This window comes from Pinus tabuliformis, chromosome 8 (genome assembly GCF_031772625.1).
Source record: "Pinus tabuliformis cultivar Carrire ecotype Pingquan chromosome 8, CPIR1, whole genome shotgun sequence".
Lineage (NCBI taxonomy): Eukaryota > Viridiplantae > Streptophyta > Pinopsida > Pinales > Pinaceae > Pinus > Pinus tabuliformis.
Genome location: NC_142294.1, coordinates 1,607,898,972 through 1,607,971,060, shown reverse-complemented (window position 1 = coordinate 1,607,971,060; position 72,089 = coordinate 1,607,898,972). Strand labels below are relative to the sequence as shown.

The window sequence follows — 72,089 nt, the reverse complement described above, 5'->3', positions numbered from 1 at the left end:
AACTCGTTGATAACAGGCTCGATATATACATTCATATCCTTAACCTGGTGGTGGGCCCCAGTATTGTAGCAATAATGCTACAACTCCAGGAACTCCCTTCTTTAATTTTATCAACCCGGTAGTTCGTAACAAACTTGGAAGCGATGGTGCTGTATGCACAAGTACTAACTCTTACCGCAGTTGTAACTTGGTCAGCTGGCACAAGTTAAGCCAACTTCTATGAGCTCTAGAAGAAGCTTTTTAATTGATGGATGAAAGCTAACTCGCAGGAAGCTAATCCGATTGCAAAAAGGAAACTGAAAGTAAAAAAGAAATGCAAACCCCAGCAAACCCTAATTCTACCAGCTAGTCCTACTGACACAAAGGAGAGCATGAAAACTACTGAAAGAGATGCCATTACTTCTATGAAGGTAAAATACATGTGCCTAGACTACCTCTATCTGAAGAAAATGTCTTTTTGTATTTTTGATTAAGTTGTTGGGATTATCATGCATGTGCTTTTAACTATTTTTGACTGTGCAGAGGTGGATCAAGGAGGAAAAAGGCTTGGAAAAGGTTGGAAAGGTTAAAAGGGGGCCTAAGGAGTCCTTAACACCCTTCCAAAGAGTTTCACAAAGTTTGGATATCAAGAAACCTCATTTGTGAGCTTCTACAGGAAGTCTGCAGGGGTTCTACAGGATGTTTCAGAATTTCTACAGGATGTTCAGCAATTCCTACAGGATGTTCTACGATTGGATTTTGGATGATGGGTGAGTGGAAGAGGATGCATGGATGGATAGGGAGGTAGGATAGGGGTTTGTAATGACTTAGTGACAGAGAGATGAAGTGATGAGAGGGTGTGGAAAGCTAGCTTGTCTTAAAGAGGGCAGAGGAAATGGAAGGCTAAGAAGGTAGGGTGACGTGGGCAAAAGAGTAGTTGTGAGACGAGGGATCTAATTTGGAGATGAGCAGTTGGCCTGGACGAAGCTTAGATGGACGAGAGAGTGATGGAGATGCACCGCACAGTGTAAACTTAACCAAATCGTCCACGTCCGGCACATAATCAAAATATTAACTAATCTATCCTAACTGTTAATGAAACCAATGAACAACAACGTTATTTCTAAAGAGAACCATGTATAGTACTGAAGCAAAGAAACATTCCAAGAGGTATGAACGCATGAATAACTCAGATTAGAAATGAAAACATTGCACCAAAGATTGCATGAGTAAGCAAACTAGTGTTTTTGTTGGGTAGCACTGTCTACAATTCCAGCCCCTAGAAAGAGGTGGAAATGAGAGTGCAGGCAACCCTTTTCTGGAACTCTTATCAATTCTTATCTCATTACTCTATTCTAGACATCTGAAGCAACTCTATCTTTCAACAATGACCTACTTAACCACACAACGAAATCTAACCCAACAAACTACATTTCAAATGCATGTAAAGAAAATCATAGTGCTGAAAGGAAAGATATCAATAGAAAGGAGACCCTAGGCTCTCAAGTTGGGCCCAAGAGGTATGCCAATGATGGCTACAAAAGAGCAAAAAGAGAGCTGGCAGCTCGTAGTGCAGAATGTGCAACAATTTTTCAAAAAGTCCTTTTCGAAGGTTGAAGCCTTATCATTTATACATCACGAGGCCCAAGCTGGCCTCCTAAATCTATGAGACTTGGCTGACCAAACTGGGAGTGAACAGTTGCTTCCACAAAATTTGTTTGTCTGCCTTCTAGATCCGGTTTTGGTGGCTTTTGGAGCTCGGAGTTGGGGGTGAAGATCCTGAGGAAGGATATTTGATGTCATGGACAAACCCCTACGAATCATCAACCCCATCTTGGTTGTCTCCTGGCCCTTGTCTGCTCAGTTTTGCTCCAACATGTGTCAAAAAACCTGAAATGAGCACGTGTTAGCCACCTAGGAATAGTGACTACCCTTATTCGTACAAATGACATAAACATACAAAAAAATGATGCATAAGTTATGAAAAATGAAGGATTGAGCAAGGGTAGTTAGGCCAAATGAGCCCAAAATGTTACCAAATTTGGGGCTCATCATCACCCCCCAGATAAAATGATTGCTCATCCCTGAGCAACTAATCCAACTCCTCGTCCTTCATTGCTTTCACCGCCACTCTCACATCCCAGGCTTCTGAAGTAGTATCCTCCTCACTAGCATGGAACCCAGCCTTCCTTTCCACCTCTTCCCACTGTTATGCTCTTCTTTTTCTGTGCTGCCTTCCATCAATCCTAAAAGCAAAGGTGGGCTTAGCTTGAGGCCAATCCAGCTGGCTTGGAGGTTCTGTATGGACTTCTTGTAGAGGGGCACCCATACTAGAGCTTCCCTCATTCGAGTTGGAGTGTGATATTCCCTAATTTTGAGGCTGTGGGACAATGTGTTCCATCGGCGAGTGCAAGCATGAACACAATTGTCCCCTAATAGTCGCTCCATATCCTCGAAATGTGCTATAGCCTGAGCCTGCTGATCCATGTATTTCAATAAAGCTTGAGAGTCGGTTGTTAAGTGTTGGTGGGCCGATATCAATGCAGTGGGGTCCCTTGGCTCTGCTCTAATCAACAGTGGCTCATGTAACTCTCGATTCATGACCCCTTTGACCTCTGTTGTTCTCTTTTCTTCATGGTTCAACCATGAGGCAAATGCCATCAACTGCATATCTCCTACGACTGTGTTGGGATCCCATGTAGTTACATTAGGAAGGGGAAAATTATGGAGATAGAACTCTGATAGCTTGGCCTTGTCCTCTGATGAACTGTTATTGCATAACTCTGTGAACTGCTGGGGGTCTTGGATTTGGGAGATACCCCTCTGTGCCAATGAATTAATTTGGAATTGCAGCCACTGGTCCTGTAGGTATAGGCCATAAGATTTGGCCGGTTGTCTACATTGTAGAGCATCCATGGCCCAACTGGCCATGCAGGCCAGTTGTGCGTCTTTTTGTTGCAACTACTGTTTGAGAGCTTGTATCTCGATTTGTGCTTGCAGTTCCCTTTCCTGTAGATGCAGGGTTAGCTCCCCAAGACCAAATTTCAGTCCTTCTTTGCCTTGAGGTTCTGCTGTAGTGTCCCCTGATGCTGTGCCCCTTTCTTTCCTCTATTCCTGTAGCTGCAGTTTGAGTTTCTCAATCTCTTCCTGTAGGAATACCCGCTGGCAGTTTCCCACGTGTTTGGCCATAGCGAATTCTCTTCGTGCATCCTTGAGTTGTTCCTCCAAGGGGCCTATATCTGCCACTCCTTTAGATTTAGCTATCTTCATCCACGTGTGGGTTCTCACCCTTTCTTCCTCCAACACAAAGAAAAGCGGCACTGTGAATTTCTGTGGAATAATTTTTCCAGCCTCCAAAAAGTTATAATACGAGCTCAAGCTTGGCTAGGGACTAGGTTCTGGAATGTGCTCTACCTCTTCTTCCCTCGGTGGCTGTACTCCGTCTTCCCTTGGTGGTGATGTGGCTGCCTCTCCCTCCATTCTTTCGGTCTCCTTGAGCCTGGCCAATGTTTCCTGTAGAAAGGCCTCAACATCCTGTAGAGGGGTTTTCGAATTCATCCTTTGCATCCTCTCCTTCTAGGCAGTCGTCTTCGGGCTCCCCCGCTCATAAGTGACTGATATTTTTGAGGGGGACCTCTCCCTTGGCGAGGTAGGGGTGTCTTCTATGGTAATTGGGTCGTTGGATGGAGGTTGGGGCCTGCCTGTTTTGATTCTGACACTTCTCCTTGCTTTGAAATACAGAGGGATCTCCCTCTTTCATTTTTCCTTCGGCTTGGGAGGGGTACTAAGGGTGGCCAACACAGCTGCTGCCTCCCTTGCAAGGATTTCGGCTGTCTTCCCCTTCTGTTTTCCTTTCTCAGGACTTCTTGTAGAAAGCCCTGTAGCGGCTGATTTCTGGCTTCCTGTAGAAGCCGTTTTTTATTTTCCTGTAGAAACAGGTGGCACCATTTTAGCCTGTTTGGCTGAGGGTGCTTTCTCTTTTGACTTTGTTGAGGCTGCCTTAGAGGTGCCTTCACTGACGTGGACTTGTTCAGTCCTTTCCACCCTGCTCTGTAACCTTTTCTCCCTGGGTGTTAATGTGGGTTTGTCATCCTCTGTTTTGGCTGGTGTTTCTCTTGTTTCCTATTTTTTTCTTTCTTTGGTGCTTTGGCCATGGTTTCTTGGCCTTTTCCTTTCTTCTCTGTTTAAATTGGTTCCTTCTCCTCGCTACTGGAGGAGGTGAGCTCCTCATCCAACATTTTGATGTCACCATCCTTAGTCAAATTTCGAAAGGCTTCCCACGAGAGAGGGACGGTGTATGTGTGGAGTGCATCGTCCACGAGGAGCTTAATGAGCCCATGATGGGCTACCTGGTCTGGCGTTCCCTCTCGTAATTTGGTGGCACATTCAGTCATGGACTGTAGGAGGAAGTAAGGAATACTTAACTTGTTTTCTGAGGGTAGGTCCATTTGGTGCCTAAGTTCTGTGAGCAGCCGGAAATGGTACCCATATACGATGCTGAATCGTCCTTCGCACGTGATATATTTCATAATTTGGAGGCTGACCTCACTCCAGAGCGGCTGTATGCTAGCTCTTCGAACTCCGTTCTTGTCCTCTGAGAGTTGCTCCTCCGGCAAAAAGAACTCCTTCTTAGCCTTCTGGCCTAGTTTTCTCTCCTCCTTATCCCACGGTACCCCCATCGGGAGATCAGTGACTCTGCTGATGAACTGTGGGGTGAGTCTGAGATTCAAACCTCTGAAATTGACAACGGCCAACGTTTCTTATTTTGGCTTCAAAGCTCGCAGGAATTCCTCTGCCACCTCGTCATCATAACCTCGAAGCTTGTCACAGAACGACATCCACCGTGCACGAGAAAAAAGGTCTACCACCTCAGGGTTTTCCCGTAGCTTCTTTGAGTCTGTCGGTTCTTTCCTAATGAACCCACCTGGCATGGTGAATGCTTGCTGTGTTAGCTGGAGTTGGTTGGCACGTACCAAAAGATGGACCTTTGGGATTTCCTTAGACAGAGCGCAGAATTATGCCTCTGTCAAGCACACAGTTTGTGAATTCACGGTTGTCTACAGGTGAGCCTTGACAGTGGCTCAATTATGAACCAAATCCTGTAGAAAACCCCACATATACACTACGACGACAATTCTCATGCAGAAGTAAGACGACGCTTGCAAACTCATGCGCAGACTGTAGTTCTACTTTTTTTTTTTTCAGGACGTCGACTTCGCCACCCTTCGAAACAATTGCATGGGAGGACTAGGTTCAGGCTTACCTCATTCCAACTTGCCACCTTTGACGTGAATAGATTAATTTCCTCCGTAGCGGTGAGCTTCCTGTAGCGCAGCTTCCTGTAGAAGTCACGCACGGGTTCTGGAGAGCGTGTCAGTGGTTTTGGGCCTTCTGTGTAGCCACCAAACATTTGAACAAGCCGAGGACTCGGAGTAACAGTCTTTAGGGAATTTCAGGCGCTTACTCGACTGCAAAGCGGTTGATGATAAATGAGTGGAGTGCCATACGTGATCTAGCCGGTGGATTTGAATCCCTGCGAAACTCGTGGCGCGGGGGTGAGCTGTCCCTGCCGGACCGTTGGACGACGTCACCTGTTATCATTCCACTGTAAGTCTGCCTGACCGCCAAATCATTCCCTGCATATCTACCGCCGCCATTTCTGTTAGATCGTCGCTTCTCCCCGACTGGACGCTTCCCACGTGTCCATTTCCCGTCTTGTTTGACACAACCAACACTTTCCGAATCGGACGAGACCATCGGACTGGTCATGGTGGCCAGTTGCATGGATACCCGACTGGCTCAACCCATTCATTTCCATACTCGCACACATTTTAGAGCATTGTTCATGTAATTTGACGAAAAAGGGTGAGGCACTTACCTGTGCCACCGCAACGTTATTTTCTGGTTTCAGGACGAGGGTGACGGATCCGCTTGCTGCTGCTTCATGCACAGGCACGGGAGTTCCTTCTTGCTGTTGCTGGTTACGAGACCGGTTACCTGGCTGCGGATGGTGCATGTGCCCGCTCTCTGAGTTGCAGGTGCCTTCATGGTGTATGCTCTAGTAGGATCAACTGCTACAGGATTCCTGTAGGATATCCTGTAGCTGTTTCTCCTCCTCGGGTGCATGCCGAAACGGTGGAAACGGTGGAATCACGGTCACAGTCGCAGGGTCCTCGGATGGCTTTGATAAGTAGCGCATGGGGCCTCTGCATACTTTATTCCATTTGAGAATTGTTTCTTCTGAGAATCCAACGTTCTGATTTGACTGTGCAGGTATTTCCATTGCATGGCAACAGGGATGGTAGAAGGAGTGACAGCAGTGGGTGATGGAGAAAAACATTGGTTTCCATGCCTCTGTATTGGACTTCGGGCTTCAAATTATTCCACACAGTCGGTCCTGGGCCGTCCAAAGATTCTACAGGAAGTTTCCTGTAGAAATACAGAACTTCCTGTAGAAAGTCCTGTAGCTTCCTGTAGAAGGCTAAACTGTGATCAAATCGTGCCCAGACCTTGGAAGAGATGAGTGTTTCTGGAGGGAGTGCTAGTGAGGTCACCTGGTAGCATAGTAGGGACCCTTGTCCTTGAGTTGAGGGACCTCTTTTTCTGCATGGAATACCTACCACCTGCATGAATTGTCAAATCCTGAGCCTGTTTTCCTGTTTCTTTGTTTGTTATTTTCTTTCTTCCTTTCCTTTTTTTTTTTTTTGAAAGACAGCAGGGGCGCCTCCGTGAGGTTTTCACCCTTACCATCTGCCTTGAGCGCCTCAGAGAGGTTTTCACCCAAGGGTCTTTTTTTATTCAAAAATTTTCAGAAAGAGAACAGGGGCGCCTCAATGAGGTTTTCACCCCTACCATCTGCCTTGGGAGCGTCAGAAAGGTTTTCACCCAAGGATCTTTATATATATATATATATATATATATATATATATATATATATATATATATATATATATATATATATATATATATTGATGTTCAGGGTATGCCCAAAACAGAGGCAGAACCCTTCTCTATGACCAACACTGATTTTTCCACAGTTTTGATGAATTCTTGCCTTGAAAGAGGTTTTCTGTAGATCTTTAGTCGATGCCCATTGACGAGCATGGGGATGGCTTCCTCATCAATGGTCCGAATAAGAACAGACCCATTGTCATTACACTTTTCCATTGCATATGGTCCCAGCCATCTTGTTCTCAGCTTCCCCTTGAAATCCTTATGTCTGGAATCGTACAACAGTGCCCAATCTCCCGGCTGCAATTGCTTGTCATTGAGGTGTTGTTCATGCCATACCTTCCTCTGAAGTTGAACCACTTCTGAGTGGAGAAGGGCCTGCATTTGGTGCTCGTCCAACCCATTCAACTGCAATAACCTTTCTTGTTGGGCATGGCTAAGATCTAGGTCCAGCTGAGCTGCCATCCTCAAGGTGTTGTACTCGAACTCAATTGACAGCAAAGCTCTCTTCCCATAGACCATCTCATAAGGTGTGAAGCCGGTTGTGGTATTCCAAGTGGTGTTGTAAGCCCAAGTGGCTTCAACCAGGCGATCTGCCCAATCTTTTCTACTGCTGCTCACCACCTTAGTCAAGATCCCTTCCAATGCTCTATTGGTGACTTCCACCTGCCCATTTGCTTCAGGATGATAGGGGGTGGAAGTCCTATGCTTGATTTTGTGATGAGCGAGTAGGTCTTCAATTAAGTTAGACGTGAACTGGCTTCCTTGATCGGTGACTAGCTCTCTTGGGTAGCCAAATTTGTAGAAGATGTTTTCTCTTAAGAACTCGGCCACCTTTTCTTCTATCGCTGCTTTGATTGCCTTGGTTTCTGCCCACTTTGTCAGGTAGTCTGTGCACACAATGATGTAAGACCTTTGCCTCGAAGGAGGATTGATTGGACCCACAAAATCCATACCCCACTTCTCAAATGGCTCAAGAGTCACTTGAGGTTGGAGAGGCATTTCGTCCCTTGGAGTCGGTTTCCCCATCCTTTGGCATTGGTCACATTAGCTGATATACCTTCTGACATCTTGATGAAGCGTGGGACAATAGTAGCCTGCCTGTAGGATTTTGAAGGCAGTTCTTTTGGCTGTAAAATGTCCTCCACAAGGCCCGTCATGATAGGTTAGGAGGATATCAAAGACTTCCTCCTCCCTTACACAACGCCTTAAGATCTGATTGGGGCCAAGCTTGAACAGGTTTCCCCCGATCCAAGTGAATGAGGCACTCTTCCTTACGATTCTGTTCTTCTCTCTGGAGGATAGGTGTGGAGGGAACTGTGCTGAGACAATGTAGTTTGCTATATCAGCAAACCATGGAGAGAGTACTGAGATAGCAAACAGATGTTTATCTGGCATCTGGTCATCCACTGTTCCATCCTCACCTGCAGGTAAATCCAATCTAGACAAGAAGTCAGCAACAACATTTTCTTTACCTAGTTTGTCAATGATAGTCAAATCAAACTGCTGCAACAAAAGTAACCATCTAATAATACGAGCATTCACATCTAGTTTATTCATTAAATATCTAATTGCAGCATGATCAGTATGTACAAATGTTTGATAGCGAGTGATATAATGTCGGAACTTGTTCAGTGCATGGACCACGGCCAAGAATTCTTTCTCAGTTACGGTATAATTCAGTTCTGCCTTGGATAAGTTTTTGTTGACAAAGTATATGGCATATGGAAGTTTTTGTTCAACTTGTCCTAAGGCTGCCCCTATGGCTTTGTTGAAGGCATCAGTGTGGATGTGGAAAGGTAGGGCCCAATTTGGATCTCTCAAGATTGGGGCAGACACCAACTTATCCTTTAATTCATTCAGAGCCTTTTGATAATCGTCAGTCCATTTAAACTCAACATCTTTTGCCAAGAGGCCAAACAATGGCGAGGCTAGCTTACTGAAGTCTTTAATGAATCTCCTATAATACCCTGCTAAACCTAAGAAACTTCGAACATCTCTTACCTTCTGAGGAGGTGGAACCTTTTTGATGCGAGCAATTTTGTTAGGATCCACCTGTAACCCTTGGCGAGAAATGGTATGTCCTAGCACGGTCCCTTCAGTCATCAAGAATTCACACTTTTCAGGACTAAGGGACAGGTTCATCTCAATGCACTTGGTTAGGCCTTTTCCCAGATTGGGCAATGCTTCTTGGAAGTTGGACCCATAAGGAGTGAAGTCATCCATATATATTTCCACCAAATCATGGACCAGCTCAGAAAAGATGCTAAAGACTGCTCTCTGGAACGTGGTAGGGCATTGCATAGTCCAAAGGGAAGAACTCGGTAAGCAAAGGTACCCCAAGGACAAGTGAAGGTGGTCTTATCTTGGTCTTCTGGGCTGATTTGGATCTGATTATACCCGTTAAACCCATATAGGAAAGAGAAAAACTTCTTTCCCGCCAGTCCATCCAACACTTGATCTATGAAGGGTAGAGGAAAGTGGTCTTTCTTGGTGGCTTTGTTCAGTTCTTGGTAGTCCACACAGATTCTCCACTTCCCGCTTTTCTTGGGAACCAACACCAGAGGGGAAACCCTCTCGCTATCCGAGATGGGGTAAATGAATCCCGCATCCAACAGTTTTTGCAATTCTTCCTTGACAATGTCCTTAAGGGCTGGATTCATTCTCCTTTGGGGTTGCCTAACCGGTTTACAATCTTCTTTGATGTAGATGTGATGGGTACAGACCGAAGGATGGACTCCTTTCATCTCCTTATAGCTCCAAGCAAAAGCATCTAGATGACTGGCCAACAGACTACACAGCTCCTTTTCCTGGGAAGGAGATAGGGAGGAGCTGATCTTTAACGTTCTCTCGGGGCCAAACTCCACATTTTTTACTCTGGGAGTGACTGGATTGGTTAAACAAATGTCCACTGAGGTGCTGGCTTGGGAATCCTCCACCAATTTCTCTAAGGACAATGCACTGGGAGGTGGATTCTGAATCAAGGTCTCAATCAAATCATCCTCGGTTGGGGGACCTCCCCTAGTGGTGTCTAGGGTGCACAAGGGTGCAGAGTACACCTCATCCTCTTCTCCTTCCTCCAACCAAAGTAAGTCATGCTCTAATAAGGGTTGGGCAGGAGGGTATAGGACTAGCTGCTTGGACATAGGACCATTTTTGATGGTCATTGTTCCTACACGGCAGCATATGTAAGTATCCACGGTGGCTAACCAAGGCCTTCCCAAAATAAGGGGGTATCCAGCAAGCTTTGCCTTTTGTTGAAGAAACAAGAAGTCTGTAGGGTATTCCCAAGAGTCAACAGAGACCAAGACATCCTCTACAATCCCTTAGGGAGTCACGGTGGAGCGATCTGCTAGTTGCAGGACTGTTGAGGTCTTTCTCAAGGAACCCTGAAGGTTGAGTTTGAGCATGGTATCTCTGGTCATCACATTAATGGTAGCCCCCAGATCAATCAATGTGTGTGGTATGATGGTGCCATTGATGTGGACATCAACTGCAGGACTCCCAGGATCCAAATACTTTGGGAAGATTACTTGTCCCAACATAAGATCAGACAGTTGTCCTATGACGTTTATGGTTGAGGCTTCTCTTTTTTGCCTGCCTCGGTGTCTGAAACACTTTTCCTTAACGATTTTTTTGTATATCGGTACATCTTTGATGGCTTGGAGAAGTGGTATTCTCACACACAACTATTTGAGTTCTCCCAGAAGCTCATCCTCCTCTGGGTTGGGTTGTGTGGTTGCTGTTAGTCTCTCAGGAAAGGGTGGAATGGCTTTTGGTTCACTTTCCCGTTTATCTTCCTCGTCCTCTTGTGGAGGAGGTTGGCGATCCAGAAGAGTCTTCCCAGATAGTAGGTTGATCTCCTGGATCTCCACAACATAAGTAGGGCATGATGTTTCCCCAGTATATACCTGCTGGGCCTATCGGTTGTTGGGATTCGAGTTCGGTTGAGCAGGCATTTGGGGTTGTCTTGGAGGAGCACGAGGTAATGGTTGTGGTTGAGCTGGTGGTGGAGGCAAAATGGCGGGAGGAGTGTTGTACTGGGGCCTCCACCCCGGTTCAGGTGCATTCCACTGAGGCTGTGCCACTGTGGCTGGGCATGTGAGTGAAACGAATGAGTAGTGGGCTGAGTATGGTACTGAGGTGGGTAAGACCATGGGGGAGGCATAGACCAGGAAGGATGAGCAGGGGGACCCCAGGAAGGCATAGGAGCAGATTGGTTGGGGCTATAATAAGCTTGGGATGTCCCTTGCATCCCCTGCTGGTAAGGTCTCGGTCCATGTGGCCTCCTTTGGTTGAGGAAATAGAGAGGTTCAGTGGGTGCTCCCATCTCTTGGTACATGGATTTAAGCCCAGGTAAGGTTGGACATTGGTTTGTGGGGTGGTCCTCCTCACAATCGAAACATACCTCAACTGAATGTAATGGGCACTCGTTCTTAGGGTGCTTCCTTGTACACCTAGGGCAGAAGATAGCCAAGGCCCTCTCAGCTTCCTCTTTCTTCTGTTGGATTCAGAATGTGTCAAGTTGCATGGAAATGGTCTGTCTCACCTCACTCTTGAGGTCCTCTAATTGATTTGCAAACTCATGTTTGGAGAAAGGAATACTAGCTGAGAGGGGGTTTCCTCTACCTCTTTTTTGGGCTGCCCTAGAGTGGTTTCTAAACACAGTCTTTATATCTTCATAAGGTAGTTGGTAAATATCTCCTCCAGCTAGCATGTGAAGGGTATCTAAAAGGTCTTCAGGGACTCCTCGGAGCAGGACCAACTTGAGAGATTCAGGGTCAAGTGTGCACTTGGCCCGTTTATAGCTAAGTTGGAACCTTTCCACATAATCTTCTAAAGACTCATCATTTCCCATGGTCATCCGAAAGATTTCTCCCTTGGCCTCCTTGGACCTACAGTAGTCCTGGTATTTGGTATTGAAAGCTTGCTGCATCTGAGCCCAAGTGGTGATACTGTTCCAAGGTAAACCCATGAACCAGCGTAATGCTACATCCTTGAGGGTAGAGGGAAAGAGTTTTAGTTTTTGCTCATCTTTCATGTAGTCATAGGTTCGACAAAGGACAACAAACTCAAATAGGAAGGTATCAGGGTCTTCAGTAGTCAGTCCATGGAAGTGAGGTAAAGCGGAGGGGCTTATGTTTTTCATTTTCATGTCTCCATTGGTCTCTCGGATGGGAAAGGCACCTTCTATTCTCTCATCTTCTCTCCTATTGTCAGCCATGGCTTCAGATGGAGTGTTTTCTAACTCTTCTTCTGTTATAGGATCTTCGTATATCTCAGGAGGCTCGCCTATAGGTTCTTCTGGATCACTATCACCAAAGAAGAGAGAAGGGTGACTCAGTGAAGTGGTGGGGGTGTTGGGTAAGAATTTGTCTATTTTATCTCGATTTCTACGAGGCATGAAATGGAAAGACTTTTGATTGCTTTTGTTCTTTTTTCTGGTACCTGCAAAACTAAAATAGATTGAACTAAAACTAACTATCTTGCTGAAATGGAAATGCAGAATTGAAATGAAAGCATGAAAGAACTAATCTATTTTGCTCAAATGAAATTGCAGGAATGAAATGCTAGGCTACGCTTGTGGAATTGAAATGCTAATCTACGCTTGCAGAAATGAAATTGCGGAATTGAAATGCTAATCTATGAAAGCAAGAAATGTCTATGCTACTTTTGCAGAAAGGAAATTGCAGAATGGAAATGAAATAAACTACTTAGCAGAAGGTTGTAGTGGAAAATAGAAGAAAAGAAACAATCACCAATACTCTGACGCTTCCCTGGCAACGGCGCCAAAAAGATGGTGGGCCCCAATATTGTAGCAATAATGCTACAACTCCTAGAACTCCCTTCCTTAATTTTATCAACCCGGTAGTTCGTAACAAACTTGGAAGCGACAGTGTTGTATGCACAAGTACGAGCTCTTGTCGCAGTTGTCACTTGGTCAGCTGGCATAAGTCCGCTAGGAGCTTAAGCCAACTTCTATGAGCTCTAGAAGAATTTTTTTAATTATGCAAGCTAACTCGAAGGAAGCTAATCTGATTGCAAAAAGGAAACTAAAAGTCAAAAAGAAACGCAAACCCTAGAAAACCCTAATTCTACCAGCTAGTCCTACTGACGCAAAGGAGAGCATGCAAACTACTGAAAGAGATGCCATTACTTCTATGAAGGTAAAATACATGTGTCTAGACTACCTCTATTTGAAGAAAATGTCTTTTTGTATTTTTCATTAAGTTGTTGGGATTATCATGCATGTGCTTTTAACTATTTTTGACTGTGCAGAGGTGGATCAAGGAGGAAAAAGGCTTGGAAAAGGTTGGGAAGGTTCAGAGGGGGTCTAAGGAGTCCCTAACACCCTTCCAAAGAGTTTCACAAAGTTTGGATATCAAGAAACCTCATTTGTGAGCTTCTACAATAAGTCTGCAGGGGTTCTACAGGATGTTTCAGAATTTCTACAGGATGTTCAGTAATTCCTACAGGATGTTCTACGATTGGATTTTGGATGATGGGTGAGTGGAAGAGGATGCATGGATGGATAGGGAGGTAGGATAGGGGTTTGGAATGACTTAGTGACAGAGAGATGAAGTGATGAGAGGGTGTGGAAAGCTAGCTTGTCTTAAAGAGGGCAGAGGAAATGGAAGGCTAAGAAGGTAGGGTGACGTGGGCAAAAGAGTAGTTGTGAGATGAGGGATCTAATTTGGAGATGAGCAGTTGTCCTGGATGAAGCTTAGATGGACGAGAGAGTGATGGAGATGCACCGCACAGTGTAAACTTAACCAAATCATCCATGTCCTGCACATAATCAAAATATTAACTAATCTATCCTAATTGTTAATGAAACCAATGAACATCAACGTTATTTCTAAAGATAACCATGTACAGTACTGAAGCAAAGAAACATTCCAAGAGGTCTGAACGCATGAATAACTCTTACAAATGAAAACATTGCACCAAAGATTGCATGAGTAAGCAAACTAGTGTTTTTGTTGGGTAGCACTGTCTACAATTCCAACCGCTAGAAAGGGGTGAAAATGAGAGTGCAGGCAACCCTTTTCTGGAACTCTTATCAATTCTTATCCCATTACTCTATTCTAGACATCTGAAGCAACTCTATCTTTCAACAATGACCTACTTAACCACACAACGAAATCTAACGCAACAAACTGCGTTTCAAATGCATGTAAAGAAAATCATAATGCTGAAAGGAAAGATATCAATACAAAGAAGGAAGCCCTAGGCTCTCAGGTTGGGCCCAACCCCGAGAGCTATGGCTCCTCTAGAAACTCAGAGTTGAGATCAAATCTGACTGCTTCTCATTAAAAAATAATAATCATAAGTCAAGAGGTATGCCAATGATGGCTACAAAAGAGCAAAAAGAGAGCTGGCAGCTCGTAGTGCAGAATGTGCAACAATTTTTCAAAAAGTCATTTTCGAAGGCTGAAGCCTTATCATTTATACATCACGAGGCCCAAGCTGGCCTCCTAAATCTATGGGACTTGGCTGACCAAACTGGGAGTGAACAACTGCTTCCACAAAATCTGTTTGTCTGCCTTCTAGATCCGGTTTTGGTGGCTTTTGAAGCTCGCAGTTGGCGGTGAAGATCCCGAGGAAGGCTATTTAATGCAGTGGACAACCCCCCTACGAATCCCCAACCCCATATTGGCTGTCTCCTAGCCCTTGTCTGCTCGGTTTTGCTCCAACATGTGTCAAAAAACCTGAAATGAGCATGTGTTAGCCACATAGGAATAGTGACTACCCTTATTCGTACAAATGACATAAACATACAAAAAAATGATGCATAAGTTATGAAAAATGAAGGATTGAGCAAGGGTAGTTAGGCCAAATGAGCCCAAAATGTTACCAAATTTGGGGCTCATCACTTGGTACATCCCTAATTGTTTAAATTACACATTTTATTGATAAAAAAAATTGACCACACTGAGTAAATAGGCGTGACCTCCACAAATGGATCAACATTGTTAGTTGCCAATGAAAGCCCAATATTACAAGTTTCATATTTAAAACACCACCAGTTTTCCTCAATTTTCCTTAATGCATAACCATCTATGGCCATTCGAAGAAAACTATCTTCACTTCTCTTCCATGTATGGTAATCCATAAAATTTACTATATTTTCACACTTGAACAATCGTTGCAAATGTGGAATTATGCGATATGATGTAGAAACTTTTGAGGAACCTTTTTTGTTATTTTATTAGTTCTATATGTACTGGTGTTACATTTCGGAAAATTTGTTTTTGACGCATGTTATCCATAATATATAATATGATCATTAGCACATGCATCTATAGATTTATAATCCATTCCAATTTGTTTCATAACAACAAATAAATCTTGGTATGTGCAAGGTCAATTTTTGGTAACGGTAACAAAAATTCACCCAACAATCTATTACGACATAAAAATTTTCTTGTTATTATAAATGTGCTAATCATAAATATTGCATTCTTATTTTACACATTAACTAACACTTAAAAAACTGAAAAAAAATGAGTCTTTCATGTGGTGAAACATATTACATTATACCTTAGGATACGTGTCATATAAGTGTTTAATAAACCATTCAAAAATTTTAAGTTCATCAACAATAATGTAATAGAGAGAATATTTTCTCTTAAACCTTGATTAATTCATGTCGCCAACTTATCTAGCACATGTTCATCATCACAAAAAACATTTTTGTTCTCATTTCTAAGCACTTATTTGATCAATTAATTTGTCCCATCATCTGGAATTTTGTTATTAACGTCATCTCCTTGCATAGGATCATTATTTGAGCTTCAATATTTTCTCCATATTCCTCAACCCATAAAACATCATTTCTATCACTAATACTTGTGCAATATTCAAATCACAATGCCTAGGAGGCCACCTTGAATTTCAAGTAATTTCAAAGAATCATGTGAAATAATTAGCTTGCAGAACAAACATTATAATAATAATAAAAATTAAAATTTTGATTAATATAGGAAAATATATACAATGATTCATAAATAACTACTTACTACCAGATGATATTCATTCCCCCATTCAATATGCCCATTCTTCTTAGACTATCTATTAACTCTTTCATACTAAATTCTCCACAGACTTCTATACCTGCAAGAATTGCAAAGGAAATATGATTCCCCATCATTGACCCCTTATGGATTGGTTCTCCATATAATGCTTTTTGACATTCTCCCCCAACCAAAAAACAATTACATAAAAGAAAATATATTTTTCACTTGCAAAAAAGAACTCATAAACTTTTAGAATTATTGTAGTTATTTCAAATATGTCACAACATCTCTTACATGTGGGGTATTTATATATTTGCTTATCGTTGCAATTACGACGTTATAAGACTAGTCAAATCCAAAGATGACCAGTCAAGTAAATGGTCAAATTAACCTCAGGGTGCAAAAAACCACTAGTTGTCGCAATTGTGACAACAAATGCGGTCTATCATAAGTATGACACAAAAATCAATTTGTTTCTCTTCTGTTGAACAACATATTTCATCACAATTATGATGCTATACAAATAATGTCACAATTATGATGCCATACAAATAATGTCACAATTACGACTCACAACAAATATTCCATTGTAATTGCAATGAACACAGGCACCAAAACTAAAGAAAGAGACATTTTTTTTTGTTTTCAATAGTATGGGCCATACTGTGAGACTGTGTTGTTGCAATTTAATCCTATATGTGATAGCGACTTCACCCAAGGGAAAAGTTGGAGCTCCCTAGAGTTCCAATAGAAGTCATAGCTTGCTTAAACAATGGGGCTATTGATGGTAAACACCTATAGAAGGAATACCCATGTTGCATACCTTCGATGGATCCTGCTACATGACAAATGAGAAATACATGAAAAATGTGATTGCAATGACATTTTTTCATGTATTTCTCATTTTTTTTTTGTAGCAGGTTTCATTAAAAGTATGCAACATGGGTACTCCTTGGACAATGAATTAAATTTTGCATCCAACGAGTAATCCCACTCAAAAATCGAGAAAAATATTAGGGAGATAAGTTGAAAATACAAGATAAAAAAGTAGTTTGATTATTTTATTATTTTTATCATTTTTACTTTTTTACCCAAAAGATGGTGAATCATCCCCCATGGTTGAGATCATTATCTTGAATCCTATTGGATCTCTTAAAGTTTATTTTGGTTGTACATTTTTCTTATGAGGCCCATTTTAGACCTTAAAAGTTCTCTAAAATGCCTATGGGACATATCTACAAGATAGGATCTTACAAGCAAGTCAATAGGATGCCATATATTTGAAGATTGTACACAGGTTGTAACACGGTATTGGTATAGGTAAAGGTGATATTACAGGTACATGTATAGGTGCAGGTGCATGAAGATGTAGTGGTACAAGCACATGTGGAAATACAGGTATATGTACATGTACAAGTGCAGGTGCAAGTGCACAGGGTATTGATTATTGTCTTACAACGGATGGATTGGTCAGATTCAGAGACATGATATATGTGTTGGATAGCAGTGAGCTCAAGAAGGTGATCTTAAGGGAGTTTCATGCAAAACCTTATTCAGGTCACCCAGGTTATCAGAAGACATTGAATGCAGTGAAGAGATATTATTATTGGCTGAATATAAAGAAGGATGAAGCAAAGTTTGTGGCTAGGTGTTTTGATTTTAAGAGAGTAAAGGCAAAGTGTAAACATCCAAGTGGAATGCAACAAACGATTGTGATTCCACAGTGGAAATGGGAGGTCATTTCCATTGACATCATCACATGGTTGTCGAAGACAGTGAGACAACATTATTCCATCATGTTTGTTATGGACATATTAACAAAGGTTGCACATTCCATTCCTGTGAAGTCTACAATCTTAGCTAACGATGTAGCATAAGTATTAATTAGAGATGTGATTAGATTGCATGGTGTTCCAAAGAATATTGTGTTAGACATGGATGTGAAGTTCACTTCCAAGTTTTGGAAGGAGTTATTTGCATGTTCGGGCACACACTTGGCCTTCAGCACGACTTATCATCCACAGGAAGATGGACAGACAGAAAGGATCAATAGGATATTGGAGGACATGTTGAGAATGTATGTGATGCATCAATAGTAGAAGTGGGAAGGTTATCTCCCCTTGGTTGAGGTTGCATACAACAACAGCCATCAAGAGTCATTGAGGATGAGTGCTTTTGAGGCATTGTATGGGTAGAGTTGTAATACTCCCTTCAGTTAGAGTGATCTGGTTAATAGGGTATTGATTGGACTAGAAATGTTGGAAGACATGGAACAAGAAATGTAGGTGATCAAAAAGAATCTAAAGGAAGCACATGATAGGAAAAAGGGCTATGTAGATAGAAAAATGTTTTTCAAGGAGTTCCAGGTTGGGGAACAGATGTACTTGCACATCAAGCTGAAGAAGAGCTCCTTGCTTATTGGATCATGTGCCAAGATGGCACCATGATTTTGTGGACCCTTCGGCATTGTTGAGAGGATAGGGCCAGTAGCATATCGACTTGCATTGCCTAAGATAGTGAAATTCTATGATGTTTTCCATGTATCATTGCTTAATAAGTATGTTAAATATGTTGATCATGTGATTGACTTGTATGTATTGCAGGTGGAACTAGATGGAGAATTCCAATCAAAGCCTCAGTTTATATTGCAGAAAAAGGTGCCCATGCTCTGGAACCGAGCAATCGAGCAAGTTAAAGTGCAGTGGAAGCACTTTAGGCCCGATGAAGCTACATGGGATATGGAGGATCAAATTCGGGCTATGTATCCTTCCTTGTTTGCTGATTGAGGCAAAGCAATTTTGGCTTGGTGTTTTGGTGTGATTTTGGTATATGCCTTGGTATATGTTCTAGTATATGTTCTGATGAATTTTCTATATGTACATATGTATATGGAGGTAAATAATACCATGAGCTATGTTATAAAGCTTCAATAAGCGGTATGGGTGTGATGTCATTATGATGTCATGTTATTATGTTGTTATGTTGGTTTTCTGCAGGATGATCATTATAAATACTACATCGAACTATGTTATAAAAATCCGTGGGCAGTATGTTTGCTTTCCAGTGGTTTTACTAAGGTCTTGGTATGGTCTAACACCAAGGATGATGTTCTCCAGTGGGGAAGGTTTTTTAATAACCCTGGTAAAAATTTAATGTAATAAAAGTAAATAAAGAAAAAAATAATAATCATGGTTGATGGGACGCTTATTCCAAGTTGAATGTTGGGCAAGACATCCTAGGGGGTGTTCATTTGGTTGTTTATGGCTAAGGAAATGCGCAAAGGAAATGACTAAGGCTTTGGAAAGGAAAAAAGGCATTTTTGGCACATTTATTTATGAAAATAATGGAAATTAGGGGAAAAGGGAGGTGAAAGGTCACAGGTTGCATGTGAGGAGGAAATTGAAGGAAAATAATGGAAAATGAAGAAAATAGAGGCCTCATTAATAAAAAGGGTTTTGAGGATCAATTGGTAACCTTTCTTCAGTTGAGTTTTGGATCTCTCTCATTATTCTCTCTCTATCTCACTCTTGGACACTTAGATTTTTGTTGGAGCTATTTTGGCATTGGAGCAAGAAAGGAAAAGAAGGTAACATGAATCAAAGATCAAGCAAGGAAAGGTAGGATCAAGCAGCTACAAAAGGCTTCATTGTAGGTATTGAATTGCATGTGTATTTTCCTTGCTAGATTTTGCATGCCTGGTTGTATGTGGTTCTTTTTCTGTTGTGGCATGGATTTTGCGAGGTGTAATAGTGTTTTCAGCCTATCCTTTCCATTTCCGGGTAGCCATGGTGTGATGAGGTTATCATGTTTTGGTTGAGCTGGATTTCCATTTGGATTCAAAGTTGAGTGAGATAGATCTTCAAATGATAGAGCACAAGGCCCAGTGGTCCCTGAACCAGACTCGGGATCACTGTAAAGCCACTGGCCTAGTGACCCTTTGTTATGAAACCAGCTCACAAAAAGATAGAAAAGAGAGATCCACGCCTTAGAATTCAGCCTCTTCGAGGGGGCAACCTCCTTTACATTACATAAATGAACAATTCTTGGATGATACAAATGAAAATACCTCCTTTCTATATATAGGAGTCTAAGTGCTCCCAATACAATCAAAGCCTACATAACAATAATATTGTAGGGCACAACAATAACAATAGTGGGCTTCTATGTGGCACAATAGTAACAATATGGGCATTACATGGGTACATCAATATAATAAGTGGGTTGTACTAATAACAATAAGGGGTTACACTAGTAGTATAGGGGCCTAACATGCCCCTCTCCTTCAAAAAGCGTTGTCCTCAACGCTTGAGTAGTTCTTGATGCTTCTGTATAAAAATTTTGTCCTCCCATGTGGAATCTTCAGCGGGTAGGTTCTTCCACTTGATGAGATACTCTGAAATTGATCGATTTTGTAGCTGTCGAGGTCTTGTTTCTGTGACTGCTCCAGGTTCCAATATGATTTTTCCTTCCTCTTCAATTTTTGGCAATATTGTTTGAATTGGGATCTTTTGCAGCTTTTAAATAAGTGGCCATACTTCCTCATCCTTCTTCCATTCATCCCTTTCTTCGTTTATCCAATCTAGTTGGATAATAGAAATAGCATAAAATAATGCTTCCACATCCTCATCTTTGAAGAGTCTTCCCATTCGGTAAGGTCGCCATTTTTTAAGTGCATGTAGTATTGCCAACGTTTCCTTCTCATAAGTAGCTTGCTTGATATGTAGCAGTAAAAATACCCAATCACCTCCATCAAAACATTTTTCACTACAATGTTGATCTACCTGTTGTTTCCTTTGATTTTGCACCGAAGTGGCGTTATCCTTTAAAAGTTGGAGAACTTGTTGTTGATGCTCGATGTGATCTTTCACTGCTTGAACATTTTTCTTTTTGATATGTCCTTCTATCTCTAGAGTTTGAGGAGTGGTAATTTCTTCCAATCCTTTAGAAGATATGGTCGGATTCATTTTTTGATGCTTGATGTGATCTTTCACTTCTTGAACATTTTTCTTCTTGATATGTCCTTCTATCTTGATAGTTTGAGGAGTGGTAATTTCGACCAATGAATTACAAGATATGGTTGGATTCATTTCTTCTTTCTTGATGTGATCTTTCACTTCTTGCACCTTTTTCTTCTTGATATTTCCTTCTATCTTGAGAGTTTGAGAAGTGGTAATTCTTGCCAATGCTTTACAAGATATTGTCTGATTCATTTCTTCTTTCTCTGGGATGGGTTCCTGGCGCATACCTTCTTCTTTTGATATTTCTTGATCCTTTTCTTCCTCCTCTTCATATTCTATGTAAAATAATTTCTTCTCAGCACACTTATGACCTTTAATGCATTTGCTATCAAAATTGTAACAAAGCCCTTTTTCTCTTTTTTCTTCCAATTGTTGTGGTGTAACCCTTGTAGGTTGTGGAAGGCTAGAAGAAACAACACTTCCATCTTTATAGTTGTGAGGGGTATGCTTCCTGGTTTCCATAATTTTTCTTTCCACTATGTCACAAAGCCCTTTTACTCTTTCCAATTTTTGTGGTGTTTCTCTAAAGAAGGTGTTGCTCTTTGTATCCTCATAATGTGCTATCATTTCCTCCGTGAAAATTGACCACGTAACAAGTTTTTTACGAGAACAAAGCCCATCATAACATAAAAATTGATCTGGTTCTAAATATGAAGATGCAATACATACCTTTTGTAACAGTTGCACCTCATGTAGATCGAAATATTTCTCCATCTGTAGTATCCAATTTACCAGATCCTTGCCATCAAACTTCCTCATCTCGCTTTTTATTGATTTTAGGAGCTCGATCTTGAAACTCCTGTAACTCTGTACTTTCAGATCTTTAAGCTCTGAAATTGTGGCCTTTAGTAGCCCTCTGTGTCCTCTTTCTAATGCCACAAGTCTTACCCAATTTGGATTCTCCAAGGAAGCATTATGCAAAATCTCCCACAATGACTTGATTATAGACTAGTTCAGTAGAGCGAACTTGTACGACGTGCCACGAGTCACTGTTTCGATATTTGGATCTAAAAAATGTATACAAGAAACTAAAATCCGTCCTATTTCTGTACCTTTTTACTAAATTTCAATCCGATCCCCAAAGAGAAAGTTATGACTATTTTCCCCAGGTCACCTATTTTGAATGTAATTGAGGAGTCTGCAAAAAAACCAACTTCCTCAGATCATATCTCCGCAAATATCGCGTAAAGAAATTTGAAATTTGGACCCAAGGTTCAGCGCGATTTCTTCTCAAATGGGGTTTTTTTGCGACTTCTGAAACATCATAGAAAAAAAGTTATAGTGAAAATGCCACAATGACCTGTTTGGAGCAGCGAAACCCTAGAATCCAAAGCTCTGATACCAAATGTTATGAAACCAGATCACAAAAAGATAGAAAAGAGAGATCCACGCCTTAGAATTCAGCCTCTTTGAGGGTGCAACCTCCTTTACATTACATAAATGAACAATTCTTGGATGATACAAATGAAAATACCTCCTTTCTATATATAGGAGTCTAAGTGGTCCCAATACAATCAAAGCCTACATAACAATAATATTGTAGGGCACAACAATAAAAATAGTGGGCTTCTATGTGGCACAATAATAACAATATGGGAATTACATGGGTACATCAATATAATAAGTGGGTTGTACTAATAACAATAAGGGGTTACACTAGTAGTATAGGGGCCTAACACCCTTGAGATAAATTGTGGGTTGTGGTAAAGTCAGGATTATGTTCCCTCGACGGGCTTCAAAATCCTTGCTTGTGAGTGGCAAGATATATGGTAAAGAGAAGAGATGGTTTTCGCTCCTTTGGGCCTAGTAATCCAGGTTTGGGATATGCGGTAAATCTTGGAGAGTGGGTCTCCCTTTAGGTCATAGTGATTCAAGTTGGGATTGCGGTAAAGCCTAAGAGACTAGGAGGAAGGAAAATTCCTCACAGTGTAGGTGGAGAAATCTGGTGGCATCCATGCTTGTTTGGCCTAGTGATCTGGTGGAGATCACATTAAAGCATGTTATGATGTGTTCATTGTGTTGGCCTAATGATCCAAGATGGATTATAGTAAGGTCTGGTTTATATTGATGAGGGTGAGGTGGTTTAGCCTCGATATGCTCTCATTCATTCTTCTCGTTGGAGTCCCACATTCATGCTTGGAATATGGCATGGGGTTCAATGGCTAAAGAGATATTTGGCTCAACCATTCTATGGTTAGGTGGAACGTAGAAGTCCAATCTTAGGATTGGTTTTTACATCATTAATGAAAGGTTATTTCTCCTTGTATTTCTATCAGAAATTTGATGGATTACATATGGTTTATATGGTTGTACTTTCACGAGTACTACTATCGTTATTATGTTGGTTATATGCGTGTTTTATGATAGCAGCTATGTATGTCTCTCAGCATGTTTTTCCTTGCAAATGAATGGATAATGTATCTATGGCCTAATAGATGGTAATGAAACAAATGGCATGAGGGAACAATGGTTCTTAATGATTCTCAGATAAGTGCAAGATCCCTATGATTAATTTTGTTGGTTACACTTGTAGATTACATGCTTGCGACATGTTTGACGAAATCCCTGTCATAGCTAGTAGCGAGCTAATTAAGGTCTTGTTTAACTTATTTATTTTGCATCATTATTTCCCTGTTATTTTACTACTCCTAATTTATCATTCCATTCTGGGGAGTGGCCTAGCCTCTGGGCCTGAAAAGGTGTCTCAAATCCTGGGGTCGATGGCATAACGTTGGAAAATTAGGTCTCTGGACACTGGCAGACAAGCATGTGAGAGCTATTTTTGGTTTGTAGATGCTCTCATACCTATAGAATGGGAGTGATTAAGGCTTGAGATGTGCAAAACATTAGTGGGACCCAGGGACAGGATGGTTGAGTGGGTGTCATGTCTCTTGAGGGTTCTATTGTTGATGTGGATAGGTTGGTTGATGTTTTCCATTGATTCCACTTCCTTAAGGTCACATAGGAGGTTGAATCCAATCATAGTAGTCTCTCTTTCATGTTTACTTGGTTGGATGGTTTCTTGGGTAAGTGTGGGAGGAGGGTGTTACAAATAGCCACACGAAGAAGTGGTTAAAACGTAATTTCTCATGGTAGTAATTCAAATAGCCATGGAAGGCACATGAATAACTGCCAAAAGTCCTTTCATTCTGAAGGACAAATATCTCAAATAAAAGGTATCTTCAATACTAAAAAGCCTTTTCATTGTTATTGTTTTTCTTGCAATAATTTTTCACATAGAGAAATATATTTTAGATGGCATGCAAGAAAACAAAATATGTTGTGTAGCAACAACCCAAAAATACACAAATTGTCCAAGAGAAGGTATATTGGCCACGAGGGAAGTTCTGATAGGAATATTGCTAGGTATAGAAATATTTTTGCTCCATTCTTAATCCATATTAAATGCTACAATTGTGGCAACATTGGGCATAAGGAAGCATGTTTCATATAACGAAAACAAATCTGGATTCTTAGCAGATGCATGCAAATGTAAAAACTCAAGATTTGGAGACAAAAATGAAAGATAGAACAGAGGAATAGGATTTTGTCTTCAGCACTATGTGTCAAAGGGACATGCTAAGAAATGGAAGAAGAAATCATCGAGTTGATTTTTCTTGAAATAAAAATCAGAGAGAGACTAAGAAGGATGACCCTTATATTCCAATGGTTTAACCCTTTATGAGTACAGGCTATAATGAGTGTAGGATTCTAGAATGAAAGAGCAACAATAGCCCATTTAATCCATCCTTGCAAATAAAGTTGACAGGTTGCAAGAGGATTTGGGTGAAGAAAGTGGAACAAAAGGAGGAGTGCCCTCTAGCCATGTGAAACAAAGAAAATTTCCAAAAAAGGGTGAAGGAGATGTTGGAAGTAAATGCTCATGCCAGGACTTGACCATTGAAGGTCTTAAAGAAAAAGGAGGAAAATATACTCTATTGGAGTAGATCCTCTATTTCTCTTTGTTTAAAGAAGAGAATGGCCTCAAAGTGAGGCCAAATATATCATATGTAGAGATCACAAAGAATTAAGATAGAGATATGCATATAAATATTGAAGATATCACTAAGTCCCTATGCTAGTTATAGTGATAATTTTTGTATTTCAAGTATATCAACATTGTGAGGAGTAGGAAAGATTAGCAACATGGTTCCAGGGTTTGTTCAGAACACTTTATGTTGTGAGAAGAATATGAGCTACAACAAAAGTGTCGAATGAAGAGGCTCATAATTTAGGTCAATTCCCCAGTATTAGTCTCCATGAAGATGCAAAGAGACCAGGGATTAAAAAATAGCACTGGCTCAGGGGGAGCTTCTTTTGCAAGCAGTAGTAGGAAACAATATTTAGCCTTAGGAAAAAAGATTTCCTATGAAATGAAAGGTTTTCATCTTGGGTAAACTACCCTTGTTTCGTTTAAGTTGTGAATTCGATTAATCCTAAGAATCATATGTTCATGAAACAATTGGTGCAAACTTTGAATGTCCCTTAGCTTTGAATTAGTATTGCTATATCAATTGGTGGTATTTTTTTCATATGGAGTAATCTTTTTGTGACAATGGGAGTTTCCTCTTTGAGAAGAAGTTATGATATTTTTCCTATTACATTGTCCAATTTGTATCAACCATTTGGTGTAATTGGTGTCATTCAAGCAATAGTCCCTTTCTTAAGAGGTATGATCTCAAGGGGAGAAGCATTGCTATTAGGATGCTCAATTCAAGTGAGCACAGTCTTAGTAGCAATAAAAATGACAAGGAGAAAGCTGAAATGTATCACTATTGGATGATATTTGCATGCAACAACAATACCATGAGAAATTTCAATTGGTATCAGTTTCCATTTAATTGATATAAAATATACATTTACAAAATGAATATTTAGTTAACAACCATAACGTTTTCAAAACTGGATTATTTTTCAAAGTAGAGGCAGTATACATTAAGGGGGAGCATACCTCATATGGTTAGTTCCTAGAGCAGTAGTAGCTATAATAAGACATAAGGAAATTTTTTGCTAATACTTGATTCTTGCAAATGTCCTTGCTTATGGTGTTTGTAGTCGAATTTTTATGATATACTTTAAGTTTCCCATCATGAATATATCATCACTTGAAGAGAATTCTATAGAAGTAGAATGCTCATCAATAGACAAAGCCATAGTTAGTCATTGAAAGGGGAAGAAGAAGCAGCTTGTAGCCCTTTTCCATTAATGTTAAAGGGAGAGAGTAAGTTGTGTTGACCTAAGCAGAGGAGAGAAATCCATTGGTGGCTCATGCAAGTATAAGTGCAGAAGAAACATGAGGATTGGACATCAATGTGAAGAAGTGATGAGGTGTTTCCACCAATTCCAAAGGGGGAGATTGTAGGATAGTTGGCATTATCTAGATGGCTAGTGGTAAAAAATGTGTTGGCATTGATATCAACCAAATAGCATTGATGTGCATAGTGTGTCAATATTAGGGGGAGTCCCATGGTTGATGCAGTATCTAGTATAGAACCATCATAGTAGTAGGGTGAAGTAAGCGGCTAAAATATTGTACCTATGATGGTTAGGGAGACCTAGGATTTGGATAAATCCATGCATCAAGAGATTAGCTTAGAAGCTCTTGGAAATGGCATAGTTGGATTGTACTCGAAAAAATATTTCCAATGGTATGTGGAATTTTGCAAATGATCTCTTGGATTGAATGTTATTGATAGTCAAATTAAGGATCTCCAAAGCCATAGTTGCATTGCCTAAATTAAATAAGATACTCTTTAGTGGCATGTTAGTTTGGCAGATTTGACAACTATGTCGGAGATCCTTAACGGAGTTGTCGAGAAAGCACAATTTCAGAAGCCTGAAAGCCCAAAACTTTATCAATAAGTGACCCGGGAAAGTATGGATTAGGGCTAGCATGAACAAAAATTCACGGAACCGTGAATTGATGAAACTAGTAATGGATATTTCCTAGAAGTTCAGAAGCTTGGAAGCTTAGAAATTTACAAATAAGTGACTGAGGAAAGTTTGAATCCGAGCTAGCAGGAACAATAGTTGATGGAACCATCAATCAACTAAACCCATAACGAAGATTGCTTGAAAGGTTGAAATACTGGAAGTGATTTTAATTGAGAGTCGGGCATTGGCAGTGGGCCCAAAATGTAGAGGTATTCATTACAAGAGGCTGATAGGTGGAAAGTGGGCCATCCTGGAGGAAGAATAATTGATGGAACCATTAATTGATAAAACTTGTAACGGAGGTTTCCCAGACCATTGAAAGCCCAGAAGGAATTTTAATTGAAATCTAGGGATTTTTAGTGGGGCCGACAGGGAGAGGTATTCATTACAAGAGGTTGACATGTGGAAAGTTGTCTAACCTAGAGGCTAACGAGCCTAGAAGTTTTCAAAGATCAAAATTCTTGAAGTCATTTGGTTCTATACCCGTAACGGTATTATTGGAGCAAGTACCAAAAATGTGTATGAAACACATTTTAAAGAAATGTCACGCTATGAAGTAGCAACATATCTATATGAGTGTGGCTTAGTCTGTGAGGAATTTTACAAGGGGAGTTAACTCCCCACTCGCTAGCAAAGAATTTTAGTGCCTAAAGACCTAGATGAAGGTCATGACACTTTGTAAAATGGTAGAAAATAGGTAAACACACCAGGGGAAAGGTGTTAAGGCATTTCAACAGATTTGGAAGTGAGTCTTTTAATTAAATAAAATGTATCCACAATGCTTATGTTTGTAGCAACTATATTAAAAAGGCTTTGTGCCTTTGATAAGGTGCTTGGACACTTGGATGGATGGGATGACAACTTTGGGAGAAGTCCTCCATCTTAGGCAGGGATTCCATATGTGGAAGCGCACCATATTCCAGTTTCTGTGGAGTTTGAATGAGTCAACATCCCTTGGAACTATGTGCCATAATTGGGCATGACCATGGCTGGATTAGAAAAAGCCTGGGGTAGCCAAGTAAATGTGGAAAATATGGTTGGTGTCGCTGGAATAATGGAAATTGCAGAAATTTTCGGTTTTAGATGAATACGACTAGGTTACAAAAAATGAATTAATGGGGCCTGTTTTGAGTAGAAGCAAGCCAACTCTCTCTTCCTTGCACGCCATGAAAAATTAAATGAAAGGGATTGCTCAATGAATAAATATCTCACCGTAGACTAAGAGAGTCATGACTAAAGTACAATCTGAGCCCCGTGGGAAATTAAGAAACATGGAGAGCTTTGTTGGAGCACACATGTGAACTAAGAAATAACCAGATGTCATTTCTATGATTTCATGTTATTTGTATGAGGGAAATTTAATAGAGTAACCTCTTGTGTGCACAGTTCAACTAAGAATTAGTTCTTTGTATAAACATTAAAATCCCATCCTTTTATTGAATGTAGATATAGTTGTCATGTATCAGATGATATAATAGGAAGGAGATACATGTGTATAGTACACTCTCAAGTTGTGTGATTTACTACAGAGGCAAGATCGACCATTGTGTGGTAGTTGAAAGAAACCAAGGTCGGTAATTGAACAAATGGGGATTGCAACATAATTGAGTTAGCTAAGTGGAGAGCTCTGAAGGTGTGAGGTTTCTATAGGGATAGGTCAAGAGTGTTCTAGTGCAAGTTTGGAGGCCAAGAGTGTGCTTATGCTATTTGTGAGATTCCAAGAGAGCCCATGGAATAGAAGGAGCTGAGAGATGAGTGTATGCTGCTAATATTATAGGGCCCAAAGCTATGTATATGTGTGATGTTGCAGAGTTAGCGAAAAAAAAAATGGTGCATGGGATGAGTAAAGTGGAGGCTGCAAAGAATATCAAAGAGTTGAAGCAAGGAAAAATGAGTGCAAAGGAAAATGGACATTAGTTCCTTAGAGAGTGTGGGTTGGAGCTTGCAAACCAAAAAGTTGGTGCTTCCATCTAGCGGGTATCTAAGGAGAGCTTGGAGTTTGGTTGATCATTCAAGTGGGTGCTTGCATAAATCCATGAAGTTGGTGCTTTAGGTAGGCTAGTCAGGTTTTTGTAGAAGAAGGGAGTTGGTGCTTCCTGCTAGTGGGTGATAGAAAATAATCAAAGGGAGTTGGTTCTTCTTGCTGGTGGGTGCGAGAAAAAAATAAAAGGGACTTGGTTCTTCCTCTTAGTGGTTGCTCATAAAATTTTTTTGATGTAATAGAGTAGAAGCTCATATTTACATCAATAACAAATGTGCTTTGCTATTTTTTTCTCCCATAAGGGTTTCCATATTGGTTGTTGTTATGATTTGTTGATTGTTGCATACATAATGGATGTCAAGTTTGAATGTGAAGAGATAAATTGGAATAAATGTTCAATTAGGCTTAATATTGTTTCACCGCCCCGACCCCCCCACCCACCCCCCCCCCCCCTACCCCCCACCCAATCTTTTAGTATTAACATTGTTTCCAACACTCCTTTCTTGAGGTTTCAACCAGTCTTTCTCTCCCACTCTCTTTTATTTAGGATTTATTATATTTATCTCTTTCTCTACCACAATATTTCTAAGTAGAGCCAGTTCCATGGCATCTATATCCAACTTGGACATATTACCTGGTCTCTAAAATTTTCTTATTTTCTGAATAATCAGAATGGAGACCCTTTTCCTCTTTTTCTTCTGCCCTTCTCTTGGGCATAACCGACTTCCAACTATTTCTCTAGCAATTAGGAGTTAAGTTCATGTGATAGCTCTTAGCACATTCACTAGAGTGTTAACTATCACATAATTTTCATATATATATATATATATATATATATATATATATATATATATATATATATATATATATATATATATATATATTCATACAAAATGTGAGTTATTATACATATATATATATAAAAAAAAAAATTAAGAAAAAAAAAAAAAAAAAATTATATTTACATTAACAATCTTTTCCAAACTTTTATCTTCTTATAAAAAATGAGAAAGATGGAAAAATAATTATGTCTTAAATACTTAATTCATAGTCAAGTAACTAGAAGTATCACAGTAAAGCTACTGGCTACCTGTGCCTTGCATAGGTTTTGACGACTGGTCATGGGTATGTGGAAGAATGGGTTGAGGCTTTTTTCTACCTTACATGTGCATCCAACATTGCTGATGCGAGCTTTGAGAGTGAGGTGAGAAATGAGGAAGTTCTTGTGGACTATGTTGGTGTGAATGTTGAGACGAATTCTTGTAGCGCGATTGTGAATGGGTTCACTAGGAAATGTAGCATTCCCTTACAACTTTAATCCACCCAAATTGAAGTAGAACAATATGTTAAGCCACTTTATGCATGTCTTACTAGGCCTTTGTGGGGCATTGAAGATCCTCTAAAGAAGGCACATTTCTTTATTTTTGTAAGATCCCTTAAAGGACACATGGTCCAAATTTGGGTCTCCAGGCCAGTCTTTAGGGTAGACCTAAAGTAGCTTATTGTGAACCGATTAGTGGTTCATGTAGCCATGTAACACCTTCTCTGCGATGGGAGGAAACTATAAAATTATTCTCAACTAAATGATTATGGTGTTCTTTGTAACTCTACAATCACCTTGTTGTTGCAGTTGCATGAGGGTTCCTTAGTTTCCAAGAATCTTAATTGGTCACCCTCACACAAGGATGCAACATGAGTTAAAGGTCATAACCCACTATATATGCCTCATTTCAACCCTGGACCTTAGATTGTTGAACAAAAACAACAGCAAGTGCCTTTCATGGAGGAAAACCTAAAAGAGGTTAATAAGCCCTTTCTCGTTCTTCAATATCAGAAATATATGTAGATTTGATGGTTTCTAGCCTAGATCAAATTCTCCACATGAAGGGGTATTTAAAAATTGGACCACCAACTATTACATATAGTTGTTTTCAAAAAGCTTCTTCATTGTCTAAATTGATACTCAGGAGGAACAAGATAGAGCATTAAAAGGACTCTCATTTATGATGAAATGCAAGGCTCTTAATTACCCCATGCTTTCCATACTTATATACCACAACAATGGAGGCCTCCAAAATACTAGTATGGGTGAGGCTACCAAACCTTTCTCTCCCTTTCTAGCGCCACAAGTTCCTCAAGGAAATAAAAAACACTCTAGCATTTTTCAAAAAGATGGACACCGAGAGGATAGATAAAGGGATATTTACCTTCGCTAGAATCTTTATGGAGATAGATCTTATTAAAGGGCTACTTGATTGGATTCAAATGAAACATCAAAGTTTCCAGTGGATCCAACTAAGGATTATGAAAATACAACATTTAGATGTTGAATTTTCTATCCAATTAGACATTTGTAGGACATGTGCCCTTGGGCATAAAAGCACCCAAAACTGAAAACAAAAAGGGATGAAATATAAAAGAAAAGGGTGGAAACCTCCATGCCCTTACTAAACCTACGAAGAAGAAGGAGAATACATAAAAAACCATATAATCAAAGAAGAAGTAGGCACTCAAGTTCAGAATGACAATGCTACCCAAAAGTAGAATGGGTCAAACCAAGTTATGGTCTAGGAATCAAAACAATAGACAAAAGTGGCAGACAAGAAGGATGGGATAGTGGGCACAAAGCAAGTACATGCCTAAGAAAGCTCATATTCAAATAAAGAACAAGCACCATAGATAATTGTAAGCGAAATTTCTTTTGTACTAGTTGCTCAAGTTAGGTGAATGGTAGCATGTCTATAAAAGGAAAGGAAAGAAAGCGAAGATAAGTGATTTTTACATTACTTAATCTTCCCCTTGTATTTTTATTTTCATTTTAGTTATTTTTTCTGGTTAGTCATAGAGGATACTCATCCTCAATGTTCATAAGCATATGCAAAAGGTATTTTTTTTGCCTTCTCAATGAAAGCTATCTATCTATCTATATATATATATATAATTTCAGTTTCCTTTTCCCAAGAAAAAAATCCTTTGCTTTTATTGAGAAGGGAAAAAAACACCTTTTGCATATGCTTACAAGCATTGAGGATGAGTATCCTCAATGACTAACCATATATATATATATATACATATATATATATACATATATACATATATATATATACATATATATATATATATATATATATATATATATATATATATATACATATATATATATATACATATATATATATATATATACATATATATATATATATATATACATATATATATATATATATATATATATATATATATATATATATATACATATATATATATATATATACATATATATATATATATATATATATATATATATATATATATATATATATATATATATATATATATATATATATATATATATATATATATATATATATAACAAAGTAGAAAAACCTATCATAACTTAGTTTTCAAACCAACATTTAGGACAAAAATCAATGGCTACCATCCACATGGAAGTTGACTCACCACCCTTGAAAAACCATGCCACCTAGTATTCCCCATTGGCAGTTGGTAAGAGGGTAGGATTTTAGTCCTCCAAGTGAGATGCATAAGAGGGCAAGACTTTAGTCTTGCCGGTGAGATGCATAAGAGGGCAGGATTTTAGTCCTGATAATGAGATGGTAAGAGGGTAGGTTTTTAGTCTTGCCAGTGAGATTCCTCTGGGTCTTGATTGCTCTCCAAGCTTGGTAGATCCTATGTTAAGATGGGATAATCTCTTGACACTACTACATGTAGGGGGGTTTTAAGACAACATTTGAGTCAATTGTCTTAACTTAAGACAAAAAGAAACTTGTGTATTGTCTTAAATATTGTCTCTAAGCAGGTGTTTCAAAATATAATGTCTCAAAAATTTGTCTCTATAAAGACAATATAGAACACATATTATTATTGTCTCTATAAAAACAAGAATTATTGTCTATTAAGAGACAATTTCATTTGTCTCTCTAGAGACAACTTCATGTGTGTCTCTTTAGAGACAATTACATTTTTGTCTTTTTAGAGACAATAGTTGAGATTAAAAACATATTGTCTCTATAGAGACTATATGTCCGTAATTCAAACTATTGTCTCTCTAGAGACAATATAAAAAATTATTTAAAAAATAAAAAATAAAATCATTTTGAATGTTCTTTCAAAGTAGTTTCACATTCAATGTTCACAAATAGTACTTGTGTATGAGAGAAACCACCATAGAAATTCCTGTCTGATAGAAACCAGCGCATGTGGGTTATTAATATTACCTTTGTTTAGCAAGAGGGGATCCAATTCATAACTAAATTTACGCCCAAGTTTTACTACTTCAAATGGGAGTCATAAGTTTGGATTTAAGATGCTACCTTAACTTTTATAAGCATTCCATCTCCCAGTTTTACCATAGTTAAAGAAGAATCTGTAGACTGTTGAATGGAAATGACTTTAGATTTAGACAATGTGAATCTTTATGCAGAAGTCAATTGAGAGCCCAATTAATGAAATGGCAATACCTTTATGTGTTCGACAGACAACATACCCACAAGAATACCCAAGTAGGCTTGATAGCCACAGTTATCAACTGTACAAGATTGTAGGAATTTTGTTGGTGGCAAGTATGGGTTAGTGTTATGCATCAATCATGTTATGAAAAATATAGCTTCATCGCTCAACTGGATTACGAAGTATTATAGAGTGAGTATGATATCTAGAACTGGATTACACATTATTATAGAGTGAGTATTCTTTTGCTTGAACGGTCTGTAATGGAACGTTTTTATGCCCACCTAGTTATTTTAACTTCTTTTTCAAAATATTTTTGATCATTGTTGAAAATTAATACTCTGAATAGACTCATCACAAATATTCTTTAACTGATCACTTATCAAAATCTTGTGAGGTTTCTTATATAGCCCGTGAATTATTTTGATTTTAACCGAGGAAGGATCGCTTATTACGTTTGATAACAAAGGCATTAGCAATGGGTTATACAACAACTCACTTCCCTTTTCTAAGTATTTGCAAACCGCCGACATCACCTTACATTAGAACATTGATGCCACCTGCATCTAAATGGCTTCTTAAAGCAAGGGTAACATCTGGGTTTGGGCATGGTGGATAGTAATTTACAAGTAACAACTGTCTGTGTTCCCAAAAATATTATTCAAGTAATCAGAATGGAGTCCTAGAGCTTCAAAAATTGTAGCCAGTAGCCTTAAACACAGTGCCCTCACCTCCATAGTGTACTTTCCTATAATTTACCTATAACAAAAGCTTCAATATTATATTAAGCCAAACGAGTTATGATTGTTGCTTTAATGGTTGACATAAGGTTTAATGGCTATCTATAGGCTACAATTTTCTTAGGCCAAGAGTTGATGACTTCGTGTAATGGAAAACAAGGGTGTCTTAGATAGTCCCTCCAATTAAGGACTTCATCTTTGTGAATATTGAAGCTTGTAGCAAGCTGAGCTAGTTGCTTTGGATCCTTTGAATAGAGGCATGCATGATCTTCCATCAGTATTTCGAAGAATTCTTTGGCGATTCCCATCATTTTTTTCGTCACCCTCTCTGGTACCCCATGGTTCACTATCTGATCATATCATGTAGGTTCAACCATATTAATACTGAATTTGAACAATTTTTTTTTTAAGAATTAATGTTCATAATTGAGATTTTGGAAGTTTATTGAGAGATATTATGAGATTCAAAATTCAAATCTTAAAATTCAAAATTCAAATCTTCAAAATAGTTTATATCGCAATATCATGAGATTCAAAATTCAAAGCCTCATGAATCCAATCCCTTCTGCAAAAAAAAATCATAGCTTCAGACATTGGAGATTGAAGGTTGTACCTGGAAAAAGCCATCCTCCTGACATGCAAGTTGGATTTGTTGTATGATAGTGGTCCTGCTAGGGCCATCCAGGTGTTTCAGATCCACCACTGGAATGCTCTCACAGAAAGATACCCGAGAAATGTTGGGTTGCTCCTAGGGAGGCAAAATATATTTATTCTGCACCTCAACATTATTTATTCCATTGCATAGTAGTTTCTCAACACCATTATCACTGGTCTCAGTGTGAAGATCCATTCTAGAGGACATGGATCTTTCTTTCCTCTTGATGTTATTGCAAATACAATCTTTTTTCCATACGGATGTTGTGCGACTGCTAATCGAAGTTATAAATTGCAATTTCGCATTGCAGAAATTGCAATCTGTAGAGCCCCGAATGGAAATAGAGGCTATACGTAGGGTCAACCAATAGTTTTTACCACTGAAACATTGACAGTTGCAACAGAAAGTGTCCAGGATGAAAACAATATTACAAAGGGAGGATTTGGCCCGTATACAAGGTATTAGCGCTTACTTTATAATATCATTTATTCTGATAGGCTAGCAGGTAAATTGTTCATTGTACAAGCTTTATGTAAACCAATTTTAGAGTTAAAATAAATCCTCAGACATAGCTAGAATTTTCAGAGAAATTTTTAACAAGCCATAATATATTACAAGCAACAATCATTGCAACTAGCATTTCCCCCAACAATACACAACGAAAGGCACTTGAGCATTCTTGAAATATTTGAAGAGTACAAAAATTTATTGTGAAAAATGTGCAAGAGTATATAACGGAAAAAAATATCTTAGCATATAAAAATAACTCTGTATTGGATTTGAACTAAGATATCTTAGCCAACTCCACCGATTAAAACATCTGCACAGTACCGAAATCACATATAGAGAGATGCGATAATGCTATTCTAAGCCCCAAATACAAATCTAAATTAAATGTCAGAACTCAAGAGCAAACTCCAATGATACAAAACTAATTGAATCCACCAATCCCTAAATATGAAAAAGCATCTTAACAAAGCTATTCAAAAGCATCATCATCGTCATCTGGAAGGGGTTGGGCCGCAACTACTACAAGTTCTACCTCATACTTGACAACATAAAAGATTGTAAGCCAAAGTTTCAATCTTTTAGAAATGGAACAAATTATTTCAATAAAAGTTAACACAAAATAATAAGAAAATAGCATTCTACTTACTACTGTTGGGTTGCAAGGTCTATCTGAAGCTCAGGAGGAGCAAGAGCAGGTGACTCCACAAAATGAAGGTTTGGATCCCTATAAAAATAACCCATTATAGAATCAATGCAAATTTTCTAATATAACATTCATACTAGGGAGCATCAAAAACTAGATTAAAGGCTCACCCTGACAGCTTCCATGCCAAGTATGGGAATGGCTTCTCAAAGTTGTAGTTACTTTTTGCAGATATCTCATAGTACTGAAGATTCTTCTTTCTATGAAAAGTAACCTGCTTAGCTTTCACTTTCCTATTCTTCACATCAACCTTGTTTCCACAAAGAACAATAGGAATGTTCTCACACACCCTGAAATTCACAAAGATATTTAGCTAATCGGTTCAGGCAGTTGTGCCACCACGCAATTAAGGAACCTTCATTTCTACTTAGAGATCCAATCCCTCTACAAAAGAGATACCTCCAAAGATATTTGTGCCTCGTTGGGACATTCTTGTAAGTCAATCGTGCAGTAACATCAAACATGATAACTTCACATTGCCCATGAATACTGCAACAAACAAAATCCCAATCAATAAATAAGAAGGAAACAAATAAATAGAAGTGGAAAAACACGGAACCCTCGCCAATTCAATCAGGAAAATGCCAATAGAAACAGGAAAAGAAAACTAGTATTGATCAAAACAACCAATAACAGAGTCTGTCTATAAATTCAAAATTGAACTAAATTAAAATTCAAATAAATATAAGTGGAAAAATACAGAACCCTCACCAAGTGAACAAGGAAAATGCCAATAGAAGGAGGAAAAGAAAACCAGTATTGATCAAAACAACCAATAACATAGTCTATCTATACATTCAAAATTAAATTAAATTAAAATTCAAAATAAAGAGACATAAATGAGTAAAACAGAGTGCTGATAAAAAGGAACCAAAAAAGGGCTCATAGTTGCTCCATTTTCATTGATATTGAGAGTAAAAGGTGTTGCTACTAAGCCCACACTACATACATATCAACACGGGAAGATAGAATTGATAAGTCAAAAGTTCTCTTGGGATCGATCCAAGTTTAAATCCATGTAGGACCTTTTTAAACAAAAAGTTTAAAAGGCTCCCAAAAATCTCAAATGTACAGTGCTCCAATCAACAGGTGTCTACTACACCTATAGAGGATGAAAAAAACACTACTTTCGTAAAGTTCCAAGAGACTTGATTTCAAGTGAAAATCAAAATCAGTCTGGAAAAATACAGAAATGGGAAAATAATCAAACTAATTATTGATGTACTTTAACCACATTTTGTCATTAAACCTTACCTGCCTTAGCTATAAAGTTGGGTCAGCATTTCATCCTTTGCTTTCTCAACTTGACAAAGCACCACAGCCTGCAAATCATCAAATCATCAATTCAAGTATCATGGACTGAATAAACACTGAGATTCTATATGGTTGTATTGTGTGCTCATCCACATGGATGTCTTACTTTTGGAACATCTGCAGCAAGACTATTCAGAACAGCTTCCACATAACCATGGACTTCTTGAGCCATCATTCTGAGCTCCTCCTCCAGATCTATAGACCTTCTTACCATGGTTTCTTGGATTATAAACAGGAAAATCAAATTGAGGTTGAATATTAAGTTGGGAAATAATTTTTCTATTCTCATCGTTGTATATGGTCATGGTCTCCTAGGCTAAAATGTGTATTGATTCTTAAATTATTTAATAGCAAACATTTTGATTATGTACATGTGCAACTTACGATGGGACTTTATGTTCTCCATTGCCTATATGCAAGTGTTTCAATACAAGCTATAGTTGTTCACAATTATACTTTGGGTTACATAATGTAGTCTTGGCCTCTGGCCAGCTAAATATCGCCTACCCTCTACCTTATATCTATTTAAGTTTTAACAGTGGAAATAGTTTGTCTTGAAGATCGAAAAAAACTCAAAGACTAGCAATATATTTTCATTTTCTGCTAAATAGTTCTCTACCAGAGAAACCAAATTTTTTGGTTACCTGTAATTATTCATAAGCTAGACAATTGTCCAGTAGCACAATGCCTACTTATCTACAATATAATTGTCCAGCAGAAAAAATGTGACTAGCATGCATTTAAATGCAGTTTACTAATTTTTTAACCTTAAATAGACATGTGAGTACTCGATAGTAAATCAAGAAAATTCATATAACATAATGTAATTTAGTTAATGAAGGCTTCTCACAAGATCATGCCATCATTATGTCAGTGGTTATAATATATACAATGTATAGTTGAGGAGGAACTTCTATTTATGGATATATAATAGTGAACTCAACTCAGCTTGCATTTTATTTGTCTCAAACAACCTATGAAAGGTTTGTTGTGGTATAAAGGTGCATCTTTATACAATTATTTATTTGTCTTTGTAGGTTGACATTGTAATGGGCCAAAGGTTAATGACTCTATCTTCCAACAAGAATTGGCAAGCAAATGAATTTCACAATGGCTCCAACATAGAACCAAATTTCAGGAATGGAAGACTAGTGCCTTTCTTGCTAGGAATATCCTAATAATGGTCCCTTCATGTAGGGGATGTCCCAGTGACATACAATGAGCCGTTACCAAAAAACTAGAGATGCATCAAATGATATTTGTGGCATTCCTATTCTCATCCCCATTCCATAGAAAACAGGTAAAAAACATAGGAGAACAGGGATGCCTCAAATATCATTTGAGAATTAAAGTCTATAGAAGGATGTCTCTAGAGGGGCTCAGCACTCTGTTACATTGTTACATTCCAAGGATATGTAATTATTCTACTTCAGCTTCAGAAAGCTTATTATAGCGTAACTGCCGGTAATTTGTCAGAATTATGCCCAAGTTTTACTACTTCAAATGGGAGTCAGAAGTTTGGATTTAAGATGCTACCTTAGCTTTGATAAGCGTTCCATCTCCCAGTTTTACTATAGTTAAAGAAGAATCTATAGACTGTTGAATGGAAACAACTTTAGCATTGAATATGAGTTTTCCTGGAGCCAATTCTTTTGCAAGGGTATCCAGAAGCATACTCCTTTGCACACATCAAACTTCATGATTTCCGCTGATAGATAGGAAAAGTACTTAGTATTACAAAGCATGCGAAAAAAAAGATGACCAAAATAGTTAATGGGATAGAAAGTACATCATGTCACAAATCACAGCATATCTATTTCATGCCCTGCAAAAACTTGTAAACTCAACCACTGAAATAAAATAATGAAATTAAACAGCATTTTGAATTGTTAAAAATAGAAGGAACGAAGGCCAAGTATTATGTAATCCACACAGTCCACGAAGTGAAAAGGCTAGCTGGCCTTGAGCTGCATCTGTGGCTCCAAGAATATCAGTCACTATCTTGAGTGAGATCACCAATATAAAAACAAAAATTATTATTTATTCAACTTATTGACCATTATCTTAAAACAACTATAAATAACCTAGTAGAATCCAACATAGTTCCATTTAATCTAACATAAGAATGTACAAATCTATCTAATCCGTAAGAATATCAGTTCCATTTAATATAACCTAAATATAGTATAAATCTATCTAAACCTCGAAAATATCACACCTTAATGCTTAAAAGTCAGTATTTAAAAAAACTGACAAAAAAATCTCAGTTCAAGAGTTTATCGCCTTAGGTAAAAACAACTAAAAAAGTAAAACAATTAAAAAAAACTAAAAAAGTAAAACAAAACAAAATAACCTCACAAGTTAGAAGAGACTAATCCTAACTAAACCTAAAACCAAAAAAGTTTAGACCTAAAATGATTCATATTAACTTCATGTTATCTTTAAGATGATGAGAACAAAAAAATTACTAAAACAAAAAATATTAACCTAGTAAACTAGAATACATTAATCCTCATCAAACCTATTAAAAAAGCATCCTAATCTCAAATAATATATCAACTTAAGAAAAATATGGGAGAAAATAAATAAATAAACCATCTTAACCTAATACACTATGACAAAATTTTCTTAACCACTAAAGTCCACAAAAATCCATGATGTATTAAAGCCATCCATGATGTATTAAAGCTAGATGAAAATTAGAGTAGATCAAACTGAACTATGATCTATCCATCAACCAGCTGCAAACCTCAAAGAGAAACCAAATTATAAGAAAAACTATGAACAAACTCCCATTACCAATACCAACCAGCATTATATCCATCTTTATCAATCTATTTTTAAGCTGGGTGCAAAGTTCACTAAGATACCAAATTTAAAGAACTACAATAAATAATAGATCCATTTTCACCAGATCTATTTTGGTTAACCAGAATAAAATAATAACTGTGTGCAAACCTCATATTCAAAAATTTGAATCTATTATTCTCTAGTACCAATTATATGGTATTTTGACAAGACAAACACTGTTATTTTAATGTTTTAAAAGTGAATATATGATTGCTAGGTTTTTGAAAATACTCAAAATATTTATTAAATAATACTTGATTGTCCAAAGACTATGATTTCGAACTGAATATTTATTAGATAGTGTTTCCCGGGCCAAAAAAAAAAAAGATGTCTTAACCTTGAAGATGGATCTATTAAGTTAGTAACTCTAGTTGCAGACTTGAATGTTTTAACCTTGAATCTATTAGCTCTTTCTGAAAAGAAACTCTTTATTAGATAATATTGATTTTAACTTTGAATCAACAGACTCAATGAGCAAACAAAATGTTTCGTAGATAGTGTTACAATCCAGAAGCAAACAACCTTGAATCTATTAGGGCTGGCCACAGATCTCAATGTTTTACCCTTGAACCTATGAACTCCATGTGCCAACCTGAATATTTATTATATAGTGTTTGACATGCAAAGACATTAAGGTCTTAGCATCCTACTTTACTTTTAATCCTTTCTAGTAGCATAGCTTCTGGTGCCTATGCTAGTGTTACAATGGTACAACTGTGCATTATACAGCTGGGATGGCTAGGACAGTGTATTGGCCCATATAAAAATACTAAATAGTATGGTGTGGCAAATATGAAGTGAAGTGGTGATAGTACAAATGCAAAAGGAGGAAGAGGAAGTGCTGGCAACTCTATGTGAGGATGGGAATGACTCAGCTTCTATGTATGTTCCATTTTGTGGCAGCGCTGAGTACATTGAATATGGACAAAGGTAGTGAGTTCATTGAATATGGAAAATGGCACAACACGATATAAATCGATGCCACTGTTTAGACACCATCAAGTTATAATTGAATGTGAGCACTACCAAATAAAATCAGACCTATCTACTTTAATATGCACTAGAAACTTTGATAAGATTGCAGAGGTTGTGAAGCTTAAGCATGCATATTAGAATACTAAAACTGGAGATATGAACTCTTCAACCTCGATGTGTATATCAGACCTGGTAATAGTAACCAAATATTATTACCATTAGAGTGTCTCTCTTTCAATTTTTTGCAGTGTATTTCTTTTTTAGTGCATTGTCTGTATAAATTGAAGAGAGTAGAAGGGTAGGAATTTATTATACCATTGAATCCATTCCTGCATGTTTGTATAAATTGAAGAAAGGAGAAGCGAAGGAATTTATTATACCAGTGAACCCATTCACACATGTTGGGTTCGCTTGGACTAGGAGCATCTGGGTCTGTCATTACCTGATCAAATGTAAATGCATGCATTCATCGAAGACCTATAACAAATTTATATGTAAATATTCATTCTATGAAACCAGAGGTGCCAGTTTCTTATTGCACCACGGGATAGAGTTTTTAAACTAACTATTAGGACCAGGTAATCTACATACAACACAAATATAAGCATATCAAATTTATCATAATCAAACAAATAATAAAATTTAGGACCTGCAATGGTATTAGTGATCCCCATAATTTGTAAGTACTCACAAATCCATGAGTACCAAGCACAAGAGGCTACTTTAGCCCAAAAATGGACTTCTTCAACTTGCACACATGGGTATCCCATCCTAACAAAGATATTATATTTGAACCCAAGTTGAAACAAAACCATGAATCACTCTTCCTGCCACCTACATCTCTGGCCCTGTCAAAATCCACTAAAGCATGTAGCAGCTCAAAGCATTGTGCCCGTGTGCCCTTTAAGTACCTCGCATACCTCAGACCATGGAGCATATTTGCAGCAACCTTAGCTCAACCATATATTAGCAGCCAATCTGGACACTAAATTGGTGTCTGAGCCCCCCTTGTTTGTGAGACAAGGGATCTCATGCACACAACAATTTGACTGCTAAATTCTACCAGATATGTTAGGGAACCTATATACTTTTTGTACACTGACGAATCAACCAAATTTGAATCTTAATCTACTGATAACTTCAAAATATGTATCATAAAAGCAGCCTATGGTTTATTTTCCATTATCTAAAACTTCTTCAGAATCTCAATTGCTTACTCACCCCTATTCGAGGACCACCTCACCTCAACTCAGGCAAACCTCCAAGACCAAGAAATAACACATGAGGTGTATGTCCTTCATGTCAACTCCACTTGCCAGCTTCTTCTTGCACCATGGGATAGAGTTTTTTTAACTAACTTTTAGGACCAGGTCATCTACATACAACACAAATATAAGCATATCAAATTGATCATAATCAAACAAATAATACAAGTTAGGACCTGCAACAGTCTTAGTGATGCCCATAATATGTAAGTACTCATAAAAAAAGCAAAGTATCTTCAAAATTTGTTTTGTTGCACACATAATTAGTTTATGTTTGGACCCTCACAACCTAGTGCACTCCTTAGAAGCTATAGCGATGCATGTTCAAGTTATTAAAATTTAACACATATCAATCCTTTTTGTCCTCTTTTTGGGAGGCACTACATTAATTGTGGGTATGGAATGCTCATTGCATTGAACACCCTCCTCATTATTTTTGTCTCGCATTTGCTGAAATTCAACAATGGTTTCTTGCCAAGGTTCAAGAATGACTGTTGAATGATTTTTTGCAACAAGAAAATCATCATGTGCTAGTATCTCCTCCCCATGCTCACTCCCATATGTTTCACCTGATTCCTATACACAACACACTTTAACTTGTTATAATAACATTAAAACCTCTTGCATTATTCATATAATATTATAAACAACTAACCTCGGATCCATAACTAGTAATTAATTTTTCCCCTCGATTTATCATGTGTTGGCGAAGACCTTGGGAACCATGTAACAAAGCATATTTTAGGTCTTCCTCTGAAGCTTCCTTTTGAAACTGGTGAACCTAAATTAACAAACATAATCATATCTATAAGGTAGAATAACTAATAAGATACAATTAACTCAACGTGACCATAGTTACTTTGCCTAAAATAGAAAATATAATAGATGGAAATATCACTTACCATACCACCATGAATACTATTATATCCACCAGAGCCTAATTTGTGAGATCCAATTTTTGACACCCTAACTTGGGTTGCTTTTCTTGTATCTCGTAGGTGTCTCTTAGCTCCTCCTTGTGCAAATGGCGTATATTTTGGATTTTTGAGGACTTTCCTCTTAAACTTGGCATCTTTCATAAGTTCATCCCATGTCACTTGGCCTGTGATCCAAGCTGGACGTGGATACATCAAGTTTTTTGTCAACTTTGTCCTTAAATTGTCTTTGAGTGCATGTATTTACTTGCAATCTTTAAAATAAGTTCCTTATGAAATCGAGGATTACCAAATGCTATTACTACATCTTTAAATAGTTCCTCTTTTTGGCATTGGCTTGTTTCCTCCAATCCATTTGGATGGTATTTCCAAATAATTGTTTTGCACGACAAAAAATAAAGTGATAAAATTTCAGCCCCGTTTCATCCTTCAAGACATTTCCTTCTAAAGTGAGCAAGATTGTAACTTCTTGCATTCATTTTATGGTCACCGATGATATTTTTGTAGTATTGGCGATTGAGGAAGGTTCCCTTATAGGTACATTAGGCACTGTGTCACTTACTTCCTACATTTACAATGAAATTGTGGAATTATTAAGAACCCAACAAAATATGAAACTATTTTTCATTTCTAAAATAATGATCCTACACATAACAATTGAAATTATAAAAAAATAAAATAATTTTACCTGTTGATCTCTTGCAAGAGCTACAGTCTCCAACAATGACATTTCCCATAATTGAATTTGTTTAATTATTTCTTGTCTGATTTGAACATTTGTAGGAATATCTGGTAGGAGCCTTAACATTCTTGTTTGTGAGTCTATAAGACTCCTCAAAGAAACTTGTTCTGGTCCTGGTGGGAGAATGCTAACAAGACCCACATTTGATGTAGAGGGTATGTTATGGGGTCCTGGTCTAGGTGTAGATGGTATAACATGACCCTCTATACCAACAGATCGTATACTTGTTGGAGTCACCCTAGGGCACAAATATAAATAATAAGATGGAATAATAGATGAATAATGTTGAAATATGTAACTAGGTTCAGTCTTCATAATGACATATCTAATCACAATTCTATGTAATTTATGTAGAAAAAGGAAAAAGAAGATTGTTTTTGTTATGACTGAGGCATGGGTTTCATGAACACATGAAGAAGCAAGTCCCATTATAGAATGACAATATCTCGGAAGACTCATTAAAAGAAGGTCATGAAGGTGGCAAATGATCAATGAAATGTATAGTAAAGTTGCAAATAATCATGGCAACCAAAATACTAATCAATACAGACAGGTGTCCATGAGGTATGTATAATAATTTTCTTTTAAAGGGTCCATCATAAGATGTAGTAGGGTTGAATTTATGGGTTTATATTTTAAGAAATACCCTAGTATTTACGAACCTTAATCTTAAGGTATTTGTTCCCTATGATTTGATTTCTAGGGCATGGGATAAACTCTAGAATGACATAAAGGGAAAAGAGTATGATCTAAGGTTTGAATTTAAGAAACCTTAAAAAGGCCTCTTGATTACATAAAAACCCTAAAAAAGTAAGTTGACATCATGTTTTGGAATAATATATTGCTTGGGTTACTTGTTAAATTAGTATTGTATGTACAAGAAGAAAAAAACGGATGGGGTGATCCATTTGAAGGCATGATGTAGCTCTTCGTAACACCTCATAAATCATGGAGTCGTTGTGCAAAAACTTTATTAAATATATGCCCTATATTTCTCAACAAATAAAATAATCAAACTCACATAAATAAATGGTTGAACCTTACATCTTGCATAACATTAGATGTATATGGGGGCATTAATGATCCCTGCATCTCAACATTGGTTGTATTGATGGGCATAAATGAATCCTACATGCCAACAAAATGCACGCTTAGTAAAAACACAAATATTAATAAATATATATAGTGAAATAAGTTAACTAAATGCACAAAAATATTGATCAAGTTTTACCACTATCATTACCTTAGATGTTTTATAAGGTGTTATAGGGGTTGGAATGACTTTAGCGATTGCCTGCATTCCACAAACATAAATTAGCTAATATAATAAGGAATATAAGATAATTGAACATATAAAAGACAATATTCAAGCTTACCTCATGCATCATCATAGCAACGTCTTGCCCTCGTGCATTTGTTAACATTTCCATAAAAGTAGTGAATATCATTGAATCCCCCATAGTAGCATCAGTAACACCCATGGGTACATTCTTAAAAAAAAACATAATAACATAAAAATAAGAAAACCTTGATCAAAATACCGATAAGAAAATAGAATCGGTAACACCAAATATGTTTTCAGTGAGCATTGAAGATCTATCCAACAATTTGAGGCAAGCTTATCAGAGTGTTCCAACAAGCATTTAACTAGTCAGAAACAAACTTTTGAAGTATCATTTTAAAGTTATTTCTAAAAACAAATCCAACCTCTAACTAAATCAACAACATAAATAATACAAATACCAAAAGCAACATAAATACCTGGTCTACCATTTTGTATAGAATAATGTAATAGAAATCTACAAAGAAAAGTTTGTGGACACTAGTTAGGATCATTACATAAATAAATGTTGAAATATATGACAATGTGTAAAACCATAGAATGATTCTAAAATATGTTGGTTTAAACTTCTATGCATGTAAGACTAATTTCATTGAGGAGTTCTCTGGATTATATTACAAAGGGCAATGCATTGCCTTAAATTGTTGTCGCATAATGAAAAGTAATCTCTGTAGAATATCTCCTTGTTGCCTATAAACATTACTTCACTATCTCATTGCAGCCACAATCAACTCCAAACCAGACCTTGCTTGCCTCAAAATCCCAGACCATACCTCAAGATGATTTTCTGCCACATAAAAACATTAGGGGTGATTCGTTGCCACAAACAATCCCTTATAGGTGGTTCGCTGCCACAATTGTTACCTCAGGGATGATCTGTTGTCATCAATAGTGCCTCAGAGGTATCTTTCTATCTCAGAATTGCTTCATAGACATATTTTTGCCATAGTAAAGCCTCAGATTTAATGTGTTGCTATAGATAATGCCTTAGAGATAGGCCAATGCCTCAGATAATGTCTCAGGAATGATTTGTTGCCCAAATAATGCCTCAAGATAGTTTTCTACCACAGTTAGTGTCTGTTCGATCATTTATATAAAAACATTCAGAAGTTGGATTAAAGTGAGAGATTTTAGAAAATTAAATGAAAGTTTGGTTGGTTGACTCTCTGTAATTATGGATTGAAACCAACGAGGTTCCATATATGGTGCTCAAAAAAGAAACAGTGTTCCTAACAAACAAGCATCATTTTGTATATAAAATATTTAAATAAATTATCACCAGTTTATATTAAACCGTGAAATCAACATTTGAAAAGCAATGCATATGAAGCATATTAAGCATGCATGGAAACTACTAATCAGAGTCCAAAGAATTATTATGGTAGATGAAGCGATATGGTGTGCTGCCTTAGAAGAGCACCAATATGCAATAAAGAACCTTGAAATATGCTTGGAAAATGAAAAGACATAAAATAATGTAGAACACTGGTGGCAGAGAGGGTATAAAAACTCAGAATTATGTTTAACCCTCCAATATAGTTAACCACACATGGAATAAGTGAATTGAAATGAAAGACAATGTAGTGAATTCCCATGAGCTCTGGTTTCATCAATTCATGAGTAAATGTTGGTGTGGGATTAAAACAAATAAGGCTAATTTCATGCCTCATACTTCTCAAAGACCCAAGCTACAAATATCATGGCCTGGTATTATACCTATGCACATATTTGTGGAGATTTGAGATGTTCAGAGGAGAATCAATCATATTCCCATAACACCCGTCTAGAATCTATTTCGTGCTAACGAATTAGAGTCTAGTGCCAAACACATGATCACATATCCAAGCAAAAGATCATCCCAGTGCATCTCCTAGAATGGTGGATATCAAGTGACTCAATGTGGCCATTTATTGCACAGAAGTTGAAATATATAACAATGAGCCAATGGGGCGTGCATTTTCATAAAAGGATGACCTCATTTCTCAAAACACACCCAAAGGAACTAGGATTGTTACAATGTTGTATGTTGGGTTAGGGTGCAACACTATCATGTTATAAGACACAATTGCATATAAAAGGTTATACTCCATGGGATACATAAAGAAAATTTCTTTTCTTGTCTTAATTAGAAAGGAGACAGTTTTTCATTGATAAGAAAGAATTTTTATTTAGAAAGGAGGCATCATCCAATGAAGTTCGAGATGGTTAAGAATGCACCATACAGTACATTTTAGCTACTTCTTTTCAGGAAAATCCCATCTCACTTGTTAATAATGAAACTCACGAGCATGGGTTTAAGAATTCATATGCAATTGAAAGATATCAAGATCATGTAGTTGAAAAAGAAGAGAAAATTGAATAGGTTTACAAAAGTGAAACTCACGATGATGAAGAATGAAAATCACATAAGAATTATAACAGTAGCCAAAATGATGGTTGTCCCATGTTGTCTAATGCAGTTTCTTTGAAATTTGGAGATCATCAACTGATTCATTCATCATATGATGAACCTCAAGAAGCTTATGAGAATATTTTAGTTTCATATGTTGGTCTGCAACCTCATAACTCAGCTATTGATGATGAAGTTCATGAAGACAAATTTCATTATTCAGAGTCCAGACAATGACAAACAATTTTATGGACTTGATGAATTGTATGGTTCCAAAGTGGACAATGTCTCTAGTATGTATGAGCCAATGCCTAGTGCTTCCCAGAATGCAGGTGAGTCATCTCATTACAAGGTTTATTGGATTCATGTCTACACACAAATAGAGAGCGAAACTTCAAAGCAGAATTTAAGTTGTTCATGTAATTATAAAGAAACAGAACCAGACATGGCTCAGGAAATTGTTGATAATAATCCCCAATGCCTACATCTATACCATGAAAATAATCCCAATTCCTACAGCTATACCAATGAATACAGCTACGCAAGGAAAATAATACCAATCCCAACATCTTTGCAAGGGAAATACATCAAATTGAAAGGAAAATACCTGTGGAAGATAAACCCTTTGCTGTCTTCCTTGAAATTTCTAGCTTAGCTTCGAGTTCCTTTGCAAAATAATAGTGAAAGCCTCAACATATAAAAACTAAACAATTTAGCACCAAAAATATTTTCGGCCTCTACACCAAAAAAGGTTTCGGTGGTTTCAGCTGTCTTGTTTCCATTTTCAAATGGCCTAGCCCACTGTTTCCTGATGTTTCCCTCCCATGTCTCCCACTTTTCATAAGAATGAAGGTCTTAATATCTATCTCCCGCCACTCACGAATAAATGAGTATGTACTCTGTTGCCATTAGGCCTCATGCTTTTAATGCCCATCACAGGAACCCTAGTCTCGTGGCTCTCAAACATTGGTGTTTGTTTGTCTCTCCATTTTCTCGACAAACCCTCCATTGCAATGGGGCAAACGAGGAGGAAGGTTTGTTTGTAGAAGCAAGGGTGTTGGTTCATTGCAGTGTGGAGGAAGGTTTGGTTGATGAAGATGCAACACCATTTTCCAATGGATTCGTAATGGAAATTCACGACAGGAATTAGGCAGGGAATGGAGTAGTTCCGCCAGGCCCACCGCTGGATTTCGTTCCATCAATTCCTCCCAAAAGCCTAATTTATCGTGTCATCTGGAGAATCCCTCTGGAAAAAATCGAGGCAATTCTCTAGCCATATTTTAACACAATAGAAACAAAGTGACATTGGTATGGCACTGTCACCATATTCGTGAATCTGAAAACATTTCTCAATATTTCTCGTCCCTCTGTTCCTTGCAGAAACCCTATCTGATCCTTACAGAAACCCTCTTTGTTCCTTGAAACCCTCTGTGTTCCTGCAATTGTCAGGCCATAACTAGTATGCGAGGTGCCAAAAAAGATCTAACCAATTTAGAATCATACCACACACCAGGCAAAACAGAAAGAGAAAGGCCATACGCTAGACTAAAGATGGCCACGCGCAGCTACCAGGATAAAATCTGATATCCACTCGTCTAGACAGGAAACATTAATGGTCGACTAAGACCAAAATGATGTTATGAATCATGAAGACATCTTACCTGAAAAACAAAAGACACGCGTAGGGTAGCTGGATATAGGGAATGCCACGGGCAGAGACATGGGTCGTAGCCATAAATCAAATGCAGAGAGATATTTCGCATTCAAAGGCATGTGCCGAGAGATGGTTCAAGGAATAAGGCCTTGCATAGAGCAGCGTAGTTCTCATGTTGTGCTTCAACTTCCATATTCACTCAAACAACTTTATCCATCGCTGCGAGCCATTGAAATCCTACAATTTGGCTATGTACACATGTTCTATAAGATAGCATTAACCGAGTTAATAATTTAACTAGCATTGGAAAACTAAGTCAATACTACCTAATTTAACTAGCATTTATTTTCAAATAATCAAGAATCAAAATTAACGAGTTATGATGATATCTATGTGAATCATAAAAGTAAGTCAATACTACCCAATTTAGCTAGCACTATAAATATTATTCAAAGACACAATGATAAGCATTAAAATTTTGTTGAATACATCTAGTTACTTGTCATGTCTTCACTGCTAAGTTTTGGTATAATTATAGAGTATCACATTGTGATGTAAATGTAGTCTAAATTAAATTTTTTAAATTACACCATTTATTACTATATCTACTAAACATAATACAATGACCAAAAGGTACCACTACTCATACTGACATGACAAATAATTGAGCTACCACTATAAAAAATAGATTTTCACTAACATGGACATAAGTAAATTAGGGGTTAATTTTTCACATGTATAAAAAAATATATAGATATAGTTTCCCTTTGTTACTTCTATCACACTACTTATGACAACACTTACTTTAAGGCAATCTCCCCTTAACAATAAGGACATGATTATTGAAGCAACCTAATTTAATAATATAAAAGAGAAACACATTTATTATATTGGGACAAATATACGAACCTTGAATCTATCAAGGGAGGAATGGGATCATATTACTATAAGTGAAAAGATATTTTACAATATGAAATTTTGAGTAAATTTTTGCATCATATTTATCATCTCAGCACTTATAAATCTATGTGAGTTCTCTTAAACAATTTTATCTTAATTGTCTTAAAACTAACATCGGACATTAAGTCAAGCTGACTATTCACTTTCCAAGGCAGAGAATATGTCAACTTGGCAGTTACCTGCATTATAACTTAATATTAAATACTATTCTTATTTTTTATATTAATATGAATGCTTCTAATATTTAATATATTGTTAAGTAGATTACCCATTGAATAATTAGTGAAGTATATAATATTGGATGAGAGAGTTGTAAGGCTAAAATTTTGGCTACCACTGGTTAAATTTGGTGTTTGTATCATGTCATGCAGAATTAGATTTCACACCTCTCCAGGAATCAATCAAAATAATTTACACATACCAATCAAAGGCATTCAATAGATGGTTAAATTAGTGGTTGGGAGGAGTTCATTGTCAAAAACATCCAAGGGTTTCCAAACTAGAGAAACAAGGGCATGTGTTTGATTTATGGGCTAACGTTTGAAAATTTTCTACGAGAAAAGGAGTTGGTAGGAGTCCTTATGGCAAGGGCTTCCACCTCTTCCTTTATTTCTTAAAATAGGCTTGAAATAAGTTATTATAGATATATGATACATATAATATGCAAATCTCTCACAACACAATAATATTGAACATTTGCATGAGACATAACTTAATTTATTTTCAATATATTTTTGCTTTAAAAAAGGCAATATTTCTACCATGATGCAATACAATGATTCACCAACATTGGGCACCAAACAAATGAATTGGACCATGGATGTTACGCACGATCATAATCATGCACGATAAACTATGATTATTAGCCACTCTGCAATCAAAGGCACAATGCAGGGACAACATGTATCCATATTGGAGGACAGTGGGGAAACCCAAAATTTTATTGATGCACAGTTGGTGGAGTGTAGAGGCATTCATAAATTGATATATGTGTTGAACAACGTGGGCGAGAGAGGATGCCCATGCTTCACCTCAGTTGTCTTCTTGATTGTTGGTTAGATATGTTGAGGATATGGTTGATGGGACAAATGTTGAGGATATGGTTGATGGGTTGATAGTGAAGTCAAAATCCTCCCTTAACCCTTTAGCCAAAAAGATGTCTCCTCAAGTATCTCCAATACTATCATATGAAGAGTCATAAAATTTAACTTGGAATTATGGCCCACCATGATCATCTAATAATTAATTGGAATAGCAGTAGACCCCAATTTAGGGATTCGGTGGATCATATGGTGGGACTATGCTAGTGGGAACCCTAAATAAATGACTTGAAACCCCCTTGATTTTCCACCTTGATGGCATTCATCTCCCAAATTTCTTTTTGGATACATAAGTCCCGAAAACATGACAAGGAAGATGAGAGGAAGTTGACAAGGACATTAGGTTGTCGTAGAACATCATAAAGTGTGTCCACATGGATGAACATGGAATGGGAATTAAGGTCATAAAGTCATAAAGGTCACAAAGGTGCATCAAAATATTTTTGGAGTGTCCCAAAGGTAAATATACAATTCTTGTGTCGTATAAAATAAAATATACATTTATTGTGGTGATAGTATCCACAAGATTCTTAGAACTAGTGGTATAGTGTTTGGAAATGAATGAATAAGAAATAAAAGGGTGAAAGTATCTAATAGTTGTACACTCAAGGCTAGTCTACAATTGATGTTACATTGCCTTGGAATCTCCACCATATTTGGGTAACTCGAATCTCCATGCACTAGATATTTTGGGTTGATTGATCAATTAACTAGATGATCATTGAGTTTGACTAAAGTCCCACTACACAATTGGACTTCCACTAGTATGGGCTCTGAAATGTTCCATGATAAGTGCTTATTCTTGGGTCTTGGTTTTCAAGGCGAAGTCCAACGTTCACTCTAGACTAACTATGATCATAAATAACCACTTGGTGAATGCTAATAGTTAACCAGTGAACCAACCACACAAGAATTTGAAACCGAATAGGTCAAAATGAAAATTAAGTATGTTAACGCAAGAGTTCAATAAGAACTTGAATTTAGTTACTCATGCCTACTAGGGAGATATTTCCATTAAAGGAAATCATAACACAAGAAACAACACAACAAAGTATAAGTGATCTAAATGATGATGTTACCAAATATGTAAGTGAAGGACTCAGAAATTTATAGTGATCATGGGAATGATAGATCTCGAACAGAGCATGATGATGTTGTTGGGGAGGGATATATCATTGTGGAGGGATGGATTTAGTTTCTAAAAGGGTCTCAACTCAATCTACCCAGTTGGATGGATTGTTTATCTCAGATACATTGAGATTGGTTAAATTCAGCTTATCAGGTTCATGAGGGTAGGAGAGGGAGGCGAAATAGAGATGGGAAGCTTAACAGTCATCCAGAAGGAAAATACTAGGGGGGTAATTTGATTCAAAAAAAGGGTGAATTTTTTTTCCCTGAATGGAAATCATGAGACTGTGTTTAAGATTCACCATTCTTAAGCTGCGAGAAGACTAGAGTGTAAGCGCAAGAGAGAAGCTAAACATATTGTGGGTTGTGAAGAGGGCCAATAAGGCCCTTTCTGGTTCTTCCTCTTTTATATTGGAGACACAAGATTTAAGAGTGTTTATAAGGTAGCATTAAAGATGAGATGGATTGTCAAGCATATGTCGGCAGGGGTGTTGTTGGACTGTCACAGTGGAAGAAATGATCTAATGGATAAAATGAATGTCTACTGAAAAAGAAAATTTCAATGTTGAGGTGCAACTTGGGAGGGATAGTTGATGGTTCCCTATGCTAGGTCAAGTGCTTGCAATGGATTAAAGATCAACTTCTGCTATAAAGTCTCATGAGGAATATGATTATGCAATAATTGCACCTGAAGAATTGGAAGTCAAAGTCTAGGACTCATTATAAAGAAGCGGTTCAAACAATAACCACTAAGTTTTGAATGGGATCTAAAATTTGACTTTCTCAAAACTAAATGAAGTTGGAACCACTCTGAAACAACTCGAAACAATTAATGTTAATATTAAAAATTTAAGTAAAAGCTGACATTATCCTTATCTTTCCTTTTCAAAAAGGAAAGATAAGGAGAATTTCAACTTTTACTTTAACATTAAAAATTAAATATTACCATTAATTACTAGGGTTAGGTTTTGTAGGGCCCTCGAGTCTATACTTTTTTTTTCTTTTCAGTATTTTTTATTAAAAAATTATTATTTGGTGGTCATTAGCTATGTTGCACTACATTCTTCACAATTGGTCAGTTTATTAGACCGACCTTATCCAATCTGAACCACCAAACTAGACTAGTACAACTCTAAAACCATTGGGACCAATCAATTCCACTAGTTCTAGGCTAGTTCCAATAAGAGTTTTCCCTTCTCATCTTCCTCTGAAGTCGTTTTGTTGGATCCTTTCAGGAATGGTGATTTAGAAAGTGCCATAAACTGTCGAATTGTTGTGAGCACCTAAGATCATAAGTAGTTAAGCCTTGGCAAACAGAAATTTACAAGGACCTAGTACAGATATCCCAAAAGATATTTAGTGAGGATTTGCATGCAAGGAACTATTACATACCTCCCAAGATACTTAGTGAGGACGTGCATGACCAAAAATCATAAAAAAAAATCCACCCTCAAAAACCATGCCCAAAACATTGAAGTGTGGTGCAAAACAAATTGCTAGTAGGCTATTAATGCTACCAACAATCATTTGCTCTCTAATTTCACAAGAAGCTCCTAATCAAGCTACCTCCTCCACTATGGTTATAGCAAGTTCTTGCAACTGTGTGAGCTACAATAAATTAAAACTACCTTCGAATCTTCACCAATTTTAGGGGACTTGACTTCTCTTCATGCCCCAACTATTTTGGGTTGATTGATCAGTTAACTAGATGATCGCTGAGTTTGACTGAAGTCCCACTATTTAAATGACCTTCCTGTAGTTCCTCCAAAAGTTAGAACTAGTTTAACCGAAAACAACCTGAGATAATTTACCTTTATTGCCACAAGTTAGCAATCGCATATGCAAAACTAAACTCTAACTCCTCCAACTCGAATTTATTGAGTAAACTAGGTGACACAAACCATGTCACACAAGTTAACATCATCCAAGTTGTCTGTTGATTTGGAAATTTGAATTTGTTCAATTTAATCAAGGAAAAATCAAATTGAGAATTTCTTGCTGCATTTTTCAACACATAGTTCATTGGAATGTATTACTTTCACTATGAACTTGGCATAGTTCACATGTTAAGTTCATAAGGTTTTGGGCTGATTTGGTTCTATGTGTTGTGTATATAAATAATAGGTGTCAAACTCTTGCTATTAGAAACAAGACTCCCTATGAAATGTGGTATGGCCACATTCCTTCGGTGAGGCATCTCAAGGTTTTCGGTTCCTCATATTATGCCTTCATACCTAAGGAACAGATAAAAAAACTCACTGCAAGGAGTCACAAATGTATCTTCTTTGGGTACTCATACCTCCAAAGCATACCATCTCTATGATGAAGTGAATAATAAGTTTATAATATCTAGAGATGTGATCTTTCTTGACTCTTCCAAGATTGACAATGTTGTTGAGTGGTAGCTTAATTGTTTGGATATATTCAAACATGCAAAGTATTTTCAAGATTTTGATAGTGAGATTCCACATCTCCTTCTCTTAGCTCTATAATTTCTATGAAGAGCCTTGAAGAAATCAGGTTGAAGGAAATTCCTTCACCTGCTTCATCAGGAAAGAGCTAAGAGACTATTGGCAGCAGGTAGCCAAATATGACAAGCGGTGAGGGTACATGCAAGATACAAAGAAAGGATTAATGCAAAAGAGTAATGCAGAGGAGTGTACTAACTACATACATATCATCAAACATCTTCCATTCCACTTAGGATGCCTTGCATCATGCCTGGTTAGTCATTAGATCATGTTGGTCGCAACCTCGGTAGCTTAAGTAAAAAAGTGGTAATACTCTTCATCTTCTAAGTTATGTAATAAACAAGTGAAAGGGAGCAAGAAATGTAGATCAAACACATGGAATGACTTTCAGTTCTTGCAACCATGAATTTCATTGAAGACTGAATGATACGACAATGATAAGAAAACTTTTAAGCTACATTAAGAGGTGTATTTCAAAAGACGTGCTTTGTTTTCCATACCTAGCCTCCAAAGGGTTATGCATCAGATGGAGTCTTCATGCAGTCCTAATATTCTATCATACCTTTGGTTTCTTGGTCTGCTTATTTTTCTCCTCAGCTCCTTGAGAGTCATCTATCATGTTATCTTTCTTCGTGGCCCTACTTGGGATGATGCCCTAGGAGGACACATCTATGCAATTTCAGGCTGCAAGGCAGACTGGGTAGTCAAGGGACAAAACTGCATAGTTTTTGGAGACAGTGGTGTTATAGACATTTTTGGGCTCTGCAACCCCAATCGAACATGTCCATAAACCAACGACTCCTAAGTCCCTAAAACTGTTGTTCCATCCCCTAAAAGAACAATGTAACCTGATTACATCATCTCCCCGAAGTGCTCCATGAAAAACTACTTAGAACTGGTCAAAGTTGGACCATCTCACCTGCTCCATGGTCAAAGTGCGCTGCATCCCACCTAAATGCACACGAGAGGTGTGATGAATACTGAAAATCCCTTCTATGGGGTGCAGTGGGCGAGAGTGGATAAATGGAAAAGTCAATTTGCGAGGTGGAGGATCATGGAATCTTCCAGAAGCTTCTCCTGTGACACTTACCTATCTGCATTCACCCAGTGATGAGTAAGAGATCATCAATCTCCAAGTGGAATCAAGAACTATCAGAGAGAGGACACTAATCAAACCTCAGAAGCTGACTCACCTCCCTGCAATCATCTATATATGGATCCCTCATCCCAAGATTCAGAGGCTGGAATTTTGTATCTTATAAGGAAGTGCTACTGGTCTCTTGGTGTAACATCATAGTGTTGGGTGATCCTGCTTTTCATGAGGTGAAGAAGGGCTTTCTTGCTGAGAGGATGACACTAGGTCAGAACAATTGGTTGCAATACTCTTTGCTATTTCTTGATATTAATAAATCTATTCAAGTTTTCCTCCACATTCTTGTATGATTGATGATATATGCATTTGTGTGGTCAATATATATCTGGTCCTATATTTTTTGTGATAGTAGATCTCTGTTCTTAGATAGTGTTATGCTGCTTTGATTCCACAGGTGCTCTTTGAAGCTGGGTAGATGAGGAAGAAAGTGGCAAAGATCTATCAGAAGGGAGAGGAATCAAGTAAGGAACCAAGCGCAAGATAGAGGTTGGTCTCCTTTGTTCCCCTCTTGTCTACTTCTCATAAAGGAAAATGAAAGTAGTTATAGTTTGTTTGTTTCTAAGATAGCTACCTATCTTAGTGGGACTAGCAGCTCTGCATGGACACTAAATTTCCTGATAAAAAAATGGCAACTCCACTGGGGAGTGAATAGATTGTTTGTTTGTCTATATTTTTTTTCTTTATAAACTTACAGACATAGCCTGAAGTCAAGCCAGCTAGCCTTCGAACTGCATTTTCCCTGCAAGTGCAAAGTACATCAATGCTGCTTTAGTCTATCTTCGAGTTTCATTTATGAACTGAACAATCGATTTACAAACTCTCTAATTTCCCTTGTGATGGCTCTAGTAACCTCCTTAGATCTACCCCTGTGATTTATTTACTGATTATCACTTGCTTGGCCTAAATCCTTGAACTGTGCTGCAAAATGTGATCAAGAATTGGATCAAAAGCCTCGCACTATACCATCGCACCCTCTCTTCAAGGATATAAGTATGCATCACATTTCCTATGTGCTATAGGTGGGATGCATACTGAAATCCCTGTGTAACAGGTGCGCTGATCAGAGAAGGCTAATTTTTCCTCCAGACTTTGGTTTTTCTTCACTCTTTTTAGCTCTATTCAGGAGTTTTGCTGTCTGTAGTCAGTATACCTCTGTTGGAAACCCCCTTCCTTGCCATTATTTTGCCTCCATTATGCAAAGAACTGTAAATGTTTTTATGTATTGTGAGCCATTTTTAGTTCTCTTTTACAAAGAAGTAGCGTAATTGAACTATCGTTTCTTGATTTGGAGGTGTTGCAAGTGTCGTTTTCAGTCATAGAAGAGAATCCAATTGTTCTTGATAGTTGATTACATTATTACTCTTGTATTTGATTTGAATTAGTAGTTTTTCAAGTGTCGAAAGCAAGTTTTCAATTCCAAATCGCAAAGTGTCGCCATTGTCTTCATTTTGTCTTGAAAAGAAGCTTGTTAGTAATGTCTCTTTGAAAAATAATTCAAATTTGTGCTTAGCTTTCTTTTTATCATTCACACATTAAGAAGGCTGAAAACAAATACATGCATCTGCATTTGCATTCAGACTGTTTGTTGGTTTGATTTAGGATAGTGCATATAATGTGTGCTCTCTGCTCTATGTTGAAAGAATATCATCTCTCTTTCTTTAGTAGCTAGGATTTTCATTGCAAAAAGAAGATTAAACGATTTTTTATCATCTTAGATTGCATTTTAGGAATTGTATATCTACATCATGCAGTGAACCTGAAAGACAAATTTCCTAAAAAAGATCAACTGTAAAATAAATTTAATGAATCTAAAAACTCTTTGGAACCTAATGCACAACATTTAGAAGTCTAGGCTAGAGACGTATTCCGGCGTCGTAGAGCCTGGTAACTGTTGTTTTGAGTGCTGGTTGGGTGATTCCTCAACTTTGAGACGAGAACTACCAGTACGGACTTATGATCCCACATACCGTTGAGTATATATTTGGAGACCACAATAGGCTATATTTTTTATCCATAGGAAGTAGTGTCTACCACCCTATCGATTGCAATGCACTGAACACAACATTCGGGAAGGTTGACTGTTGTACCGTAAAAAGCATTCTGCAGTTTTTTGATTGGTTTGGTAATCCCTCTATCTAGATTTCCAGAGTAGTCTCTTTCGTTCCTTTTTAGACTCCTTAAAGGAAAAGGTCCATTTGAGCACTTGTCACTTCAAGCTCATTAAAAATAAAAGGCAACTAGAGCCATCTTTTGTTTTTTCTCGACTCTTAAAAATTGAAAAAACAAGTTGTGTCAAAGCATCTAAAATTTATTTTAATTGGAATAAACACCACCTTTCCTACATTGGTCTTAGGTTGAGAAAAATGGAGTCCACCAACCAAGGATTTCCCCTTGGAGGAAATCCTAGTCCTTTCTCCTCTTGGGGAGATGTTGGTGCACCGCATATGGCCACATTGTCACTTCCAGGATTGACAATCGGCCTGCCCGTATGGCTCTTCTCGTCTTCTATCGCTCAGAACATCGTGATTCCTGAGTAGTCAAGTAAGCAACTAGACGATACCAAAGCCACCCGCCAACCTTCCATTTCGTCTGATTCTCGCTCTCCTCCTTCCTCTTCGCTTGATGAAGTTGGTAAAGTAAAAAGTTAAGTAACTAGGAAGGAGAAGTAGGGGAAGGAGAAGAAAGGAAGAAGAAGAAGGAGCCAAAGGCGAAAAGGGGCAACTAGGCATCATCTAGTGAAAATCCACACACTGCACTATCGAAGCCTAAATGTCCATGTGTCATTTGCAAAGGAAATCACTATCATTGAGATTGTCCCTGCATCCCTCGGATCTTAAGGGACTGGTCTCCTCGTTTACACAATCCGATGTCAACAACCTCTGATAATCATGTTGAAAGTAAACCATCAACTAGTGAAAGCAAAACGTCGGGACAGAAAAGGAAAAGTAAATTCCCTTGTAAACTGTGTGAAGGTGATCACACCGTCCACCATTGTCCCTTCCTTGATGAGGCTAAAAGAGTTTTGGACGACCATCCGGTTTCACTGTTACGACTTCCTCCTCGATATAAGAAACTCCTGACAAGTCCATCTCTAGTTGAAAATCCAACTGACACGCCATTGTGGTCGGTCGAAGCATCTATCATTGAAGATAAACCATCTGAATTCACACCAGATGAAAGTCAAAAGGTTGAGGCGGCAGTTGACCAGGTCTTGCCTTTAGAAGGTCCAACTTGAGATGTATAGTCACCGGAGAGAACAAGAACGACACCGTTCAAATTCTCTTTGTAAACACAGACTTCGATGAACACGAGGGTAGTCTACCCATTCCTTTACCGCAGGAAGGAAGTTTGTCAGAGTCATATCCGACTGTCTATTTGGTCCCACCTCCAAGAAACCTAGTTGTTTCCTTCGATTGGAATCTACTAGGCAGACCCCATTTACCGGCTAGTGTACCATTTCGAATCATTGCAAAAATATACAGAATGGTCATGCCCGGTACCATCATAGATGAAGGGACTTATGTGAGTATCCTTTCCTTAACTGCTTGGAAAGCGCTTGGTTCACCATCGCTTTTGCCTGAAATGAGAAATCTAACAGGCTTTGACAAAGGAACTAGTCGACTGTTAGGGATCCTTCCCAATGTGTCGATAACATTGAGAAGGAAAACCATTCACATGAACATAACGGTAGTCGAAGGACCCCTAGATTATAATCTACTCCTTGAACGCGACTATATTTATTTCATGGGAGCCATTGTCTCCTCGCTCTTTAGAGTAATGTGTTTTCCGCATGAAGGAAGAGTGGTCAAGCTCATAGACCAGCTTTCATTCCCTGGCTCACACATAGCAAATAGTCAAATACCATACCTGAATGGTCTTTTCACGCAAGGAATGTCCCATCAATCCCCAGTCCATCCACCTGATGAGTGCGAGTGATTCGGGAGGACATGACTGAAACCCAGGGGGCATGCACCCTGGTCTGTTTCGACAGGAAAACCTTGGGCATAGGGTAGGTTTCCATGAAGGATATATGAATGGATTATGAGATTATACTGGAATAAGATACCTCTGTCAGAAGGTAGGCCTTTCTCGATAGAACAAATGTTTTGTCTGCAAATTGAGGGGTAACCTGTAAAAGGTAGGCCTTTCCCGATAAAACAAATGTTTTGTCTACAAATTGAGGGGTAACCTGGGAAACACTACTTCACTATACCTAAGGGCATGCAAGCGAAGAGCGACCATTTATTTTTTAAATTTGTAGGTCGTCTAACCCTTTAAACTCGTAGGATCGGTCGTTTCCTAACTTGCATAAAGAAAGGATGCAGGGCAAAGCTGTGTGAGGTGCAAGCTCCATAGAAAATTGTATCTTAGATGAGACATCCTTATTATATGATTGGATCAAGCAGTTTTTATGTGGAGTTCAAGCTCGTTAAAAATTAAACGTAAGCAGTGAGCAAATGTTTCCCCCAAAGTTTAAGCTCATTCATTAAAAAATGAACCAATTTCCAGTAAATAACCATCGTGAATGAATTATCATCAGCCTTTGAAGCCTTGGTCGTGTTCTCATCATCACCTCCACTCTGTATTGGCCGATCATTCACCTCCATTTGATTTTTTACACTTTTTGAGGAACAGCTGCGAAGAGTGATCCTATTAGCCATCCTTGTGACACTGCCGTGATTGGGAAATTCTAAACCTTACCTGGAATTAGCTGCTACCCGAATTTGTCACTCATTCCTCGAAAAACGAGTCTCCTTTAAGCTCTTTTCATCTGACTCATAAAATATGAAAATACTACCGAGTTATTGGCCTCTCCAGCTCGTTAAAATGATCGGGAGTGCTATCCCTCCTTTATATTTTAATCTTTTTGGACCTGAGGGATTATTACATAAAAATATCGAGCGCTTGTTATGTTCGGCTCGTTAAAATTACCGAAAATTCATCCCTTTTGTATTATTTTACATTTTTTCAGACTTAAGGGATTATATGATGAAAAAGGATTGTTGGAGTTTTCTTTATGTCCCTTTCAGGCTCTCTAAAATTGAAAAGGACTAAGTTATCTTTGTTGTTAAACTCGTTAAAACCGAATAGCGACAAACTTGTCCATACAGACAAGAACGAGTTTCACTATCGCTAGGCTCGTTAAAACATAGCAATGGGTTTGCCCAAAGGGAAAATTATAGAACAAGCATATGTTATCCTCCTCAAGCCTGAAAAAAATAAAGAGGTACTGGTCAGCAATGACTGGGGAAAAATTGGGAAGAAAACTTGAAGAAACTTTATTGGTAGCAAGTCACTCTTGAACATGACACTCTCACTCCGCATCCGAGTCGGGTTGGGTTGTTTCATTCACTGGTCATATCACCATTGGTCCATCACACCATCGACATTGGGGTTAATGCTACCAATCCATCATGTCAGTGTTGCCGATATGTTCAAGAGAAGTCTCTCAGAGAATTCACCTATGTCTCATCCATTGCAATACATTTACGCTCCATTCTTTCCTGACCGCCACCCTGAACCTTATATCACCATATCGTTTTCACCTCCATTAAAATCATTTGCTCCGTTCCGTGTCGTAGATGTGGGATTCATTAAGGCCCTCCTATGATGGATCACTTCTTGTCGACATCAACTCATTATCAATGGCCTTCGACCGACAGATTTTGCCTGGTGTTCGACACCAAGTCCCTTTTTCACACCACGTGGATTGTACTGTCATACCTTGAGGGTCATCATCATTATCGGTGATTCCTCTCACGCCTGTTAATAGCTTACATCACTGGCTGGTAATCAGGCGATGTCTTTCCATGTTCGACACTAGAACATCTCTCACATGGATCGACTTGTACTAAGTGAAGATCGAACGAGATTGAAGACCCCGGATCTAGTTTCATCCATCTGGGCTGCGATATATATTCAGGAAAATAAAGATATCAAATGTACATCATTGTTGCACAGATGATCATCCAATCTAAGAGATGATGGCTCTACCAGAATCATCAGTCTGCACAAAGACGATTGTCTCTCTTATGTACATGAAAATGAATTTATAAAGTTGTGCATGGGAATTCCCGCCTCAGCTAGATCATGATAATATTATGAAGAGAATATATTTTATTGTATCTTATTACAGGTCGCCTTCCAGCTCGGAAAAACTTCGGATCCTCATGATAAAGCATTTAACCCGACATTAAAAGATTAACGACCTCATGCTTTTGGGGGAAACTGTTATAGACATTTTTGGGCTCTGTAACCCCAATCAAACATGTCCATAAACCAAGGACTCCTAATTCCCTAAAAGTGTTGTTCCATCCCCTAAAAGAATAAGGTCAGCTGATTACATCATCTCCTAGAAGTTCTCCATGAAAAACTACTCAGAACTGGTCAAAGCTGGACCATCTCACCTGCTCCATGGCAAAAGTGCGCTGCATCCCACCTAAATGCACATGGGAGGTGCGATGAATACTGAAAATCCCTTCTATGGAGTGCGATGGGCGAGAGTGGAAAAATGGCAGAGTCAATTTGCGAGGTGGAGGATCATGGAATCTTCCAGAAACTTCTCCTGTGACACTTGCCTCTCTGCATTCTCCTAGGGATGGGTAAGAGATCATCAATCTCCAAGTGGAATCAAGGACTATCGGAGAGAGGACACTAATCAAATCTCAAAAGCTGACTCACCTCCCTGAAATCATCTATATATGGATCCCTCATCCCAGAGATCCAGAGGCTGGAATTTTGTATATTGTAAGGAAGTGCTGCTGGTTTCTTGGTGTAACATCATAGTGTTAGGTGATCTAAGCTTTTCATGAGGTGAAGAAGGGATTTCTTGCTGAGAGGATGACGCTGGGTCAGAACAATTGGTTGTAATCCTCTTTGCTATTTCTTGATATTAATAAATCTATTCAAGTTTTTCTCCACATTCTTGTATGATTGATGATATATGCATTTGTGTGGTCAATATATATCTGGTCCTATATTTTTTTTGATAGTAGATCTTTGTTCTTGGATAGTGTTATGCTACTTTGATTCCACAGGTGCTCTTTGAAGCTGGGTATACGAGGAAGCGAGTGGCAAAGATCTATCAGAAGGGAGAGGAATCAAGTAAGGAACCAAGCACAAGACGGAGGTTGGTCTCCTTTGTTCCCCTCTTATCTACTTCTCATAAAGGAAAATGAAAGTAGTTTTAGTTTGTTTGTTTCTAAGATATCTACTAGTCTTAGTGGGACTAGCAACTCTGCATGGACACTAGATTTCCCGATAACAAGTGGGTTCCGGCTGAGGGAAGGACACTGGAGGAAACCACTGCAAATTTTTGAATGGTCAGGGAGGTTGGGATTTCTATGCATTGCATGGTTTGAACAAGCAACGAAAAAGCTTGAGGGTTACATATGTGAAGTGTGTAGTTCAGGAAAGTTGGATGAGGCTAGGTTGCTAAGGAAACTCTGAAATTTAGCTAAGTGTGGGATCAGTGGAACTTATGTGAATAGTGATAAAACTTCACTACGATCACAAACTTGAAAACTTATCGATACAACATAGACCATCCAGAACATATAACACATACTTCACTTAATGCAACAACCTTTGTGGCAGCTTACGGCAAGTGCGGCTTCGATTATAGACTTTGGGAGGATAAAGGTGGCACTTGTGTAAGAGTGTGTGAAATGAGTGTTAAACATGTCTCATTCTCATAAATATTTCCCCTTGAAGCAAAGCAAACCTCCCTTTGCATGATAAGCGATTACCCCCATGCCCAAATATGACACATTCTATGTAAAGATAAAAGCATAAACGACTCTTAAGATCGAAAAGGGCAGCTTGAGATCATCAACTTACCAATAAGTGACTAAGGAATGATTGATCACAATATCCATAGTAGGCTCTGAAATTTAAGTGCAAGCCAAAATTTTGGAGGGTGTTGCAGCCTCTACAATAGAGCCTTCACCTTCTTGCTAGCTTCGTTTCAACTAGTGTCTTGAATTCTACAAACTCAGAGAATGTCTCATATTTATTCCACGTGAAGAAGATCCAACACTACCGTGAGAAGTCATCAATAAAAGTGACCAAAAATTTGTGTCTAACAGTGTAGGTTGTCGAGAAAGGTCCATAAACATCATAGTGGATCCTTTCTAGGACTGCATGTGCTTTGTTGTCCTGATCATGGAATGTGGATTTTATGTACTTTTGTGATGTACATCCTTTGCATATATACTATTGCTTAAGTGCTCCTTTAGAGAGGTGATCGGTTATTTGTTCTATAATATTCGAGGTACCATGATAAAAATGACCAAGTATTTTGTGCCAAAGTTCATCGACATCGTGACCTTCACTTTCTCCGCCTTAGTGCTTAATGTAGCACATTCTTCCACATCTAGCTTATACAGGTTCTTCACATGAACCCCAATCTGCTTCACATGCCATGTGGCTATGTGTATGAGGAATGCTTTTCCTTTGTTGAATATCACTTCACAACCATGGTAAACCAACCACTCAGTGAATTCCAGTAGACAGACACCTAATCCTTTACCTTTACTGTTTTTTACTATCGCCTCATAATTACTGGTTTTGAAGGGCATCTTTGATGTAACGTCCAAGACTTTCTTCCATAATAACAAATAGAAAGGGTGAGAGAAAGTCCCCTTGTCGGATACCTCTGGATGGGTGGAAGGGCGTGGAGGGGGTCCCATTGACAAGAATTGAGAAAAAGGTAGAAGTGATGAGACTCATAATCCATCTTACCCAAGGGAGGGTAAAGCCAAAGGCTAGCAGTATTTTTTGAATATATTTCCTACTTAAAGTATCAAAAGCTTTTGAGAGGTCAATTTTTAGGAGCATACATGCCTTTTTGGTTTTCTTTAGGGAGTGAATGATTTCATGAGTGAGAATTATGCCATCAGTGATCTGTCTTCCTTCCACGTAACCTTATGGCTTCGGTTATATAAGAAGAGGAAGCAGGGGCTTGAGGCATGTGGCAATCACTTTGGAGACAATTTTATACAATACGTTGCATAGTGCAATAGGTCAGAATTTGTCTGGAGTCTAGCTGTTCTCCTCCTTAAGGATGAGGGCGATGAAGGTGGCATTCAAGGATGGAAGCATCCATCTGTTAACTTTGGACTCCTCGACTACTTGCTAGACTTCCTCCTTGATTAGATCCCAAAAGTTGTGAAAGAAGTCTGAAGTGAACCCGTCTGGTCCGGGTGCTTTCCCAACTTTGAGCTGTCGCATAGCTGTCTCCACTTCGAGTAAAGAAATAGATCTGAGGAGTATTTGATTGTGTTCCTTAGTTACGATCTTAGGAATAATCTTGATGATATTCTCTATAGCTGGCAGCTGATCAGTCTCTGTTTCCTGATGCACCCTCCGAAAGTGGGTGAGGAGTTCCTGTTCTATATCTTCATGCTTCTCTAGATGTTCCCCTTATCGATTTTGGAGGAGAGTAATGATGTTGTGCATTCTTCGTTGGATAGTGGTATGGTGGAAGAACTTTGTATTGCATTCACCCTCTTTAAGCCATCGGATCCTCGATTTTTGTCTCCAGAGAATCTCTGCCTGTCTTTCTCTTTTTGAGATATGTGTTTGTAGTTGACATTCCTGTTCTGCTATGGTTTCGGATCTGCCTTCAGCTATGATTCTATGCTGTAATTTTCGCATTTCTTTTTCAAGAGTGTTTTGCGCTTGAAATATATTGCCGAAGGTAAATCGATTCCACTATTTTATTTCTTCCTTCATATGTTTTAGCTTTTGTTGGAGCTTGTATATTTTTGCGCCTTCTGGTGGTGTGAAATTTCTCCATGCCTCTGTTATCAGGTTATGAAAATCGGGGTGATTCAGCCAAAAGGCTTCAAAGCGAAAGGGCCTGTGAACATTGTCTCCTGGTATTTGCCACTGAAGCCTAATAAGCCAATGGTCTGAGCCAGAGAGTGGCAATATAGAGGCCAAGAGATCCCCGCCAAGATGTATTGCATTATCAAAGATCAAGAATCTTTCTAACCGAGGTGCAATTTGGTGGGCATCTGCACGCTTTTTGTTCCAAGTATAAATGCCATTGTTGAATTCCATGTCTATAAGCCTATTGTTATGAATGTAGTTCTTGAAGTGCGTGCTTTCACAGTCCAGCTTGATCTGTCCTCCTCTTTTTTCCTCCAATCTTGTAATCATGTTGAAGTACCCTCCTGTGATCCAAAGTGGGTGGGATATTTCTAAGTTGATCTGAGTTAGGGTGTTTAGTGTGTCTACTTTGTTTGTTGCCTCCTGGGGGAAGTAGACATTATTTAAGTGTCCATGAACATTTGTCCCTGTTAAATGAAACCTAGCCCGAATAAAGTGCTTATTGGCATGTATGTTGGTAAGTGTTATAGCTCTATCATCCCAAACGATGGCTAGCCCTCCTGAGGCTCCCATGGATTCCACCGTCACTTCTTTTCTTCCTGGCCATGCTTTGGCAAGGATCTAATCCAACGTTGTGGAATTACACTTGGTCTCCTACAAGAAGAGAATTTGAGTCTTTTACTCTTGTAGCATGTTCTTTATTAATCGTCCCTTCTCCGGGCTATTGAGCCCTCTGATGTTCCATGAGATGAGCTTCATAATTCACAATTGGGAAGGGGATTATAGTATTTGGTGAGCTTGGAGTATCTTCCAAATTCCACGAGAATCTCCCTTATGCGGATGGTTCTCTGAAGATGTGTTTTCTGTCCTTGTTTCTTCTTGTCTATGAAGATATTTCTTCCATCCCACTGACTACTAGTTTGGATGCCTAATGATCTTTTCTTCTATGCTATTGAGAGAATTACTTCTAAGTTTTCTAGCTGTCGCTCAGGAATTTTGTCATATTCCTTTTTCTTACAATCCTGTTCAAGTCCAAGTATATCTAGATCTCTGGTGTCGAAGCTCTCTGGTTCCTCTTCCATGCGTTGTATTGTTTCCTGCTCTGCCTCTGTATCATCTACAATCGTGAACGACATTTGAGTGCTATCTACCTCCATACCTTGAGCAGTCCTTTTCTGCATCTTACTGGGAGAGGGCGTTTTGGTGTCTGCGGGTTTCTTAGAAGTGAGGGCTTTCTTTGAGCTTGATGGAGCAGAATGGGTGGAAGTCTTAGTAATGGTTTCAAGTTGTTTCTTATTATCTAAAATATGAACCTCTGGCTGGAGTAGGATTTCAAAGTTGTTGCTTGTTGAAGGCAAGGAGGTGCTGGTGATAGGTTTTTTGACTGAGGTAGAGGGATTTTTATGGGTCTTTTTGCGATTGGGAACTTTTGTGAACCCATTTGAGTCGGATTTGTCCATTGAAGGGGTGGTCGTGGATTTCATATTGGAGGGAACGTCTCGAAATAAATGGCCTAGGGCGTGGCATTTTCGACAGTCGAATGGTACATGCTTGTAATCTATTGTTTGTAACCATTCATAATCATCATGGTAGAGGCTTACCGCGTCCGGGAGAGCTTTGATGAGGTGCATGTATACACAGATCCACGCATAGGAGGTGTATCGTTTCAGCTTTGTCTCCTCTGCCACTTTGATGAATTCGCCTAAACCATTCCCAATGTCTCGCAAAGAGTCATCATCCCAATACTCCAGGGGGAGAGAATAAAGGCACAACCACACTGAGGCCCAACTCAAATCTTCTTTGTTTGGGTTAAAGCGCTCGATTCATCCTCTTAGGTATAGCCCTACTGCATTGAAGAAATATGGTCCTCCATCCAATACCCTCTTTCGGTCCTCTAGACAATTGAAAATGGTAGTAAAGAATCCCTTAGGCCGTAACTACAGTGTTATGTGCCCTTTTGGCTTCCATTTGGTTGTGATCTAGCCGTGCAAAGCTTTCTCCATTGGCCAAAGGCCTATGAACTTTCCTACCAAAGCATGATCACTCATAAACTGGATCTAAGTGTTGATGCAGTGACTTGGGAGCTCGATTTTGGGTCTGTCAACTGCTACCAACTGGCAGGTGTTTGACGTCACTCGTGGTTCTTCATTTGTCATGTTATTCGTTGGCGTATTTTCATTCTCTTTTGTTGTATCTTCTAGATGGTCCATCCTGAAATTTTGAGTCTGTCGCAGGCTGTTTTCCGTATCAGCGGGGGGAGGCATCATGTCCTCCCCCTCGGGGGATTCCATTGCATGATAGATGTTCCTTATTGTGTTGTAGCTGCCTTATGGCTGAAGGTTAATGGCAAAACGATGCAGTCTGTGAAGGTCTGCCAGTTGCAGAGCAGCGTCAAACCCTAAGCGCTCTGCTCTCCATTTTCTTTTTTTTGACATAAACGGTTAGTTTTTATTTGAAATTTTGCAAATCAGCTACCGAGGAATTTAACACTGAAACCCTGTATTTCCTTGTTACAGTCGGTGGGGAAAGAAGATTTTGCTTTTGAATAGTCTGCTGAATGAGTTACACTGTGAATGCATATAGAGGCTTGAAAAGAACTTGATTTGGTTTTAGAATGGTGGCTTGAAATTCCGCTGCTTTTGCTTTTCGTGACATAGCTCTGCTTCCTAGCTTGTAGAGAGGAGATCCAACACGCCAGAGTGCCAGATCATCCCAAGAATCATTGTGTTTTATTTTTGAAATGTTTGGCGGAGTGTTATATAGTGTTCAAGAATGCCAAGAGCGGTAAATTGGCCTTGAAGAGGCCCTTGTGAACTCCCCAGCACCTACCCAGATGCAGCAGTGAGTTCCAATGATGAATAGAGATCGAAAATGCCATGGTTGCATTCTGAATTTTCCCTTGTGGATGAGTTTGTGTTTCCTAATATCAACCAGCTCAAAATGGTTCGGTCCCGAAGTTTGGAGAATCTGAATCAGCGAAATTCTCAAAGGAACAGAGGCCCATACAACTCCAAAATTAAGGAATGCTGCAATCCGATTCAACATCATTTACTAACAGAGATCTCTTGCTCCTGAGAGAGCCTAGGTTGGTTGTCAAGTCCGCCTCTGAGTTTAACTTCCTCAGAACATGATATAAGGGGATTTTGTGGAACTTCGGCAACAGTAGTTTTATTTTTTTGAGGATGGGGGCTAACTCCACCTGAGAAGGGATCTTTTGAGAGTTCATAGCCTGTATAATTAGTCTGGAGTCTCCAAAGACTGAGATGGAGAGGAGATTCTTCTTGATAGCCAGATTTAGACCCTACCATAGAGCAAGAGCCTCTGCTCTGTTGTTTGTTTCATGCCCCAGACCCCAAGAAAAGTGCAGCTTAGTTGAGCCACCTGGGCTTAAGATAACTCCCCCACCACCCACCTTTCTTGGGTTACCTTTAGAGGCCCCATCGAAGAATAGGCAGTGATCATCCAAAGTAGATCTCCATTTGATGAATTCCTGTTCTTCCAGACGAATTTTCAAATGAGAAGGGACTTTAGCAGAAGGAATGGATCTATTCTGATGATTTGGAACAAGCTCTTTTAACCATTGATATTCCTCGCTATCCAGAATCATTCCATTTCATATGGTGGGTTTGGTTTCCAAGGCCTCCCCCAACAAAGATTTGATCTTAGTGATAATTCTGACTGGGTTACAACTCTCCTCCCTAAATATTCTGTTGTTCCTCTCCAACCACAGTTTCCAGCATGTGAATTTGGGGATCCACATCTAGCCAATCTTGAGAAGGATTTTTTTGGAGAGACGTAACGGGGATAACTTGGCCTAGTTTCTTAGAAGGTCCTGAATATTTCCTGGAAGCTCTATTTTGTCAGGTCCTAACATCAGGACACCCTTCCAAACTTCTTGAGCAAAGGGGCATAATAAGAACAGGTGGTTAGTCGTTTCTTCATCCAATGCGCAAAGAGGGCACTTGGAGGGACCTTCCATTCCATGCTTCCTCAGGTTATCTCTAGTGAGGATACTTTTATGCGCTAGATTCCAGCAAAAGAAGTCAATTTTGGGGAGAGCAGGAAAAGACCAAATAAATTTCCATTGAGTTGGCTCTGGGGGGACGTTAGGTATAGCCATCATATTTTTGTAACCTTCTACTGTTCAGTAAGAGCCTGAAAGAGAACCCCACCCTATTTGTCCTTAGAAGAGGCCTTTAAGGGAGATTTTCCTTGGAGGAAATCCAACAATAAATTGGCTTCACCATCTACCAAATGAGGGACCTCCCCAAAATTCCAACCATCCCATAGACTTTTTGCATCATTTGTCCAATTGGAGATGTCCTAAAGGGTTTCCAGATTGGCCTGAAGCCAAGCTCTGATATTTTCTAGTTCTGCCATCTGAAGGGCTGATCTCCAGGAATCTAATCTTCCCAAATTTTTATTGTTTTCCCATTACCTAGGATCCAATAAAGCTTATGACTAAAGAGTTTCAAAGCTGTGAGAAAGAGTTTGAAAACTGGTGATCCTTTCGAAATTCTAGGAGGCTGGTCCAAGCACCTCAAACACTACCCATGAAAATATTTTTTCGACAAAACTCTCTTGCTCCAACTAGGATTCCCAAAAACAATGTTCCAAAGGAGCTTGGAGCCTAGAGCAAGATTTTGTGCTACCAGATCCCGCATTTGGAGACCTCCTTCCAAGAATGGATTCTTAATTGTGTCCCAATTAACTAAATAAATCCTTCTTTCATTATTTTTCCCTCCCTCCCACAAAAATCTTCTCAGGAGACCATCCACTTTACTAATAAAGGTTTTAGGGGCTAGTAGAATGGAGTTTTGATAAACTAGGAGACTTATGAGAGCAGATTTCATAAGGATTACCTTCCCATCATTATTCAACCATGAGGCTCCCCAAGCTTGTATTCTAAGTTTTAGCTTGTCTAGTAGGGGCATCAAGTGAGCTACCTTAGGATTTGATTTGAAGATTGGGATCCCAAGATACTTAAATGACTCCTAGGTCAGGGTTGTTTCCATTTCTAATAGCATTTCTATGTCTGTCAAATCTTTGATCGAGGAATTCCAGCCATAGATCGTGCTTTTTAGATAGTTAATCTTGCTGCCTGAAACCTCCCTATAAATGTCTACCTCCTTCTTGAAGGTTCTAGCAGAATTTATGCTAGCTCCTCCAAGCAATAATGTATCATCATCAAACTGGGCATGATTTATGTCTTTAACATTGTGAGCCATTCTGAGGCCTAACAGAGTTTGGATCTATTGACAGTAGTCTAGCTAGAAGCTGAGCACCGAAGCTTGAATGGTGTAAAGAAGCAGGGACAAAGGAAAACCTTGTCTTAGCCCCCTCGGGGCTTGGAAAAACTCCATTGAATGACCATTAACCAGAGGCGCTATCCAAGGGGAGGCAATGCAGGCTTTCACCCAAGTTATGAGAACTTTTGAGAAGCCAAATTTCTCCATCACAGAAAATAGGAAATCATGTCTCACCCTGTCAAAGGAATTTGTCAAATCTAGCTTAATCACCTTGCCTTTCTCTTTTCGATGATAGCTTGAATGAATTGCTTCTTGCACTGGCACAATATTGTCAAGAATCTTTCTCCCCTTTATGAATCCTCCTTGGTTTTCAGGGATGATGACCGATAGAATTTTCTTAATATGGTTGGCTATTATTTTTGTAATCAGCTTATAACTTGTATTACACAAAGATATGGGCCTGAATCTGCTAAAATCGGTGGCGCCTTTGTCTTTCGAAATCAAGGCAAGGAAGGCCGAGTTGGTACTGCCTCCAATCTTGGTGCAGGTATGAGATTTACAAATCATTCTCAGAAGGTATTTTTTAATTATAGGCCAGCAAGTCAAGTAGAACCTTGAAGTGAACACATGAGGGCCCAGGGCTTTATCCGGATCCATGCAATCCGAATATTCTTTAATCTCATTCATACTGATCGGAGCAGTCAGCATGATATTGTCAGAATCTTGAACATGGTGAGGAATAAGATCAATCAGATAGGCTTGGGAAT

The 72,089-nt window shown here is 38.5% G+C and overlaps 1 protein-coding gene across 1 annotated transcript; it reads right to left on the bottom strand.

Moving 5' to 3' along the window:
- Positions 1 to 35,727: 35,727 nt before the first annotated feature.
- LOC149242189 (GTP-binding nuclear protein Ran1B-like) lies at positions 35,728 to 67,254 on the bottom strand. Its single transcript, XM_089370786.1, has 6 exons — positions 67,039 to 67,254; positions 36,662 to 36,750; positions 36,361 to 36,450; positions 36,072 to 36,251; positions 35,907 to 35,982; positions 35,728 to 35,799 (listed from the first exon to the last, which is right to left on the bottom strand). Exons 1-6 carry the CDS (start codon positions 67,252 to 67,254, stop codon positions 35,728 to 35,730), a joined length of 723 nt encoding a protein of 240 aa, XP_089226912.1.
- Positions 67,255 to 72,089: the final 4,835 nt, after the last annotated feature.

Excerpts from the sequence above, each read along its gene's own strand:
- LOC149242189 (XM_089370786.1), bottom strand. The coding sequence starts at position 67,254 with ATGCAGAAAAGGACTGCTCAAGGTATGGAGGTAGATAGCACTCAAATG. Across the intron at positions 36,451-36,661 it reads GTTCACTTGGTGAGGGTTCT|TATTCATGGGCAATGTGAAG; the intron begins GTATTTTTCCAC and ends TGTTTGTTGCAG. Across the intron at positions 35,800-35,906 it reads TAGACCTTGCAACCCAACAG|AAGTATGAGGTAGAACTTGT; the intron begins TAGTAAGTAGAA and ends TTTTATGTTGTC.